At 47.7% G+C, this 66,713-nt stretch overlaps 1 long non-coding RNA gene across 1 annotated transcript; it reads left to right on the forward strand.

Annotated features, from left to right (window-relative positions):
• Positions 1-36,083: 36,083 nt before the first annotated feature.
• LOC136631434 (uncharacterized) lies at positions 36,084-51,257 on the forward strand. Its single transcript, XR_010793013.1, has 4 exons — positions 36,084-36,236; positions 36,336-36,370; positions 36,913-36,970; positions 51,129-51,257. It is a non-coding gene; the product is annotated as an uncharacterized lncRNA (long non-coding RNA).
• Positions 51,258-66,713: the final 15,456 nt, after the last annotated feature.

The following is a 66,713-nucleotide window of genomic DNA, read 5'->3' on the forward strand; positions in this document are numbered from 1 at the left end:
TCTTTATTTACATATAGCTTGGTTTGGAAGCCCCACCTATACAGAATTTTGTGTTCTCTTAGTACTGCTGCAATTGAAGAGAATTTCTTAGGAGCTAAAATGGTAACTTGTGAAAAGTCAGAGAAAAGTTTGATATTATCAAATGGTTGAGGTAACTCTTTAAGATTCCTAGAAATTTTCATTAGGTCATCTTTATTATGGTAGAAATGCACTCTGGCTGTTACGTCCCAGGGAGAATTTTCTGAAATGTTCCTAGGCTTGGGATGTCTGTGAATTCTAACTAGGATGTGCTCCTCTGGCTTAGAATTTGGCAGAAGGGCTTTTATTAGATATTGTACTGAGCTCCTCAAATCTCACTGCTTCAGGTTTCCCTCTGAATTTGATATTGTTGCGCCTATTGCGGTCCTTCAGGTGTGTTATTTTTTTTTTTAGCACATCAAAATCTTCCTCAAATTTATAAAGGGCATCTATCAGCTCATTGTGCGAGCTTGTAATTTCAGTGGCCTTGTTCTCTAAGTGATCCACCCTGTCACCTAGGTTTGCTATGGCAGAACTGACTCTAGTGTTGAGCTCAGTGAGGTTGTTTTTCAGTGAGCCATTCAGTGCCAGCTAGAGATGAGCGAACATACTCGTCCGAGCTTGATACTCGTTCGAGTATTAGCGTGTTCGAGATGCTCGTTACTCGTAACGAGTACCACGCGATGTTCGGGTTACTTTCACTTTCATCTCTGAGATGAAAGACAGGGCCAATTGAAAGACAGGGAAGGCATTACAACTTCCCCCTGCGACGTTTAAGCCCTATACCACCCCCTGCAGTGAGTGGCTGGCGAGATCAGGTGTCACCCGAGTATTAAAATCGGCCCCTCCCGCGGCTCGCCACAGATGCATTCTGACAGAGATCAGGGACAGTGCTATCTTGTTGGAGCTGCTATAGGGAGAGCGGTAGGAGTATTTTAGGCTTCAAGAACCCCAACGGTCCTTCTTAGGGCCACATCTAACCGTGTGCAGTACTGTGGAGGCTGCTTTTTGTAGTGTTGCACTTTTTTTTTTTTTGGGGGGGGGGGGTATATCGGCCGTGCAGAGCATTGCGCCCTGCAGTAATAGTCCAGGGCCAGAAGCGCTTAGGCAGGGACAGAAGACATATTATTGATTGAATATAGGCAGTGGGCCTGCAAAATTATTTCCTGGCTCTGTCTGGGCTCTGAAATCACCGCTGTGTGTAACACTCTGCAGTTCTGTGACATACCCTAGGGCCAGAAGTGCTTAGGCAGGGACAGAAGACATATTATTGATTGAATATAGGCAGTAGGCCTTTGCAAAAAAATTTGTGGGAAAAAATCTATTTGGGCTGCCTGTGAGTGTCCTCAGTGTTCTGGGTCTGTGCTGGGTATAGTAGTTCTCCAAATTCATACGCAGCCAGCTAAGTGTTACAACAGGCTTGCACAAAATTATTTCCTGGCGTTCCGTAAGCGAAGTCAGCCTCCAACCACAGGCCAATAAGCGGCACATTTAATTACAACATTCTGTTTCTGCACTACTGGTAATACAGCATGCTGAGGGGTAGGGGTAGGCCTAGAGGACGTGGACGTGGGCGAGGACGCGGAGGCCCAAGTCAGGGTGTGGGCACAGGCCGAGCCAGTGCGGTGGCCAGGGGTAGAGGCAGGGCCAGACCGAATAATCCACCAACTGTTTCCCAAAGCGCCCCCTCGCGCCATGCCACCCTGCAGAGGTCAAGGTGCTCTACGGTGGGGCAGTTTTTCACAGAGACGCCTGACGACCGATGAACAGTGGTGTGCAACCTTTGTCGCGCCAAGATTAGCTGGGGAGGAACCACCACCAGCATGCCTAGGCATATGATGGCCAAGCACCCCACAAGGTGGGACGAAGGCCGTTCACCGCCTCCGGTTTGCACCACAGCCTCTCTCCCTGTGCCCCAACCTGCCACGGAGATCCAACCCCCCTCTGAGGACACAGGCACTACCGTCTCCTGGCCTGCACCCACACCCTCACCTCCGCTGTCCTCGGCCCCATCCAGCAATGTCTCTCAGCGCAGCGTCCAGACGTCGCTAGTGCCACTGTTTGAGCGCGAGCGCAAGTACGCCGCCACGCACCGGCTCGCTAAAGCGTTAAACGTGCACATTGCCAAATTGATCAGCCTGGAGATGCTGCCGTATAGGCTTGTGGAAACGGAGGCTTTCAAAAACATGATGGCGGCGGCCCCGCGCTTCTCGGTTCCCAGTCACCACTACATTTCCCGATGTGCCGTCCCAGCCCTGCACGACCACGTCTCCCGCAACATTGTACGCGCCCTCACCAACGCGGTTACTGCCAAGGTCCACTTAACAACAGACACGTGGACAAGCACAGGCGGGCAGGGCCACTATATCTCCCTGACGGCACATTGGGTGAATTTAGTGCAGGCTGGGACAGAGTCAGAGCCTGGGACCGCTCACGTCCTACCCACCCCCCGAATTGCGCGCCCCAGCTCGGTGGTGGTATCTGCAGCGGTGTATGCTTCCTCCACTAAACCACCCTCCTCCTCCTACGCAACCTCTGTCTCGCAATCAAGATGTGTCAGCAGCAGCACGTCGCCAGCAGTTGGTGTCGCGCGGCATGGCAGCACAGCGGTGGGCAAGCGTCAGCAGGCCGTGCTGAAACTACTCAGCTTAGGAGAGAAGAGTCAGATGGCCCACGAACTGCTGCAGGGTCTGACAGAGCAGACCGACCGCTGGCTTGCGTCGCTGAGCCTCCAACCGGGCATGGTCGTGTGTGACAACGGCCGTAACCTGGTGGTGGCTCTGCAGCTCGGCAGCCTCACGCACGTGCCATGCCTGGCCCATGTCTTTAATTTGGTGGTTCAGCGCTTTCTGAAAAGCTACCCACACTTGTCATACCTGCTCGGAAAGGTGCGCCAGCTCTGCGCACATTTCCGCAACTCCAAGACGGACGCTGCCACCCTGCGGACCCTGCAACATCGGTTTCATCTGCCAGTGCACCGATTGCTGTGCGACGTGCCCACACGGTGGAACTCTCAGCTTCACATGTTGTCCCGGGTGTATGAGTAGCAAAGAGCTATAGTGGAATACCAACTCCAACATGGGCGGCAAAGTGGGAGTCAGCTTCCTCAATTCTTTACAGAGGAGTGGGCCTGGATGGCAGATATCTGCCAGGTCCTTGGAAACTTTGAGGAGTCCACCCTGATGGTGAGCGGCGATGCTGCAATCATTAGTGTCACCATTCCCCTGCTATGCCTGTTGAGAAGTTCCCTGCAAAGCATGAAGGCTGATGCTTTGCTGGCGGAAACGGAGGCGGGGGAAGACAGTATGTCGCTGGATAGTCAGAGCACCCTCATGTCTATATCTCAGCGCGTGAAGGAGGAGGAGGGGGAGGAGACTGAGAAGGAAGAGACAGCTGGGTCGACTGCAGAGGGTACCCATGCTGCTTGCCTCTCGTCCATTCAGCGTATATGGTCTGAGGAGGAGGAGGAGGAGGAGGATGATACTCAAAGTGATCTTCCTAGTAAGCACAGCCATATGTTGCGTACAGGTACCCTGGCACACAAAGCTGACTTTATGTTGGCATGCCTTTCTCGTGACCCTCGCGTTAGATGCATTCTGGCCACTACGGATTACTGGGTGTACACACTGCTTAACCCACGGTATAAGGATAACCTTTCCACTCTCATTCCCGAAGAAGAAAGGGGTTTGAGAGTGATGCAATACCACAGGGCCCTGGTGGACAAACTGATGGTAAACTTCCCATCTGACAGTGCTAGTGGCAGAAGGCGCAGTTCCGAGGGCCAAGTAGAAAGGGAGACGCGGAGATCAGGCAGCATGTTCAGCGCAGGCAGGGGAACACTCTCCAAGGCCTTTGCCAGCTTTATGGCTCCCCAGCAAGACTGTGTCACACCTCCCCAGTCCAGGCTGAGTCGGAGGGAGCACTGTAAGAAGATGGTGAGGGAGTACGTAGCCGATCGTACCACCGTCCTCCGTAACGCCTCTGCTCTGTACAACTACTGGGTGCCAAAGCTGGACACGTGGCCCGAGCTCGCGCTGTATGCCCTGGAGGTGTTGGCTTGCCCTGCAGCTAGCGTCTTGTCAGAGAGGGTGTTTAGTGCAGCTGGGGGAATCATCACGGACAAGCGTACCCGCCTGTCAACTGACAGTGCCGACAGGCTTACACTGATAAAGATGAACAAAGCCTGGATTTCCCCAGACTTCTCTTCTCCACCAGCGGACAGCAGCGCTACCTAAAGAGCTTTGTCAATCTGTGTATGATATTCGTCCTCCTCCTCCGGCTCCTCCTCCTGAAACCTCTCGTAATCACCGCGAACGGGCAATTTTTCTGTGGGCCAAAAGGCTCATATAACTTTTCTAAATAATATTTATCTGTTTAAATTCTCATTAAAGCATTGAAATTTCCACCTGAACCAATTGTTTTTTAGACTGCGCTGCCTCCATGCCTAGTTAATAATTAAGCCACAATACGCTAAGCGATTAATGGGTTTCACCTGCCCTCTGGGTTGGGCATGGGCAATTTTTCTGGGGAACATTTGTACTGTCGGTATACCAATTTTTCAGGCCCTCACCTACAATGTAATCCAAGTAATTTTTATGGGCTTCACCTGCACTCATGGTACACAACTGTGTCTGGGGTTGGCCTACACTTTTGCTACAGAAATGTAACTCTGTTCTGCCTACCTATACTTCTGCCACATGAATGCTACAGGGGTCTTACTATACTTCAGCAACAGAAATGTTACTTCGGTCTGCCGATACTTCTGCTCCTGAAATGTTACCTTGGTTGGTGTATACTGTTACAACTGTAATTTTACTAATACTGGGCTCTACCCATAATGCTTCAACGGAAATGTTACTGGGGCATGTCTATACTGCTATAACAGAAATGTAACTAATAGTGGGCTCTACCCATACTGCTTCTACGTAAATGTTACTGGGGTCTGACTATACTGCTACTACTGAAATGTTACAAATACTATGCCCTCCCTACACTGCTGCCAGGGAAATGTTTATCTGCTGCTTTGCCCATACTGCTTCTATGTAACTGTTACTGGGGTCTGACTATACTGCTACTACTGAAATGTTACAAATACTATGCTCTCCCTACACTGCTGCCAGGGAAATGTGAATCTGCAGCTTTGCCCATACTGCTTCTACGTAACTGTTACTGGGGTTTGACTATACTGCTACTACTGAAATGTTACAAATGTTGTGCTCTCCCTACACTGTTGCCAGGGAAATGTGAATCTGCTGCTTTGCCCATACTGCTTCTACGTAACTGTTACTGGGGTCTGCCTATACTGCTGCTACAGGGTTGTGGAAACGGAGGCTTCCCAAAGACATGATGGTGGCGAGGCTGCGCTACTAGGTACCCAGGCGCGACAAGTTTTCAGCGACACGGTCACTGGGAAGGTGCATATAACCATGGACACGGGGACAGGACACGTACTGCCTCAAAAACATCCCCGTCCTCCTCCTCCAACAATGAAAACATTCTTGGCAAATGCTTTCGCAGTGGTCCGTCTGGTGGCAGTCCAAGAATTTCACCTTAAATGACACAATAAGAAAGCCCCCCACCACGGCCCACTTAATCCTGGCCACATTCCGAAAACCAACTAAATAAAACCGTGCAACTATATCCACAGTCGCGACCACTATCCCACCAACGCGGTTACTGGTAAGGTGCATATAACCACGGACATGGGGACACGACACGTACTGCCTCAAAAACATCCCCCTCCTCCTCCTCCAACAATGAAAACATTCTTGGCCGAAGCCCACCTGTATGTAATCAGACGATAGCTTTGCTGTCCAGGGCACTGCAATGGGATATATTTATGTACTGTCGGTGGGTTCCAGGGAGCCACCCATGCTGTTGGTCCACACGGACTTCACATTAGGGAGTTGTAACTGCCTGTGTCTACTTATAAAGAACCCCAGTCTGACTGGAGCATGCAGTGTGGACCGAAGCCCACCTGTATTTAATCTGACGTTAGCTCTGCTTCCAGGGCACTGCAATGGGATTTATTTATGTACCGCCAGTGGGTTCCAGGGAGCCACCCATGCTGTGGATCCACAGGGACTTCACATAGGGGAGTTATTTCTGCCTGTGTCTATGTATTAAAAACCCCGGTCAACTGGGGCATGCAGTGTGGGCCGAAGCCCACCTGCATTTAATCTGACGTTACCTCAGCTGTGCTGGGCAATACAATGAGATTTTTTTATGTACTGCAGGTGGCTTCCTGGGACCCACCCATGCTGTGGGTGCACACGGAATTCCCATTGCGGAGTTGTACATGCCTGTGACTACTTATAGAAAACCCCAGTCTGACTGGGGCATGCAATGTAGGCCGAAGCCCACCTGTATTTCATCTGACGTTAGCTCTACTATCCGGGGCACTGCATTGGGACAAACTTCAGGAGCAATACAGCGCTAATGAGACGTGCACAGCTACGCTAGCATTGGAGTCCGCTGTAGGCCCACGATTGCTGAGGGTTTGTGCAGAGGCCTATGTCCTGGGTGCAGTGAAAGTCCGCTTCCTGCCTAGGATTGCTGAAGCTGTGGGCCGAGGCCCATGTGCTGGGCGCGGTGCAAGTCTGCCATGTTTGGACGCTCAGATCAATTTTTGGTTCATGTCTTGGTTTTCCTAGGACCTACCTATGCTGTTGGTGCAAACTTAGTTCCCATTGCGGTGTTTGACCTGTCTGTCACAAAGACACTGACTGACTTGGGTAGGGGGCAGAGCGCAGACGGCTTTCCCCTTGCAGTGTCGATTGAGCTATACGACACCTTGACAGAATGAATACTGTGTGGCACATGGATTCCCCATTGCTATGCCCACATTTGCAGCTCCTGACGGAGGTGGCACAGGATTGGATTTCTCATTGCTTCTGTACAGCATTGTGGGCTATCGCCCCACCCCTTTTAAAGAGGGTCGTTGCCTGGCCCTGCCAACCCTCTGCAGTGTGTGCCTCCGGTTCCTCCTCATGGCAGACACACTTATAAATAGACATGAGGGTGGTGTAGCTATGAGGCCAGCGTGTGGCATGAGGGCAGCTGAAGGCTGCGCAGGGACAATTTTGTGTGCACTGTGGACGCAGGGTCGGGGGGTTGTGCAGCATGTAACCCAGGAGAAGAGGCAGCGGTGTGTCCCGCAGGCAGTGCTTGTGCTTAGTTGGAGGTAGTGTGGTGCTTAGCTAAGGTGTGTCTTGCTAATGAGGGTTTGTCCGAAGTAAAAATTGTTAGAGTGGGGGGCACTCTTGCCGCTATTGTGGCTTAATAGTGGGACCTGGGAACCTGAAATGCAGCCCAGAATGTTGCCCCTCGCCTGCCCTATCCATTTCTGTGTCGTTTCCATCACTTTCTTTGGGTTTTCCAGATTTTCACCAATGAAAGCCTTAGCGGAGCATGGGTGATGTACAAAAATGCTCGCGTCGCCCATGGGGCTTCAATGGGGTTTGTTACTCGAAACGAACCCTCGAGCATCGTGGAAAGTTCGACTCGAGCAACGAGCACCCAAGCATTTTGGTGCTCACTTATCTCTAGTGCTAGTGGATTGTAGATTAAACTGGAGTAACCAATGCCAGTCAGCTGCTGCAAAAGTTTATAAAGTCTTGGGGTGCATTAAAAGAGGTATAGGGGCGAGGGCCGAGAACATTATTCTACCGCTATATAAGGCACTTGGTAGGCCTTCGAATACTGCGTACAGTTCTGGTCACCGGTGCTCAGGAAAGATCTTATAGTGCTGGAGGGGGTTCAAAGAAGGGCAACTAAACTAATACATGGAATGAAGGGACTGGAATACCCAGAGTGGTTATCGAAATTGGGATTATTTACCCTGGAAAAAAGATGGCTAAAGGGTGATCAAATAACTATTTATAAATATATGAGGGGACGATACAAGGATCCCTCCCATGATCTATACCCCGGACTGCGACTGTAACAAGAGGGCATCCGCTATGTCTAGAAGAAAGCTGGTTTCATCGCCAACACAGAAAAGGGTTCTTTCTTGTAAGAGCACTGAGACAGTGGAACTCTCTACCTGAGGACGTGGTGATGGCAAAATCCATAGAGGAGTTTAAAAGGAGACTTGATGTCTTTCTAGAACGGAAGGATATTATAGGATATAAATCTTAGGTTAATTGTTAATCCGGGTATACAGGCAGGTAGGAACTATTAGGGGATGATCCAGGAATTAGTCTGATTGCCATTAGGGATAAACAGGCTGAACTAGATGGACATTGTCTTCATTCGGCCTTACATATTATGTTATGTTACTATGGTATGGAGTGTATTAGTACTGCCACTGCCAGTGAGGTCAAGAAATACCTCCGAAAAAAGTGTTGGGTTTCCAGCAAGCATGAAAGGAGGAGGAATACCTGGTTTTATTGCCCCATGTACCTATCCTAACTAGGCCTCCGTAATTACACTGGTTTCAGACATGATGCACAGTTTTACATTTATCACTTTTTATTTAGGGAATGTCAAAAGGAGGGGGGTATTATTTTTAGAGACTCAATTTTTTTTCTGCACAAGTGAGTAATGGGGGATGCAAATTATTCAAAAAAAAACATCAGAATTACTTGAATATGCAAAACCTTTACAGAGTTATTTTATGTTAAAGTAACACATGTCAGATTTCCAAAATTTGGCCGGGTCATTAAGACGCAAATACTCTTGGTCATTAAGGGGTTAAATTCCACTGTTATAATAATCTTATTTATAATTATAAAGATGGGATAACCAACCAAGTAATGTGTTAGAAGCGTTCCCATACACCTGAATGGGAGTTCCATGAATTTAGAATCCATTTAGGTCTGTGAGCGGTACCAGCACTTGACTCCTACCAATGTAATTCTTTGTACTACTCTGTTTCCCTGAATATAAGACATACACCGAAAATAAGCCCTTGCATGATTTTTCAGGATTTTTGAGGACACAAAATAATTTTTTCAGGATTTTTGAGGATGCTTGAAGTATAGGCCCTTCTCCAAAATTGGGCCCTAGTTACATTCAATAAAAAAAGACAATATAAATAGTGTCCAGGCAGCTATACATGTAAAAAATTTAAGTCTTTTGGAGCAAAAATTAATATAAGCCACTGTTTTATTTTTGGGAAACAGGGTATTAAATGTTTTATGTCACTTAGCACACACTCTGAAATCACACGGTGTCTAGAGTGCCTGTGAAGTGTAAATACAGCCACAAGCACCAATATAAAACATTTGCACAGCATGTCTCTGATCCCATATCAGTCAGAAACCACCTGGTATTCCATGAATGACTGGAGTCATAAGATCCAATACATTTCCCTAAATTGTTTGGAAGAAAGAATTTGCTGAATTTCTTCACAGCACACAAACCAGTGACAAAGTCCTACAGCTTCCTTAAATATTATCTTGCTGAAGAGTTGAATATCATAGAACTTGGGGAGCATCACTTTTCCAATGGACATGTCAGCATCATAGAAGAATCCATGTGTGAGCCCATAAACCAACTACATGAAATGTTTTCTTCATATCTATATAACCAAAATGTGTGTGAGCACTAGGACATAGTCATAAGGAGAGAAGATTGGTTTTACAAGGTCTAGTAAAATGCAGTGCTTTCAGCAGGGGGTACCTAGAGAGGGTGTAGAAGTTGTATTCTCACCTTGTGAACTCCAAGATCTTTATGTGACAGTTGAGAGAAAGCCTGGTACTTATCTCGGACACAGGCACTACCGTCTCCCAGCCTGCACCCACACCCTCACGTCCGCTGTCCACACCCAGCAATGTCTCTCAGCGCACCGTCCAGCCGTCGCTAGCGCAAGTGTTGGAGCGCAAGCGCAAGTACGCCGCCACACACCCGCACGCTCAAGAGTTAAACATGCACATAGCCAAATTTATCAGCCTGGAGATGCTGCCGTATAGGGTTGTGGAAACGGTGGCTTTCAAAGGTATGATGGTGGCGCCGGCCCCGCGCTACTCAGTTCCCAGTCGCCACTACTTTTCCCGATGTGCCGTCCCAGCCCTGCACGACCACGTCTCCCGCAACATTGTACGCGCCCTCACCAACGCGGTTACTGCCAAGGTCCACTTAACAACGGACACGTGGCCAAGCACAGGCGAGCAGGGCCACTATATCTCCCTGACGGCACATTGGGTGAATTTAGTGGAGGCTGGGACAGAGTCAGAGCCTGGGACCGCTCACGTCCTACCCACCCCCAGAATTGCGGGCCCCAGGTCGGTGGTGGTATCTGCGGCAGTGTATGCTTCCTCCACTAAACCACCCTCCTCCTCCTACGCAACCTCTGTCTCGCAATCAAGATGTGTCAGCAGCAGCACGTCGGCAGCAGTCGGTGTCGCGCGGCGTGGCAGCACAGCGGTGGGCAAGCGTCAACAGGCCATGCTGAAACTACTCAGCTTAGGAGATAAGAGGCACACGGCCCACAAACTGCTGCAGGGTCTGACAGAGCAGACCGACCGCTGGCTTGCGCCGCTGAGCCTCCAACCGGGCATGGTCGTGTGTGACAACGGCCGTAACCTGGTGGCGGCTCTGCAGCTCGGCAGCCTCACGCACGTGCCATGCCTGGCCCATGTCTTTAATTTGGTGGTTCAGCGCTTTCTGAAAAGCTACCCACGTTTGTCAGACCTGCTCGGAAAGGTGCGCCGGCTCTGCGCACATTTCCGCAAGTCCCACACGAACGCTGCCACCCTGCGCACCCTGCAACATTGGTTTCATCTGCCAGTGCACCGACTGCAGTGCGACGTGCCCACACGGTGGAACTCTACGCTCCACATGTTGGCCAGGCTCTATGAGCAGCGTAGAGCTATAGTGAAATACCAACTCCAACATGGGCGGCGCAGTGGCGTGTCAGCCCCCTCAATTCTTTACAGAAGAGTGGGCCTGGTTGGCAGACATCTGCCAGGTCCTTGGAAACTTTGAGGAGTCTACCCAGATGCTGAGCGGCGATGCTGCAATCATTAGCGTCACCATTCCTCTGCTATGCCTCTTGAGAAGTTCCCTGCAAAGCATAAAGGCAGACGCTTTGCGCTCGGAAACAGAGCCGGGGGAAGACAGTATGTTGCTGGTTAGTCAGAGCACCCTCCTGTCTATATCTCAGCGCGTTGAGGAGGAGGAGGAAGAGCATGAGGAGGAGGAGGAGGAGGAGGGGGAAGAGACAGCTTGGACCACTGCTGAGGGTACCCATGCTGCTTGCCTGTCACCCTTTCAGCGTTTATGGCCTAAGGAGGAGGAGGATCCTGAAAGTGATCTTCCTAGTGAGGACAGCCATGTGTTGCGTACAGGTACCGTGGCACACATGGCTGACTTCATGTTAGGATGCCTTTCTCGTGACCCTCGCGTTACATGCATTCTGGCCACTATGGATTACTGGGTGTACACACTGCTCGACCCACGGTATAAGGAGAACCTTTCCACTCTCATACCCGAAGAGGAAAGGGGTTCGAGAGTGATGCTATACCACAGGACCCTGGTGGACAAGCTGATGGTAAAATTCCCATCCGACAGCGCTAGTGGCAAAAGGCGCAGTTCTGAGGGCCAGGTAGCAGGGGAGGCGCGGAGATCAGGCAGCATGTACAGCACAGGCAGGGGAACACTCTCTAAGGCCTTTGACAGCTTTCTGGCTCCCTAGCAAGACTGTGTCCTCGCTCCCCAGTCAAGGCTGAGTTGGCGGGAGCACTGTAAAAGGATGGAGAGGGAGTACGTAGCCGATCGCACGACCGTCCTCCGTGACGCCTCTGCCCCCTACAACTACTGGGTGTCGAAGCTGGACACGTGGCCTGAACTCGCATTCTATGCCCTGGAGGTGCTTGCTAGAGATGAGCGAGCACCAAAATGTTCGGGTACTCGTTACTCGGGACGAACTTTTCGCGATGCTCGAGTAACGAACCCCATTGAAGTTAATGGGCGACCCGAGCATTTTTGTATTTCGCTGATGCTCGCTAAGGTTTCCTTGTGTAAAAATCTGGGCAATTCAAGAAAGTGATGGGAACGACACAGCAACGGATAGGGAAGGCGAGGGGCTACATGTTGGGCTGCATCTCAAGTTCACTGGTCCCACTATTAAGCCACAATAGCGGCAAGAGTGGGCCCCCCCCCCTCCCAAAAACTTTTACTTCTGAAAAGCCCTCATTAGCATAGCATACCTTTGCTAAGCACCACACTACCTCCAACAAAGCACAATCACTGCCTGCATGACACTCCACTGCCACTTCTCCTGGGTTACATGCTGCCCAACCGCCCCCCTCCCCCCCACAGCGCACACCAAAGTGTCCCTGCGCAGCGTTCAGCTGCCCTCATGCCACACCACCCTCATGTCTATTTAGAAGTGTGTCTGCCATGAGGAGGAACCGCAGGCACACACTGAAGAGGGTTGGCACGGCTAGGCAGCGACCCTCTTTAAAAGGGGCGGGGTGATAGCCCACAATTCTGTACAGAAGCAATGAGAAATAGAATCCTGTGCCACCGCCATCAGGAGCTGCACACGTGGGCATAGCAATGGGGAACCTATGTGCCACACACTATTCATTCTGTCAAGGTGTCTCTGCATGCCCCAGTCAGACTGGGCTTTTTAATTCATAGACACATGCAGGTACAACTCCCTATTGTGAAGTCCCTGTCGACCGATAGCATGGGTGGCTCCCTGGAACCCACCGGCGATACACAAAAATATCCCATTGCATTTCCCAACACAGCTGAGGTAGTAATGTCGTGCTTAATGCAGGTGGGCTTTGGCCCACACTGCATGCCCCAGTCAGACTGGGGTTCTTTACAAGTGGAAACAGATGCATTTATAATTCCCTGTGGACCCACAGCATGGGTGGGTGCCAGGAAGCCACCGACGGTACATAGAAATATCCCATTGCATTGCCCAACACAGCTGAGGTAGTAATGTCATGCTTATTGCAGGTGGGCTCCGGCCAACACTGCATGCCCCAGTCAGACTGGTAATATGTACCTTAACAGTAACCGCGTTGCTGGTAATGTGGTGGTGACTGCGGACCTAGTAGCACGGTTTTATTTTGTTGGTTTTCGGAATGTGGCCAGGATTAAGTGGGCCGTGGCGGGGGATGTTTTTGAGGCACTACGTGTCCTCTCCACGTGTCCGTGGTTATATGCACCTTAACAGTAACAGCGTTGGTGGGAAATGGCCTCGCCGCCATCATGTCTTTGGGAAGCCTCTGTTTCCACACCCCAGAGACATACCATTAGCAGCGGTATAGGCAGAGCCCAGAATTAGTAACATTTCAGCCGTAGCATTAGCGACAGGCCCCACTAACATATCACTAGCAGCATTATAGGGGGAGCACAGTCTTAGTTCCATTTCAGTAATAGTAGCAGCCTACACAGGCCCCAGTAACAATTCCGAAGCAGCAGTATAGGAGGAGCATAGTCTTAGTTCCATTTAAGTCATTGTAGCAGCCTACACAGGCCCCAGGAACAATTCCGAAGCAGCAGTATAGTGGGAGCGCAGTCTTAGTTCCATTTCAGTAGCTGCAGTATAGCCAAGGCCCAAGTTACATTTATGTAGCTAAAGTGTAGGCCAACCCCACACACACTTCTGTGCCATGAGTGCAGGCGAAGAACATACAAATTGCTATGATTACACTGTAGGTGAGGGCCCCAAAACATTGGTGTACCAACAGTACTAATGTACCTCATTAAAACTTGGCCAAGCCCAACCAAGATGGCAGGTGAAACCCATTAATCGCTTTGGTTAATGTGGTTTAAGTGGTAACTAGGCCTGGAGGCAGCCCAGTTTAACTAAAAATTGGTTCAAGTTAAAGTTTCAATGCTTTTAAGAGCATTGAAACATATAAAAATTGTTTAGAAAAATTAGATGAGTGAGCCTTGTGGCCCTAAGAAAAATTGCCCGTTCAGCGTGATTACGTGAGGTTTCAGGAGGAGGAGCAGGAGGAGGAATATTAGACACAGATTGATGAAGCAGAAATGTCCCCGTTTTGGATGGTGAGAGAGAACGTAGCTTCCATCCGCGGGTGCATAATACGTATTGCTTAGGTATCGCTGCTGTCCGCTGGTGCAGAAGAGAAGTCTGGGGAAATCCAGGCTTGGTTCATCTTGATGAGTATAAACCTGTCGGCACTGTCGGTTGACAGGTGGGTACGCTTATCCGTGATAATTCCCCCAGCCACACTAAACACACTCTCTGACAAGACGCTAGCCGCAGGACAAGCAAGCACCTCCAGGGCATACAGCGCGAGTTCAGGCCACGTGTCCAGCTTCGACACCCAGTAGTTGTAGGTGGCAGAGGCGTCACGGAGGACGGTTGTGCGATCGGCTACGTACTCCCTCACCATCCTTTTACAGTGCTCCCGCAGACTCAGCCTTGACTGGGGAGCGGTGACACAGTCTTGCTGGGGAGCCATAAAGCTGGCAAAGGCCTTGGAGAATGTTCCCCTGCCTGCGCTGTACATGCTGCATGATCTCTGCGCCTCCCCTGCTACCTGGCCCTCGGAACTGCGCCTTCTGCCACTAGCGCTGTCGGATGGGAAGTTTACCATCAGTTTGTCCACCAGCGCCCTGTGGTATAGCATCATTCTCGAACCCCTTTCCTCTTCGGGAATGAGAGTGCAAAGGCTCTCCTTATACCGTGGGTCGAGCAGTGTGTACACCCAGTAATCCGTAGTGGCCAGAATGCGTGTAACGCGAGGGTCACGAGAAAGGCATCCTAACATGAAGTCAGCCATGTGTGCCACGGTACCTGTACGCAACACATGGCTGTCTTCACTAGGAAGATCACTTTCAGGATCCTCCTCCTCCTCCTCTTCCTCCTCCTCAGGCCATACACGCTGAAACGATGACAGGCAAGCAGCATGGGTACCGTCAGCAGTGGGCCAAGCTGTCTCTTCCCCCTCCTCCTCATCCTCCTCATGCTCCTCCTCCTCCTCCTGAACGCGCTGAGATATAGACAGGAGTGTGCTTTGACTATCCAGCGACATACTGTCTTCCCCCGGCTCTGTTTCCGAGCGCAAAGCGTCTGCCTTTATGCTTTGCAGGGAACTTCTCAAGATGCATAGCAGAGGAATGGTGACGCTAATGATTGCAGCATCGCCACTCACCACCTGGGTAGACTCCTCAAATTTTCCAAGGACCTGGCAGATGTCTGCCAACCAGGGCCACTCTTCTGTAAATAATTGAGGAGGCTGACTCACACTGCGCCGCGCAAGTTGGAGTTGGTATTCCACTATAGCTCTACGCTGCTCATAGAGTCTGGCCAACATGTGGAGCGTAGAGTTCCACTGTGTGGGCACGTCGCACAGCAGTCGGTGCACTGGCAGATTAAACTGATGTTGCAGTGTCCGCAGAGTGGCAGCGTGCGTGTGGGATTTGCGGAAATGTGCCTTTCCGAACAGGTATGACAAGTGGGGGTAGCTTTTCAGAAAGCGCTGAACCACCAAATTAAAGACATGGGCCAGGCATGGCACGTGCGTGAGGCTGCCGAGCTGCAGAGCCGCCACCAGCTTACGGCCGTTGTCACACATGACCATGCCCGGTTGGAGGCTCAGCGGCGCAAGCCAGCGGTCGGTCTGCTCTGTCAGACCCTGCAGCAGTTCGTGGGCCGTGTGCCTCTTGTCTCCTAAGCTGAGTAGTTTCAGCACGGCCTGCTGACGCTTGCCCACCGCTGTGCTGCCATGCCGCGTGACACCGACTGCTGGCGACGTGCTGCTGACACATCTTGATTGCGAGACAGAGGTTGCGTTGGAGGAGGAGGAGGAGGAAGGTGCTTTAGTGGAGGAAGCATACACCGCCGCAGATACCACCACCGACCTGGGGCCCGCAATTCTGGGGGTGGGTAGGACGTGAGCGGTCCCAGGCTCTGACTCTGTCCCAGCCTCCACTAAATTCACCCAATGTGCCGTCAGGGAGATATAGTGGCCCTGCCCGCCTGTGCTTGTCCACGTGTCTGTTGTTAAGTGGACCTTGGCAGTAACCGCGTTGGTGAGGGCGCGTACAATGTTGCTGGAGACGTGGTCGTGCAGGCCTGGGACGGCACATCGGGAAAAGTAGTGGCGACTGGGAACCGAGTAGCACGGGGCAGCCGCCGCCATCATGCTTTTGAAAGCCTCCGTTTCCACAAGCCTATACGGCAGCATCTCTAGGCTGATCAATTTTGCAATGTGCACGTTTAACGCTTGAGCGTGCGGGTGCGTGGCGTCGTACTTGCGCTTGCGCTCAAACTGTGGCGCTAGCGACGTCTGGACGCTAAGCTGAGAGACATTGCTGGATGGGGCCGAGGACAGCGGAGGTGAGGGTGTGGGTGCAGGCCAGGAGACGGTAGTGCCTGTGTCCTCAGAGGGGGGTTGGATCTCAGTGGCAGGTTGGGGCACAGGGGGAGAGGCAGTGGTGCAAACCGGAGGCGGTGAACGGCCTTCGTCCCACCTTGTGGGGTGCTTGGCCATCATATGTCTGCGCATGCTGGTGGTGGTGAGGCTGTTGGTGCTGGCTCCCCGGCTGATCTTGGCGCGACAAAGGTTGCACACCACTGTTCGTCGGTCGTCAGGCGTCTCTGTGAAAAACTGCCAGACCTTAGAGCACCTCGGCCTCTGCAGGGTGGCATGGCGCGAGGGTGTGCTTTGGGAAACACTTGGTGGATTATTCGGTCTGGCCCTGCCTCTACCCCTGGCCACCGCACTGACTCTTGCAACCTGCCCTGCTGATGCCCTTGCCTCCCCCTCTGAAGACCTGTCCTGAGTAGGCGTTGCACACCAGGTGGGGTCAGTCACCTCATCGTCCTGCTGCTCTTCCTCCGAATCCTCTGTGCGCTGCTCCCTTGGACTTACTGCCCTTACTACTACCTCACTGCAAGACAACTGTGTCTCATCGTCATCGTCCTCCTCACCCACAGAAACTTCTTGAGACAGTTGGCGGAAGTCCCCAGCCTCTTCCCCCGGACCCCGGGAACTTTCGAATGGTTGGGCATCAGTGACGATAAACTCCTCTGGTGGGAGAGGAACCACTGCTGGCCAATCTAAGCAGGGGCCCGAGAACAGTTCCTGGGAGTGTTCCCGCTCCTGAGCAGGTGTCATTGTAGTGGAGTGAGGAGGCTGGGAGGAAGGAGGAGCAGCAGACAGAGGATTCGGATTTGCAGCAGTGGACGGCGCAGAACTGTGGTTGGACGATAGGTTGCTCGAAGCACTTTCTGCCATCCAGGACAGGACCTGCTCACACTGCTCATTTTCTAATAAAGGTCTCCCGCATGGACCCATTAATTGGGCGATGAATGTGGGGATGCCAGAAACGTGCCTCTCTCCTAATCGCGCAGCAGTCGGCTGCGACACACCTGGATCAGGAGCTCGGCCTGTGCCCACACCCTCACTTGGGCCTACGCGTCCTCTAGGCTTACCCCTACCCCTCAGCATGCTGTATTACCAGTGATTTGATTTCCCAGGCAGGAAATAAATTGGCGCAAGCCTGCAGGCCAAATATAATTTCTTTTCCTTTTTTGCAAAGGGAAGCACCCACTGCATATATTCAATGAACAACAAGTTTAATATCTGTGGTGTGGCCCTCAAAAAGTGTCACACAAGTATAGTGTAGCAGAGTTATTAACTCTAGCAGAGCAGGTATTTGCCAGTCAGGAAAGACAATGGCGCTAGGCTGCAGTAAAGCGTAGCTGGTTGTGTCTGATTTTTGTACGTTGTACACGCAGCACACACGTACACGGAGACCTTAGGACTGACACAGGCAGGCCAAATATAATTTTTTTCCTTTTTAGCTTAGGGAAGACCCCACTGCGTATATTCAATGAACAAGAAGTTTAATATCTGTGGTGTGGCCCTCAAAAAGTGTCACACAAGTATAGTGTAGCAGAGTTATTAACTCTAGCAGAGCAGGTATTTGCCAGTCAGGAAAGACAATGGCGCTAGGCTGCAGTAAAGCGTAGCTGGTTGCGTCTGATTTTTGTACGTTGTACACGCAGCACACACGTACACGGAGACCTTAGGACTGACACAGGCTGGCCAAATATAATTTTTTTCCTTTTTAGCTTAGGGAAGACCCCACTGCGTATATTCAATGAACAAGAAGTTTAATATCTGTGGTGTGGCCCTCAAAAAGTGTCACACAACTATAGTGTAGCAGAGTTATTAACTCTAGCAGAGCAGGTATTTGCTAGTCAGGAAAGACAATGGCGCAAGCCTGCAGTAAAGCGTAGCTGGTTGCGTCTGATTTTTGTACGTTGTACACGCAGCACACACGTACACGGAGACCTTAGGACTGACACAGGCAGGCCAAATATATTTTTTCTTTTTTAGCAAAGGGAAGACCCCACTGCGTGTATTCAATGAATAATAAATGTCTTCTGGCCCTGCCTACACAATTCTATCCCTGTAGTATTAATGCCGGGTGCAATGCTCTGCACAGCCGGTTTTGAGAAAAAAAAAAAATATGCAACACTGCTAACAGCAGCCTGGACAGTACTGCACACGGATTGAAGTGGCCCTAGAAAGGACCGTTGGGGTTCTTGAAGCCTACACTAACTCCTAACTCTCTCCCTGCCTAACCCCCACTTCTGTCCCTATTGCAGGGCGCAATGCTCTGCAGATCCAATTTTGGACAAAAAAAAATAAAAAATACTGTGCTAACACAGTACTGCACACTAGTAGATGTGGCCCTGAGAAGGGCCGTTGGGGTTCTTGAAGCCTACACTGACTCCTAACGCTCTCCCTACAGCAGCACCAGCAGCAGCACTTTCCCTCAGCTAAGTCACAAGGCATGTGTGGCGAGCCGCGGGAGGGGCCGATTTTTATACTCGGGTGACATCTGATCGCCCCAGCCACTCACAGCAGGGGGGTGGTATAGGGCTTGAACGTCACAGGGGGAAGTTGTAATGCCTTCCCTGTCTTTCAATTGGCCAGAAAAGCGCGCTAACGTCTCAGAGAGGAAACTGAAAGTAACCGGAACACCGCGTGGTAATCGTTACGAGTAACGAGCATCCCGAACACCCTAATATTCGCACGAATATCAAGCTCGGACAAGTACGTTCGCTCATCTCTAATTTGGACGCTAATTCTTTTGCACTTAGAATTGAATAATCGAGTTGGGACCCATTAACTTTTACTATTTATGACATATTCAATGCTTATGGCAAATGTCATGTTTCTATGACATTGGGAGGTGAGAGATTTAGATTATGTACGTAAAATTTTGATGCTAATTCTTTTGCGCTAGAATTAAATAATCGAGTTGGGACCCATTAACTTTTCATATTTTTGACACAATCCATGCCCGTGCCAAATTTCAAGTTTCTATTACATCAAGAAGTGAGAGAATTAGATTTTGTACGTAAAATGTGGACGTTAATTCTTTTGCGCTTAGAATTGAACAATAGAGTTGGGACCTATTAACTTTCCGTATTTATGACATAATAATCAATGCCCGTGCTAAATTTCAAGTAAGAAAATTAGATTCCGTACGTAAAATTTGGACGCTAATTCTTTTGCGCATAGAATTGAATAATCGGGTTGGGACCTATTACCTTTTCCAATATATGACACAATCAATGCCCGTGCAAAATTTCAAGTTTCTATGACACCTGGAAGCGAGAGAATTAGATTCTGTACGTAAAATTTGGATGCTAATTCTTTTGCGCTTAGAATTGAATAGACGAGTTGGGACATATTAATGTTTCCTATCTATGACATTTTCAATGCTGATGCCAAATTTCATGTTTCTACGACATCGGGAAGTTGGAGAATTAAATTCTGTATGCAAAATTTGGACGCTAATTCTTTTGCACTAAGAATTGAATAGTCGAGTTGGGACCCATTAGCTTTTCCTATTTCTGACATAATCAATGCTTGTGCCAAATATCATGTTTCTATGACAACGTAAAGTGAGAAAATTACATTCCGTATGTAAAATTTGAACGCTAATTCTTTTGCGCATAGAATTGAATAATGGAGTTGGGCCCCATTAGCTTTTCCTATTTATGACATAATCAATGCTCTTACCAAATTTCAAGTTTCTATGAAATCGGGAAGTTGGAGACTTAGATTACATACGTAAAGTTTGGACGCTAATTCTTTTGCTCTTAGAACTGAATAATCGAGTTTTGACCCATTAATTTTTCCTATTTATGACATATTCAATGCTCGTGCAAGATTTCAAGTTTCTATGACATTGGGAAGTTAGAGAATTAGACTTTGTATGCAAAATTTGGGCGCTAATTCTTTTGTGCTTAGAATTGAATAATCGAGTTAGGACCCATTAGCTTTTCCTATGTATGAGATAATCGATGCTCGTGCTAAATTTCATGTTTCTATGACATCGGGAAGTGAGAGAATTATATTCCGTATGTAAAATTTGGACGCTAATTATTTTGCGCTTAGAATTGAATAATCGTGTTGGGACCCATTAAATTTTCCTATTTCTGACATAATAATCAATGCTTGTGCCAAATTTCTATTTTCTATGACATTGGGAAGTGAGAGAATTAGATTATGTACGTAAAATTTTGATGCTAATTCTTTTGCACTAGAATTGAATAATTGAGTTGGGACCCATTTACTTTTCCTACTTATGACATAATAATCATGCTTGTGCCAAATTTCAAGTGAGAGAATTGGATTCCGCATGTTAAATTTGGACGCTAATTCTTTTGCGCTAGAATTGAATAATCGAGTTGGGACCCATTAACTTTTCCTATTTATGACATAATCAATGCCCGTGCAAAATTTCAAGTTTCTATGATATTGGGCAGCGAGAGAATTAGATTACGTACATAAAATTTGGACGCTAATTCTTTTGCGCTTAGAATTGAATAATTGACTTAGGACGCCTTAGCTTTTCCTATTATGACATAATCAATGCTCGTGCCAAATTTCTATTTTCTATAACATCGGGAAGTGAGAGAATTAGATTACGTACGTAAAATTTGGACGCTAATTCTTTTGCGCTAGAATTGAATAATCGAGTTGCGACCCATTAACTTTTCCTATCTTGAACATAATCTATGCTCGTGCCAAATTTCGTGTTTCTACGACATTGGGAAGTTGGAGAATTTCTGACGAGTCAGTCAGTCAGTCAGTGAATCAGTGAGTTAGTCAGTGAGGGCTTTCGTCTTTATATATATAGATAGATGCCTGTGCCAAATTTCAAGTTTTTATAACATCTGGAATTGAGAGAATTAGATTACGTACATAAAATTTGGACGCTAATTCTTTTGCGCTAGAATTGAATAATCAAATTGGGACCCATTAACTTTTCCTATTTATAACATAATCAATGATTGTGCCAAATTTCATGTTTCTATGGCATCAAGAAATGAGAGTATTAGATTACGTACGTAAAATTTAGACACTAAATCTTTTGCGCTTAGAATTGAATAATCGAGTTGGGACCCTTTACTTTTCCTATTTATGACATAATCAATGCCTGTGCCAAATTTCAAGTTTCTAAGACATTGGAAAGTGAGAGAATTAGATTATGTACGCAAAATTTGGACGCTAATTCTTTTGTGCTAGAATTGACTAATTGAGTTGGGAACTTTTCCTATTTTGGACATAATCTATGCTTGGGCCAAATTTCGTGTTTCTACGACATCGGGAAGTTGGAGAATTTTTGACCAGTCAGTCAGTCAGTAAATCAGTGAGTGAGTCAGTGAGGGCTTTCGTCTTCATATAGATGCCTGTGCCAAATTTCAAGCTTTTATGACATTGGGAATTGAGAGAATTAGATTACGTACGTAACATTTGGACGCTAATTCTTTTGCGCTTAGAATTGAATAATCGAGTTGGGACCCATTATATTTTTCTATTTATGACATAATCAATGCCTGTGCCAAATTTCAAGTTTCTTCACCACCGTGAAGTGAGAAAATCTGATTCCGTACGTAAAATTTGGACGCTAATTCTTTGGCGCTTAGAATTGAATAATCGAGTTGGGACCCATTTACTTTTCCTATTTTGGACATAATCTATACTCGTGCCAAAGTTGGAGAATCTTTGGCAAGTCAGTCAGTCAGTGAGTGAATCAGTGAGTCAGTGAGGGCTTTCGTATATATATATATATATATATATATATATATATATATATATATATATATATATATATATATATTGTCAGACAGTGACCGGCAAAGTGCTGGAGGGCTGTTACGTTTCGTCTAGGATGCTCTCCTTTGCGGCTTTAGGGAGCACTTGGGCAGATACGTGCCACCGAGCAGCCTGGGCTCGGTGGAGGAAGCCGGCAGTATAGTGTCAGTAACATTAAAGGGGTTGTCCCGCGGCAGCAAGTGGGTCTATACACTTCTGTATGGCCATATTAATGCACTTTGTAATGTACATTGTGCATTAATTATGAGCCATACAGAAGTTATCAAAAGTTTTATACTTACCTGCTCCGTTGCGGCGTCCTCGTTCCCATGGTGCCGACTAATTTTCAGCCTCTAATGGCCAAATTAGCCGTGCTTGCGCAGTCCGGGTCTTCTGCTGTCTTCAATGGGGCCGCTCGTGCAGAATGCCGGCTCCGTGTAGCTCCGCCCCGTCACGTGCCGATTCCAGCCAATCAGGAGGCTGGAATCAGCAATGGACCGCACAGAAGCCCTGTGGTCCACAGAGAGAGAGGATCCCGGCGGCCATCTTCAGCAGGTGAGTATGAAGACGCCGGACCGCCGGGATTCGGGTAAGTACTACCCGGTTTGTTTTTTTAACCCCTGCATCGGGGTTGTCTCGCGCCGAAGGGGGGGGGTTAAAAAAAAAAAACCCGTTTCGGCGCGGGACAACCCCTTTAAGTTACTGTCACGTTGTAGTGTGTAAGTGGCTCCAAGCCACATAATCCGGGCCGGCTTTTCCTGGAGTGGTCAAAGCGAAGGATGGGATGGTCACTCCCATGTACCAGGTGAGGCTGGTACCAGGCCTTATAAAACCTGGGCCTACAGGGCCTGGGAGAGAGCTAAGACCTTTGCAGGTCTGAGAGTCCTGGCTGGCTGTACGCAGGAACCATTTGTTTACAAGTGTGTAGACAGGGATGCTCCATGTTTAGTAAGTGCTCAGACGAGCAGGATTTACTTTATGTTGGCCTGAAGTTAAGGCCTGTATTTTGCTTTGTTTGCACTAAAATAAACCCAGGCGAAGCCTGGACTAAAGACTTTATCCCACGTGATCCCGGCGGCCATCTTCAGCAGGTGAGTATGAAGACGCCGGACCGCCGGGATTCGGGTAAGTACTACCCGGTTTGTTTTTTTAACCCCTGCATCGGGGTTGTCTCGCGCCGAAGGGGGGGGGGTAAAAAAAAAAAAATGTTTCGGCGCGGGACAACCCCTTTAAGTTACTGTCACGTTGTAGTATGTAAGTGGCTCCAAGCCACATAATCCCGGCCGGCTTTTCCTGGAGTGGTCAAAGCGAAGGGTGGGATGGTCACTCCCATGTACCAGGTGAGGCTGGTACCAGGCCTTATAAAACCTGGGCCTACAGGGCCTGGGAGAGAGCTAAGACCTTTGCAGGTCTGAGAGTCCTGGCTGGCTGTACGCAGGAACCATTTGTTTACAAGTGTGTAGACAGGGATGCTCCATGTTTAGTAAGTGCTCAGACGAGCAGGATTTACTTTATGTTGGCCTGAAGTTAAGGCCTGTATTTTGCTTTGTTTGCACTAAAATAAACCCAGGCGAAGCCTGGACTAAAGACTTTATCCCACGTGTCACTGTCTCTGACTGCTTATGCCCAGGTTGCTACCGATCCTAAACGCTAATCCCTCACATATGGTGTTTGGATGCGGGCAGCGGTCTTAAAGAGACATAAATAGAGATGAGCGAACGTACTCGTTTCGAGTACTTACGCACCCGAGTACCGCCATTTTCGAGTACTTCAGTACTCGGGTGAAAAGATTCGGGGGGCGGGGAGAGGCGTGGCGGTGCGGGGGGTAGCAGCGGGGAACAGGGGGGAGCCCTCTCTCTTTCCCTCTCCCCCCCACTCCCCACTGCTACCCCCCGTGCCGCCACGGCGCCCCCCGAATTTTTTCGCCCGAGTACGGAAGTACTCGGAAATCGCGGTATTCGGGCGAAAAAGGGGAGTGGCCGAGCACGTTCGCTCATCTCTAGACATAAACCAATTAATGGACATTTTGCTGCAGCAGCTGGAGAACCGTTGCTAAGGGCAACCGCCCAAGAGAGATTGACTGGAGAGTGCTGTAACCCCCATGTCCTGGGTGAAAGCTGCAACGATACAGCCATCAGATACAGCCAAAATGGAAGAACTGATAAAGCAGCTGGTGCAAATGAATGTGCAGCAGCAACAAGTGACGGCGACCCAGCAAAAGGTCCATGAGGAAGCCATGAGAGCTCAGGCCGAGACTAATGCCCTCCTGGCGGAAGCCAATCGGTTAGCCTTGCAGGAGCAACAACGGGTTAACCAGCAGCTGCAAGAGCAAATCCTGGCAGTGGCGCAAAGTGTGCAGAGGACATCTGGTTCGCTCCCCACTACCCGTACCGCGGTACAGGCGGCCTTACAAAAGATGACACCCACCGATGACATCGAGGCCTATCTTGCAGTCTTTGAGAGAGTGGCCGAGAGGGAGAAATTACCGGCGCCTCAGTGGGCTGAGGTAGTAGCGCCTTTCCTGATGGGAGAACCCCAAAAGGCCTATTTTGACCTCGGTGAGCAGGATGCCAAGGACTATACTAAGCTGAAAGGTGAGATCCTGGCACGCTTGGGCGTGGACACCAACGTGCGGCCCGACGCGTACACGCCTGGACTTTCACTGACGACCTGCCAGCTCGTTCCCAGATGTACGACCTGTTCCACTTGGTGAGAAAGTGGCTGCAACCAGAGGAGTCGTCTCCGGCGGAGATCGTACAAAAAGTGGTTCTGGACAAGTTGATCCGCTCGTTGCCCCCCGCAATTCAGCGCTGGGTGGGACAAGGGGGTCCCCAGGACGTGGACAAACTCGTGAGCCTCGTCGAGAGGTATAAAGCCACGGAGGACTTATTGCAAGCCGTGCCTCCTGGACGTTCCAACCCCGGGAACAGCAAGTCGGCCGGAGCACCTGGTAAGACTGTTCCGTATGTAAGGGGTGTCAAAAGTGTCCCAAAGGGCGGCGGCTCAGAGGGGGATCGTTTGGGACAGAAGAGGAGTCCCAACTGGACAGTCTGGTCCCGGGTAGAACCCCAAGGGGACCGGGGCCCCATACTGTGTTGGCTTTGTCGTGAGCCTGGGCATATTGCCGCCAACTGTCCACTTACCGTGGAACCAATGGACTGTGACTCTGCCCGGCGGAGGTCGATGTTCGCACGGCCAGTATGTTCTGCAGAGACTGCGTCAGAGACTGATCGACCATTATGTCACATAAAGGTGAATGACTTTGCGGTGACACCTCTACTGGACTCAGGGAGCTTGGTTACGCTGGTGCATTCCAGCTTGGTCGATCCCACAACCGTCACCCGCCGTCGCATGGGAGTGGTGTGTGTGCATGGGGACACCAAGGAGTATCCTATTGCCCTTGTAAGACTTGAGACTCCGTGTGGACTTGCCACCCATGAGGTGGGCGTCGTAAAATCCCTAATGCACACCGTGATCCTCGGGAGAGACTTTCCCCTATTTTGGGACTTGTGGTGACACCGTGGGTCGTCTGCAAATAAGGTTCATGATGATGCAAATGTGTATGATGTGTGTCCAGAACCGTTTGACCCTGAGGGTACGGTTCCGGCAGTAGGGGTGACCCAAGAGAATGGGGATAACTTTCCCTTAACAGTACTGGCGGGTGAGACGGAGGTACAGGACGAAGTGGTTGCTATGCCTGACTTAGAGGTCTTACGTGCCAATTTCGGAACTGAGCAGCTCCGAGACCCCACCTTAGTAAAAGCCAGGGAAAATGTTAAAGTGATAAATGGGGAGCCTCAATTCCCAGGGGCTGATGCTATGTTTCCACACCTGGCAGTCAACCAAGAATTGTTGTATCAGGTTGACAAGGTCCGTGAGGAGGTTGTGGAACAGCTGGTGGTACCTCAGTCCTATCGTAGGATCGTCTTAGACCTGGCACACAAGCATGTGCTGGGAGGTCATCTCGGGAGCGAAAAGACTAGGGAACGCATCCTTCAGCGGTTTTTCTGGCCTGGGGTACATGGTGATGTAAAACGTTACTGTGAGTCGTGCCCGGAGTGTCAAATAACAGCTCATATGCCCCATTACCGGAACCCCTTAGTGCCCTTGCCCATCATAGAGGTGCCGTTTGAGCGGATCGCTATGGACCTAGTTGGGCCCTTGGTAAAGTCTGCCCGGGGTCACCAACATATATTAGTGGTTGTAGACTATGCCACCCGTTACCCCGAAGCCGTTCCTTTACGCAATACGTCATCCAAGGGTATTGCAAAGGAACTACTTCACATGTTCTCCCGCACGGGCATACCAAAAGAGATCCTGACGGACCAAGGAACCCCCTTTATGTCAAAGGTGATGAAGGAATTGTGTAAGCTGCTGAATATTAAGCACTTACGGACGTCTGTGTACCACCCACAGACGGATGGTCTGGTTGAGAGATTTAATAAGACCCTAAAAAGCATGCTCAAAAAGGTAGTCAATAAGGATGGGAAGGACTGGGACTGTCTGCTGCCATATTTAATGTTCTCAATCCTCCACTGGGTTCTCTCCCTTTGAATTAGTTTATGGTAGACATCCCCGGGGGCTCCTTGACGTAGCAAAGGAGACCTGGGAGCACGAGTCCACCCCCTACAGGAGTGTTATTGAACACATTTCCCTCATGCAAGATCGCATTGCGGCGGTCATGCCCATTGTTAGAGAACACTTACAGCAGGCTCAAGAAGCCCAAAGCCGGGTATATAACAGGTCCGCCAAGGTGAGAACCTTCAACCCTGGGAACCGGTACTCGTGTTGGTGCCCAGCCTAGAAAGTAAATTCCTAGCAAAATGGCAAGGACCCTATGAAATAATCGAGAAAGTCGGAGAGGTAAACTACAAGGTGTACCAGCCAGGTAGGCGGAAGCCAGAACAGTTGTACTATGTAAACCTAATTAAGCCATGGAAGGACAGAGAAGCCCTGACTGCAGTGAGCACCACCCATGGTGAGGTGCCAGAGGTGTGTGTATCAGGGTCCCTATCCAAATCCCAACAGCAAGAGTCTAGGGAATTTATACGACGTAATTCGGATGTGTTCTCCGATATACCAGGGTGTACTGGTGTCATAAAACACGACATTATAACTGAACCAGGGGTAAAGGTTCAGTTGAAACCGTACAGGGTTCCAGAAGCACGCAGACGAGCCATCTCAGAGGAGGTCAAGAAAGTAATTGAGGAGTCGAAAAGCGAATGGTCCAGCCCTATCGTGCTGATACCAAAACCAGATGGCTCTCTGCGCTTCTGTAACGACTTACGGAAGCTAAATGACGTGTCAAAATTTGACGCATACCCAATGCCGAGAGTGGACGAGTTAATTGAGAGACTGGGTCATGCCAGATATTTTTCCACTCTCGACCTTACTAAAGGCTACTGGCAGGTTCCCCTTACAGAGAGCGCGAAAGAAAAGACTGCGTTTGCCACACCAGAAGGGTTGTTTCAGTACATCTGCCTACCCTTCGGTTTGCATGGAGCCCCAGCAACCTTCCAAAGATTGATGGATATCGTACTCAAACCCCATTGTCAATATGCGTCAGCATATTTAGATGATATCATCATCTTTAGCGAAGACTGGGACAGCCATCTACCCAAGGTAGAGGCAGTACTGAACTCCCTTAGAAAAGCAGGGCTCACAGCAAACCCAAAGAAGTGCGCCCTGGGTCTTGAAGAAGCGCGATACCTGGGGTATGTAATAGGCAGGAGTATTATAAAACCGCAGATCAATAAAGTTGAAGCCGTTTAGGACTGGCCACAACCCACAACTAAAAAGCAGGTGAGAGCTTTTTTAGGCATTGTAGGGTATTATAGGCGGTTCGTGCAAAACTTTGCTAGCATAGCAGCGCCCCTAACAGACTTGACCAAGAACAGTAAGTCAGTCATGGTCAAGTGGAACCCTGATGCAGAAAAGGCGTTCCAAGAGTTAAAACGGGCCCTCTGTAGACGTCCAGTGCTGGTCACACCCAATTTTAAAAGGGAATTTATTGTCCAAACAGACGCGTCCGATGTGGGACTGGGGGCAGTTCTGTCCCAAGAAGTTGAGGGAGAGGAACATCCCATGATTTATCTGAGCAGGAAGCTCATGCCACCAGAGAAAAATTACAGTATAGTTGAGTGGGAGTGCCTAGCCATCAAGTGGGCCCTTGAATCCCTAAAATACTACCTTCTAGGTGGGCACTTCAGGCTGATCACAGACCACTCTCCCTTAACCTGGATGTCACAGGCAAAAGAAAGAAATGCCAGAGTCACTAGGTGGTTCCTCACACTACAAAACTTCAGTTTTTCGGTAGAACACAGGGCAGGAAAGCTACAGGGCAATGCCGATGCCTTGTCAAGGACGCATTGCATGGCGGCTAAAGGTGTCCGAACCCACAGGCTCAAATAGAGGGGGAGGGTATGTGAGACAGTGACCGGCAAAGTGCTGGAGGGCCGTTACATTTCGCCTAGGATGCTCTCCTATGCGGCTTTAGGGAGCACTTGGGCAGATATGTGCCACCGAGCAGCCTGGGCTCGGTGGAGGAAGCCGGCAGTATGGTGTCAGTAACATTAAGTTACTGACACGTTGTAGTGTGTAAGTGGCTCCAAGCCACATAATCTGGGCCGGCTTTTCCTGGAGTGGTCAAAGCGAAGGGTGGGATGGTCACTCCCACGTACCAGGTGAGGCTGGTACCAGGCCTTATAAAGCCTGGGCCTACAGGGCCTGGGAGAGTGCTAAGACCTTTGCAGGTCTGAGAGTCCTGGCTGGCTGTACGCAGGAACCATTTGTTTACAAGTGTGTAGACAGGGATGCTCCATGTTTAGTAAGTGCTCAGACGAGCAGGATTTACTTTATGTTGGCCTAAAGTTAAGGCCTGTATTTTGCTTTGTTTGCACTAAAATAAACCCAGGCGAAGCCTGGACTAAAGACTTTATCCCACGTGTCACTGTCTCTGACTGCTTATATAATGGTGGACACCCACTGGCGTTTTATTCTCTCTTGCGCTGCGAGAGCAAGTGAAAACACTCGCCTTATCATCCAGCAGCTCTTCCGCCAAATCCTCTGTGCACTCCTCCTTCAGACTTACTGCCCTTACTACTACCTAACTGATAGACAACTGTGTCTCATGATCCTCATCCACAAAAAGCTTTTGAGACAGTTGCCGGAAGTCCCCAGCCTCATCACCCGGACTCCGGGAACTTTCCAAAGGTTAGGCATTGGTCACGACAAACTCCTCCGGTGAGGGAAGAACCATTTTTTCCCACTCTGCGCAGGGAGCCAAGAACAGTTCCTGGGAGTCTGCCTGCTCAGAATCTGTCATTTATCTGGAGTGACGAGGCTGGGAGGAAGGAGGAGCAGCCAGAGGATTCAGAGGGGCAATCCCTACGCCGGGAGTAGTGGACTGCGTAGAAGACTGGGTATTTGATACATTGCTGGACGCGTCATCTGCCGTCCACTGCTGTGCTTGTAATAAAGGTCTACCACGCAGACCCCCAAATTGTGATATGAAGCTGGGGAGCATAGGGACTTGTCACTCTTCTAATCCCTCAGCAGCCTGCTGTGATGCACCCCGCCCAGGACCTCGGTCTGCGCCCGCACCCTCACTCGTCATGTCGGATTAAGGATGGAGCAGGGCCAAAATAAATTACCACACCGTATAGCGCTGAGAACTGTGGCTAATTCACCGCACACAGAGACTAGTAGATACCCGACGCTCTATGCTGTGACCGGAAAAAATGTAACCTCTGTCTAGCGCTGATACCGAGGGGTCATTTACTTCTCACAGAGACTTGTATATAATAGAGTGGCTGTATGGAGTGTGAGAAAACTAGAAAGCCAGTGGACAGTGCTGGTAACTGCGACTACCTCAAAACCCCCAAGGAAAGGGTATTGTGCAACGCTTTGCACAGGGGCAGAAAGTCATACAGCCAGTGGGCAGTGCTAATAACAGGGGCAACTTCACCGCACCTAAGGAAAGGGTATTGTGCGACACTCTGTACAGGGGCAGAAAGCTATACAGCCAGTGGACGGTGCTAATAACTGCGGCAACTTCACCGCACTCAAGGAAAGGGTATTGATCGATGCTCTGCACAGGGGCAGAAAACTATACAGCCAGTGGACAGTGCTAATAACAGGGGCAACTTCACCGCACCAAAGGAAAGGGTAGTGTGTGACACTCTGCACTGGGGCAGAAAGCTATAAAGCCAGTGGATAGTGCTGATAACTGCGGCTACTTCACCCAACACAAAGAATGGTATCTGTGAAATGCTGTTCTGCAGTGGGCCAGGAAATATTTGCGTACTATTTAGCGATGAGAGTGAGCCCTCTGCCTAAGGCACTGCACACATAGAACGGCATAGCTGGAATGATCTGCAGTGTCCCAGGAAATATTAGAGTGTTTAGCGTTGAGCCCTCTGCCCAGTGCACTGCGCGCACACAGAACAGTTTAGCTGTAATGGCCTGCACAGGCCAGATGCACTAAGAAAGACCGTTGGCGTTCTTGACGACAGGATCCTACGCTAACACTTTCCCTAACCTCTGCCAGCATGCGTCTGAGGCGAGCCGCCGGAAGGATCAGTTTAAGTATTCGGCGGTCACCTGATCCCGCCAACCACTCATTGCTGTTGGCGGGGAGAGGGCTGGCATGTCACAGCAGGAAATGGTAATGCCTTCCCCACATGTTTATTGGCTAGAAAATGGCACTAAACATACGGGGAAGGGAAATCAAATTGACTCGAGTACCCATGGCGAACGAGCATGAAGCTCGGGCGAGTGTTCTTGCTCATCTGTAGACTTTATAACAGTTTGCAGATAAAATATTATATATCTGCTTGGAATGGGAGATTCTTTCACCTGGGCCATCTAGGCTAGATATGTAGGGATTTTTTTTTTCTTTCATTTTTTCTTCCAACGAGGTTTGCCATCAAACAGTAGGGTTTATTAACTGAGGCATAATAATTAGTTCATTGCTCTGTCAAAATTCTCCATGAGTAAGGTACATAGTTTTGTCTCAAGCAAAAGAGCCTTTGATGGGGGCTGTTCGAAGGGGAATCATGAAGCAACAGCTCAGTATTTGTAATTTGTGAAACTTTCTCAGTGATCTGGCTGGCCTCTCTCTGTCTTACAGCTAGCACTCATCTTGATGAGAATCTCCCTGATAAAAGCCTTGTGTGGATTCCAGACCGTGAGCGATCTCACCTCCAGAGTGGAGTTGATGTAAAAGTACTCTGATAAGGCCTCAGATATAATCATGGAGTAAAAGAGGTTCCCCATTAAGAAGAAATTATTTCTCCAAGACCTAATCTCCTCCCCCGACCATCTCCATGACAACGTATGAAATTAATCGTTCTCAGTAGAGCTCACCCTCCATATGTCTTCTCACTAAAGCAGTTAAGCCACGCCCCCAATGAATACTTTTTTTCACCTAATTTGGTCTGTTTTTTAACATTTTGGTCTGCTTTTAAATGGGAATCTGTTCAATGGCTGTGATTGGTTCATCCAGCACTGGCTCTGATTGATTGAGCCATGGCGCTCAACAACCAATCAGAGGCAGAGCTTCCTGGAGGCATGGTTTTTTAAAGTCCTGACCAGGAAGCCCTTCCTGAATGCAAGTGCCAGGGGACCTGCAGAGAAGATGTGCGGTGGAGTAGCTTGTGGCTGTTAGGTGATGTATTTAATTTTTTTACGCAGCTAGGGCTTATTTTTAGGGTAGGGCTTATATTTCAAGCGTCCTTTAAAATGCTGGCAAAAGAGCACTACAAAGTTGTGACAAAAAATGCAGTGATGTCGCACAAAACATGATGCAATATTGCTGTTATTTTGTCACAGCGTTATCTCTGTCACCAGTGTGAAAGAGGCTTTAATCTAGATAAGTTATATGACTTTTTCCTGGCCAATTCCAAGAACTTTCATTGAAAACAAATCAATCTTTAAGGGTTAAATTACTGCCATGACATGCCAGGACTATGAGTTTTGCCAAATAATCAAAAGTGCTAAAATTTGCACTAAATTTTGATGAGGTTAAACACAGCTTCTTGATTGGTTGACATTTCCTGAATATAAAATATAGTTTCTGCTGCATCATCAAAAGAGAATTCAGGGACCATATGAGAGCTACAGGAGCTGCTAGCAACTGAAGAAGTAATCAGCGGCTACCAGGGTGCTGCCAGCAAAGGATGCTAGACATTACGAGGCAGGGGTAAAGGAATACACATTATAAGCTATGCCTACACAAACGGGCAGACTTCGTTGCCGCATGTATATGGTTATTAAGTGTGGCTGAGTGGAAGGGAAAGGGCTGCATATTATAAGCCAAGCCTCCTAAAACAGGCAGACACGTGAGGGCAGACTTCGCTGCGATTATTAAAGGGGTTGTCTCGAGGAAGCAGTGAATTTTTTTTTCCCCAGTCCCCCTTATTAAGCATACATTACTAAGCCCCCCTGTAAATGACTTTTCTAGCTGGTTTGTACTTATAGTTCCAGCGTTTCAGCAACTTATAAAAATTTTCCCAAGATGGCCGCCGGCTTTTTTCCCGTCACTTGCTGTAGCCCGACGTGCGCGCTCCCGAGACGCTACCAGCTGTGTCTCCCTGACAACCAGACGCCCCGCAGCCGCCGACCGGACCCCGGGATTGAACGCGGCCGACCACGGCACACAGTCACCCACCGCCAGGCAGCAGGTAACCGGCGCTAGACCCCTGACAACAGCGGCAGCCCCCCCCCCCGGCCCAGCGGCAGCCCCCCCGGCCCAGCGGCAGCCCCCCCGGCCCATCATTTACCTGGGCGGCAGCACGGCGGGACAGCTGGGCGGCTTCTCGGGGCGGCTGGGCGGCTTCTCGGGACAGCTGGGCGGCTCAAGTTTCTGCACCTTCCTCTAAGAGAGGATGGTACAGAATGGCCGCTCCAGCGCGCTCCTGAGAAGCGACAGCTCGTCTGCGCATGCGCAGAAGAGCTGTAGTGGCTAGCAGGCTGAAGCGGCTCGTGCTGAGAGCAAAAGACCGGACTGCGCAAGCGCGTCTAAAAAAGCAAGCCGCCAGCGACTTTAGACGGAACCATGGAGACGAGGACGCTAGCAACGGAGCAGGTAAGTGAATAACTTCTGTATGGCTCATATTTAATGCACGATGTATATTACAAAGTGCATTAATATGGCCATACAGAAGTGTATAACCCCATTTGATTTCGTGAGACAACCCCTTTAAGCTTTTAAGGATACCCAGAGTGCCCTGGGATTAAAACTGGAACGAAAGACACATTAACATGGATTAAGAGTTCAAAGAAAATCTGTGTTGCCCAAAGCAACCAATCACAGCACAGCTTTCATTGTACCTCAGCAGTATAACAAAGGAAAGCTGGGCTGTTCCACACAAAGAATATACAGCAAAACACAGATTAGATAAAAAAATACAAATTCTACATGGATGAAATCATGGGTAGCAAGCTAAATATATCATAAATTTGTCAATCCCAATTATCTGATGGTGGTTGCATAGACTGCTGATTTACATGCATCTGGCGTGTGTATAGCAGTTATATTTGATAGCATTAATCTAAAATGCAGGGGCAAACTGGGCTGATCCCCGGAGACCGTCTCCAGGGAACCAGCCCAGTCTGCCTCTGCATTTTAGATTAATGCTATCAAATCTAACTGCCATACATGGTAGGCCACAGAAAAGTAGTCCACCTTTTGACAATTCTGCAACAGGTGGAACTAGTAAGTGGATTATATTTTCCAAAGCTTTATTACTCACATCTTACAACTGATGCTTGAAGTGGTCCCTGTTAACTCTTATGCACCTCGGGGACATAGCAACATGTTGGCGGTTACTGCGTGCAGCTCTTCAATGGTGATGCTGCAGATAGTGGTCATTATGCTTTCCTTCAGTTCGTCCAGGATATGTGGATTATTGGTGTACACTTTCTGCTTTCAATTTCCTTACAGATAGAAATTACATGTGGATAAGTCTGGGAACAAGGTGGCCATACCGCTTCCTCACAGTTTGCATTTTCAAAAACCATTCATGAACCCGTGGCCAGTGAGTTTTGGGAGTTGGGACATGTTGTCCATCTTATTGGAAAAAACTGTACATTTTTTTCTTCTGGTGTTTGTTGGTCATAGCATTGTTAAAATTTGTCCAGATAAACTATTGTATTAACCCCTTGAGTGGCACGCCCGGAAATTTTCCAGGACGAGCTCCACTGCTCATAGCAACATAGCCCGGAAGATTTCCGGGCTATGTATCACTATGGGAGCTGCAGAGCACAATGCCACAAGCTGTGACAGTGTGCTCTGCCTGCACAGACCCACATAGAGCAGCGCAGGACTTTGAAAAACCAGCAGAAGATATTGCCGATATGTCGGCAATCTCCTGGTTTGTTTACAGGTTGCCATAGAGACCATCGGCTTGTCAGAAGCAAGCCGATGGTCTCTGTGGCAGGGAGAGCTTGGTGCTTGGCTGTGAGAGGACATCTAGGTACCTGCTCTTACAGCAGAGAAAACCTCCGATCTCTGCTGTGTTAACCCTTTACATGCTGCAGTCTATGTGACTGCAGCATGTAAAGGGCTGTCACTGCAGCATGTAAAGGGCTGTCACCATCGGACCCCCGGAATGTGATCAGGGGTCCTGATGGGTCCCTGTGGAAGTCCCCTAAAGGGACAAAAAATTAAAATAAAAAAAAAAATTTAAAAAAAAGTTAAAAAATTAATTATTTAACCCCTTAATGACATGGCCCCTTTTTTCTTTTTTCCCCATTTCTTTTTTTCCTCCCCCGTTTAAAAAAATCACAACTTGTCCCGCAAAAAACAAGCCCTCATATGGCCATGTCAATGGAAAAATGAAAAAGTTATGGCTCTTGAGACGCAACTGCAAAATTAGTTGAAATTCAATGATTAGACCATTTTAAAAAACCTGCCCTGGTGGGCATGACAGGGTGGTAGGAAACCCGCCACTCAAGGGGTTAATAGATGATTTGAGATAAATTTGGTGCACTATTTGGGTTCCTGACACTGTGCACTAAACACCAACTTAAAATACTGGGTGGTGGGGTAGGGTAGTATATTAAACTGTTTGATGTTTATAGCACCCAATGACAGCACAGCTTTCATGTATCACTATCAATATAGCACAGTGGCCCAGAAAACAAGTGCTTGCGGTCCCCATGCTGTTCCTATTGATGGTAATACATTTCATGTCCTAGAGGTTTTCAAGAGGAGCCAAAAATGTTAAATACATTAAAAAGAAATATTACAGACTGTGAAGTATTAAAAAATAAATTAATTAATAATTGTTGAAAATGGTGGTTGATTTCTGCACCTGTCTATATGCAGCAAAGACTATAATGAGTATTCTAATTGAGAAATAGCATTAGAAAATATTTATATAGATTTATGTTTCTCATGGCAATGCCTGGTATATAAACTAGTATATCATCTAAATAATGATATGATGCATATAATGTTATGGGATTCAGTGCAGAATTATGGACCTATTTAGATTAAACAGAAAAAAGTAACGTAAGTGTGCAGCTTTACTGCTCCTTACACTTCATAATATGCACAACTTGCAGTTAGCGAAAGGCTGGCATGTACTAAGAAGCACATAATAGACTGTAGTATGATTGCAAAATAAGATTTTTATTGTGAATTTCTTGTTAAATGATTGGCTAATAAATTGGTGTCAACACTTTGTTTTTGGAACTTATCTTTGGACTGATAGTTCTGGGACCTAATGTGATCATCTAGTACATCATGAGGTATTGTACAACTTCTGGCTATTTGTGTTATCAAAATTGTGATAAATGTAAACATGTCACATTGAACTGTGTGTTTTCCTTGAGGGGATTGGTATGACTTTCTTGATGCTTAGCACATGATTACGAATCTTTGTGTATCAGCCATAAATTTCTATTAAACAGGTTGCCTGAGTATAATTATTTTTTTCTTAAATGGCCAGGCCTCCTCTGAAATAACAAAAGAGCAGATACTTACCTCTTGGAAGCAGAGATACGGCTCCAGTGAATTTCCTGCTGTCATTGCTGGCCAGAACTCAGGTGATGGGACCTGGACTGGAGTTCAAGGAATTAAACTGATCTTCTCCTTATGAAAAGTCAAGCACGACGTTCATTTGAGACTGTTAGCACCTCTTTTTTAGATAAGTAGGGTGTACACTCTTTACATATAATTTATGATTTAAAATGTTTTAATTGAAAGCTATAACAATGAGGCCAGACTCACACTACTGTGTTTACCTGCAGGCCACATGTATCTCTCACGCGTGAGTAAGCATCAAGTAAGCAATGACGTGTACTTGCTGCATAACACCAAACCTCATACACTATTTTGTTGTGTCAAAATTGTGATAAAGGTAAAAATGTAGCATTGAACTATGTATTTTCCTTGAGGGGATAGGTATGACTTTCCTGATACTTAGCACATGATTATGAATCTTTGTGTATCAGTTATAAATTTCTATGGGACAGGTTGCCTGAGTATAATTTATTTTTTTCTTAAATGGCCAGGCCTGTTCTAAAATAACAAGAGTAGATACTTACCTCTTGGAAGCAGAGGTGTGACTCCAGTGAATATATATAATGATAAGGTAATCAGTACAGAATTATGGACCTATTTAGACTAAACAGAAAAAAACTAACTTGAGTGTGCAGCTTTACTGCTCCTTACACTTCATTATACGCACAACTTGCAGTTAGCAAAAGGCAGGCATGTACTAAAAAGCATATAATAGACTGTGGTATGATTGCAAAATAAGATTTTTATTGCAAATTTCTTGTTATATGATCGGCTAATAAATTGTTGTCAACACTTTGTTTTTAGAACTTATCTTTTGACTGATAGTTCTGGGACCTAATGTGATCATCTAGTACATCATGAGGTATGGTAAAACTTCTAGCTATTTTTGTTATCAAAATTGTAATGAAGGTAAACATGTAGCATTGAACTGTGTGTTTTCCCTGAGGGGATTGGTATGACTTTCTTGATGCTTAGCACATGATTACGAATCTTTGTGTATCAGCCATAAATGTCTATTAAACAGGTTGCCTGAGTATAATTATTTTTTTTCTTAAATGGCCAGGCCTCCTCTGAAATAACAAAGGGATCGGAGTGACTTTCGTGATGCCTAGCACATGATTATGAATCTTTGTGTATCAGTCATTTTAAAGAAGAGGTTTCTAGAGAAAAAATATCCAGAAAAACTTATAGATGCAGCATATGAGAAAATATTAAAAGAAAAGGAAAAAGAAGCAGAACTAATAGAAGGAGAAAAAGAAAAACCCAAACAAAATAAGAACCCTAACAAAAAGGAGAAAATTAAACCAGGATTAGCTTTTATAACTAAATACAACAATCAAACCCAAGAAATTCAGAAAATAATACAGAAAAATTGGCCTACTGTTAAAAGTGATCCCCTCCTGCGAGAATCCATTGAAGAGTACCCTAGATTGATATTTAGGTAAAACAGGACCATATAGAACCTCATAGCTCCTTAATAACCAGAACAAAAGAAGAAGAAAACAAAAACCTTTTTTATATCAAAACCGGGAATTTATAAGTGCAATAAAAGCAAATGCAAATGTTGCCAACACATTAGATATAGTAGAGAATATATTGAAATGGGACAAAAGGAAAAACTGATTAAGATTTAAAACAAATATAGATTAAACTGTGGCGGTAGATTCATTATATACCTATTAGAGTGTACATGTGGAAAGAAATATGTAGGTAGAACCAAAAATGCACTGAAGGTCACATATCGCCAACCATACATTTAATATTTAATATTAGAAGGGGATTCATTAAACACAGTGTATCCCGTCATTTTATGGAATCCCACGATTGTCGGGCGGAACATCTCTCTGTAACACCACTTGAACATGTTCAATCAAAATCCATCAGTCAATTAAGGAAGAAGGAAAGAAAGGAAATGTATTGGATATACAGATTAAAGACTCCGTTAGGTTTGAACGAGGTGCTCAAGAAGATATGACAGCCCAGACATATATAAGCCATGATACCAGATTCAATAATAGTATTGACTGTAAGATCCAGGTAATTTATAAATACAAAAGGAATGAATAATACTAAGATTTGATAATACATCCAAGAGAAAAAGTTTTAAATTACGATATAAATAATATATTTAATACATTTTTTTTATAAAGATATGATAAGGATGACCTTTTTACTTTTTATCTTTATATTTAAATTGTTTTATGAAATGGAATGTTTCCTTGACTAATTTTGGGGTGAGAAAAACAAATATGACAAGGAAATTTTTTTATTAGCTCTAGTTTCTGTGATATACAATAGGCGGAAGTATGTTATTTTAATGAAATATGTTATCCCAATAGGTGGAAGTATGTTATTTTAATGAAATATGTTATCCCAATAGGTGGAAGTATGTTATTTTAAGAGAAAATTATACATTTTAATTACATATGCTCACAACATTGAAAGTGCATTTGGATTTTTTTAATGACAGTTACATTCTAAGAGTTCTAAATTGATGGAAGAATTCCTGGCAAGTGGTTTGGTGTGTAGACAATCATGTAGAGACTTAATGGGATCGTTTTCTTTTAGCTTGCCTCTTGTAAGTGAGTTCTGGAGCATCCCTACACACAGACTAGCAGTAATCTGCAAGCATTGCTTCATTAAAATGGTCCTGTTATCTATGTTCCATTACAGAAATATTGTGGCAGAATCTTCATGTATTTTTCCAGAAGTACTGCCACCAACTGATTGTAGTTATCATCTCTTGTGTTGCCTAAGAATCCATGAATAACTCCCTTTAAGGCTTGCCAAGCTTCCTTTTCTTTTCCCTCCAAAACTTGGTCAAATGCAGGTACCATTACAAGTTGTCGAATTTGTGGCCCAACAAATATACCTTCCTTAACCTTTGTATCACTCAATCTAGGAAATTTGTCTCTTAAAGGGGTTGTCCCGCGGCAGCAAGTGGGTCTATACACTTCTGTATGGCCATAATAATGCACTTTGTAATGTACATCGTGCATTAATTATGAGCCATACAGAAGTTATAAAACGTTTTATACTTACCTGCTCCATTGCTGGCGTCCTCGTCTCCATGGTGCCGACTAATTTTCGCCCTCCGATGGCCAAATTAGCCGCGCTTGCGCAGTCCGGGTCTTCTGCAGTCTTCTATGGAGCCGCTCGTGCAGAATGCAGGCTCCGTGTAGCTCCGCCCCGTCACGTGCCGATTCCAGCCAATCAGGAGGCTGGAATCGGCAATGGACCGCACAGAAGAGCTGCGGTCCACGGAGACAGAGGATCCCGGCGGCCATCTTCAGCGGTAAGTATTGAAGTCACCGGAGCGCGGGGATTAAGGTAAGCGCTCCGGTAAGCTTTCTTTACCTCCCTGCATCGGGGTTGTCTCGCGCCGACCGGGGTGGGGGGGTTGAAAAAAAAAAAAACCCGTTTCGGCGCGGGACAACCCCTTTAAGTACTTAAATACCTGTCCTTCCTGGTTCATACATTTGACATTTTTTTTCATTAAACCCAGCTTTATATGTAGAGGTGGAAGAAGAAGATCTTTTGGGTGCACGAGAGGCTCGGAAATGACATTTTTCTCAGCAGAGTCAAAATTTCTTGCAGGCCAGTCCGCTTGAATGTAATGTGATTTCCTATCCCCACTGTCCCACATACATATAATTATAATTTGTTGTTCGTTCACTGGCTGTGCCTATACTGAATATTATCTTTCATTTTTGCATAATCCAGTAATACATAAGCCATAAACTGAACGATAACACTTTGTTACAAGGGTTTATTTTCCTATGTATCTGTGTTCTTGCCTATATTCGGGGGGGGGGGGGTTAATCCAAATACGGCAACCAAAATTGTCTGTTAGGCAACATAATGAAGGTATAGTTATCATAAGAAAGTAGGATATTCAATATTGTACCATTTTGCTGATTACTGCTGAAATATTCAAAGAAAGAACACTGGCATACATAAAAGAAATAAGTGAACTATGCAAAACATTGCATCTAACTTCCCATATTTACATGTTGCTTATGGAAGTTCTTTGTTATTATTAGAGATGAGCGAACGTACTCGTCCGAGCTTGATACTCGTTCGAGTATTAGCGTGTTCAAGATGCTCGTTATTCGTAACGAGTACCACGCGATGTTCGAGTTACTTTCACTTTCATCTCTGAGACGTTAGCACGCTTTTCTGGCCAATAGAAAGACAGGGAAGGCATTACAACTTCCCCCTGCGACGTTCAAGCCCTATACCACCCCCCTGCAGTGAGTGGCTGGCGAGATCAGGTGTCACCCGAGTATAAAAATCGGCCCCTCCCGTGGCTTGCCACAGATGCATTCTGACATAGAGGAGGGAAAGTGCTTCTGCTGGTGCTGCTGCTATAGGGAGAGCGTTAGGAGTATTTTAGGCTTCAAGAACCCCAACAGTCCTTCTTAGGGCCACATCTAACCGTGTGCAGTACTGTGGAGGCTGCTTTTTGCAGTGTTGCACCTTTTTTTTTTTTTTTGTATATCGGCCGTGCAGAGCATTGCGCCCTGCAGTAATTAGACATGGTGCAGGGCCAGTAGTGGTGAGGCAGGGACAGAAGACATATATTGTGAGGCAGGGACAGAACACATATATTGTGAGGCAGGGACAGAAGACATATTGATTGAATATAGGCAGTGGGTCTTTGCAAAAACAATTGGGGAAAAAAATCTATTTGGGCTGGCTGTGACTGTCCTCAGTGTTCTGGGTCTGTGCTGGGTGTAGTAGTCCTCCTCATTCATACGCAGCCAGCTAAGTGTTACAGCAGGCTTGCGCAAAATTATTTCCTGGCTCTGTCTGGGCTGTTAAATCACCGCTGTATTGCAGTCCACAGTGCAACACTCTGCAGTTCTTTGACATACTCCAGGGCCAGAAGTGGTGACGCAGAGAGAGAAGAGATATATTGATTGAATATAGGCAGTGGGCCTTTGCAAAAACAATTGGGGAAAAAAATCTATTTGGGCTGGCTGTGACTGTCCTCAGTGTTCTGGGTCTGTGCTGGGTGTATAGTGCTCCTCATTCATACGCAGCCAGCTAAGTGTTACAGCAGGCCTGCGCAAAATTGTTTCCTGGCTCTGTCTGGGCTGTTAAATCACCGCTGTATTGCAGTCCACAGTGCAACACTCTGCAGTTCTTTGACATACTCCAGGGCCAGAAGTGGTGACGCAGAGAGAGAAGAGATATATTGATTGAATATAGGCAGTGGGCCTTTGCAAAAACAATTGGGGAAAAAAATCTATTTGGGCTGGCTGTGACTGTCCTCAGTGTTCTGGGTCTGTGCTGGGTGTAGTAGTCCTCCTCATTCATACGCAGCCAGCTAAGTGTTACAGCAGGCTTGCGCAAAATTATTTCCTGGCGTTCCATAAGCGAAGTTAGCCTCCAAACACAGGCCAATAACCGGCACATTTAATTACAGCGTTCTGTTTCTGCATTACTGGTAATACAGCATGCTGAGGGGTAGGGGTAGGCCTAGAGGACGTGGACGCGGCCGAGGACGTGGAGGCCCAAGTCAGGGTGTGGGCACAGGCCGAGCTCCTGATCCAGGTGTATCACAGCCGACTGCTGCGGAATTAGGAGAGAGGCACGTTTCTGGCGTCCCCACATTCATCGCACAATTAATGGGTCCACGCGGTACACCTTTATTAGAAAATGAGCAGTGTGAGCAGGTCCTGTCGTGGATGGCAGAAAGTGCATCCAGCAATCTATCGTCCACCCACAGTTCTGCGCCGTCCACTGCTGCAACTCAGAATCCTCTGGCTGCTGCTCCTCCTTCCTCCCAGCCTCCTCACTCCATTACAATGACACATTCTGAGGAGCGGGCAGACTCCCAGGAACTGTTCTCGGGCCCCTTCTCAGATTGGGCAGCAGTGGTTCCTCTCCCACCAGAGGAGTTTGTCGTGACTGATGCCCAACCATTGGAAAGTTCTCGGGGTCCAGGGGATGAGGCTGGGGACTTCCGGCAACTGTCTCAAGACCTTTCAGTGGGTGAGGAGGCCGATGACGATGAGACACAGTTGTCTATCAGTGAGGTAGTAGTAAGGGCAGTAAGTCCGAGGGAGGAGCGCACAGAGGATTCGGAGGAAGAGCAGCAGGACGATGAGGTGACTGACCCCACCTGGTTTGCTACGCCTACTGAGGACAGGTCTTCAGAGGGGGAGGCAAGGGCAGCAGCAGGTCAGGTTGCAAGAGGCAGTGCGGTGTCCAGGGGTAGAGGCAGGGCCAGACCGAATAATCCACCAACTGTTTCCCAAAGCGCCCCCTCGCGCCATGCCACCCTGCAGACGCCGAGGTGCTCAAAGGTGTGGCAGTTTTTCACTGAGAGTGCAGACGACCGACGAACAGTGGTGTGCAACCTTTGTCGCGCCAAGATCAACCGGGGAGCCACCACCACCAGCCTCACCACCACCAGCATGCGCAGACATATGATGGCCAAGCACCCCACAAGGTGGGACGAAGGCTGTTCACCTCCTCTGGTTTGCACCGCTGCCTCTCCCCCTGTGCCCCAACCTGCCACTGAGATCCAACCCCCCTCTCAGGACACAGGCACTACCGTCTCCTGGCCTGCACCCACACCCTCACCTCCGCTGTCCTTGGCCCCATCCACCAATGTCTGTCAGCGCAGCGTCCAGCCGTCGCTAGCGCAAGTGTTTGAGCGCAAGCGCAAGTACGCCGCCACGTGCCTGCACGCTCAAGCGTTAAATGTGCACATTGCCAAATTTATCAGCCTGGAGATGCTGCCGTATAGGGTTGTGGAAACGGAGTCCTTCAAAGCTATGATGGCGGCGGCGGCCCCGCGCTACTCAGTTCCCAGTCGCCACTACTTTTCCCGATGTGCCGTCCCAGCCCTGCACGACCACGTCTCCCGCAACATTGTACGCGCCCTCACCAATGCGGTTAGTGGCAAGGTCCACCTAACTACGGACACGTGGACAAGCACAGGCGGGCAGGGCCACTACATCTCCCTGACGGCACATTGGGTGAATTTAGTGGAGGCTGGGACAGAGTCAGAGCCTGGGACCGCTTACGTCCTACCCACCCCCAGAATTGCGGGCCCCAGCTCGGTGGTGGTATGTTCGGCGGTGTTTGCTTCCTCCACTAAAGCACCCTCCTCCTCCTCCTCCTCCTCAACCTCTGTCTGGCAATCTAGATGTGTCAGCAGCAGCAGGACGTCGCCAGCAGTCGGTGTCGCGCGGCGTGGCAGCACAGCGGTGGGCAAGCGTCAGCAGGCCGTGCTGAAACTACTCAGCTTAGGAGATAGGAGGCACACGGCCCACGAACTGCTGCAGGGTCTGACAGAGCAGACCGACCGTTGGCTTGCGCCGCTGAGCCTCCAACCGGGCATGGTCGTGTGTGACAACGGCCGTAACCTGGTGGCGGCTCTGCAGCTCGGCAGCCTCACGCACGTGCCATGCCTGGCCCACGTCTTTAATTTGGTGGTTCAGCGCTTTCTGAAAAGCTACCCACGCTTGTCAGACCTGCTCGTAAAGGTGCGCCGGCTCTGCGCACATTTCCGCAAGTCCCACACGGACGCTGCCACCCTGCGGACCCTGCAACATCGCTTTAATCTGCCAGTGCACCGACTGCTGTGCGAAGTGCCCACACGGTGGAACTCTACGCTCCACATGTTGGCTAGGCTCTATGAGCAGCGTAAAGCTATAGTGGAATACCAACTCCAACATGGGCGGCGCAATGGGAGTCAGCCTCCTCAATTCTTTTCAGAAGAGTGGGCCTGGTTGGCAGACATCTGCCAGGTCCTTCGAAACTTTGAGCAGTCTACCCAGGTGGTGAGCGGGGATGCTGCAATCATTAGCGTCACCATTCCTCTGCTATGCATCTTGAGAAGTTCCCTGTAAACCATAAAGGCAGCCGCTTTGCGCTCGGAAACCGATCCGGGGGAAGACAGTATGTCGCTGGATAGTCAGAGCACCCTCCTGTCTATATCTCAACGCATTGAGGAGGAGGAGGAGCATGAGGAGGATGAGGAGGAGGGGGAAAAGACAGCTTGGCCCACTGCTGACGGTACCCATGCTGCTTGCCTGTCATCATTTCAGCGTGTATGGCCTGAGGAGGAGGAGGAGGAGGATCCTGAAAGTGATCTTCCTAGTGAAGACAGCCATGTGTTGCGTACAGGTACCCTGGCACACATGGCTGACTTCATGTTAGGATGCCTTTCTCGTGACCCTCGCATTCAACGCATTCTGGCCACTACGGATTACTGGGTGTACACACTGCTCGACCCACGCTATAAGGAGAACCTTCCCACTCTCATTCCCGAAGAGGAAAGGGGTTCGAGAGTGTTGCTATACCACAGGACCCTGGCGGACAAGCTGATGGTAAAATTCCCATCCGACAGCGCTAGTGGCAGAAGGCGCAGTTCCGAGGGCCAGGTAGCAGGGGAGGAGCGGATATCGAGCAGCATGTACAGCCCAGACAGTGCAACAGTCTTTAAGGGCCTGGACAGCTTTAAGGCTCCCCACCAAGACTGTGTCACCGCTCCCCAGTCAAGGCTGAGTCGGCGGGAGCACTGTAAAAGGATGGTGAGGGAGTACGTAGCGGATCGCACGACCGTCCTCCGTGACGCCTCTGCCACCTACAACTACTGGGTGTCGAAGCTGGACACGTGGCCTGAACTAGTGCTGTATGCCCTGGAGGTGCTTGCTTGTCCTGCGGCTAGCGTCTTGTCGGAGAGGGTGTTTAGTGCGGCTAGGGGAATCATCACAGATAAGCGTACCCGCCTGTCAACCGACAGTGCCGACAGGCTAACACTCATCAAGATGAACAAAGCCTGGATTTCCCCAGACTTCTCTTCTCCACCAGCGGACAGCAGCGATACGTAAGCAATACGTAGGCTGCACCCGCGGTTGGAAGCTACGTTCTCTCTCACCATCCAAAACGGGGACATTTCTGCTTCATCAATCTGTGTCTAATATTCCTCCTCCTCCTCCTGCTCCTCCTCCTGAAACCTCACGTAATCACGCTGAACGGGCAATTTTTCTTAGGGCCACAAGGCTCACTCATAATTTTTCTAAACAATTTTTATATGTTTCAATGCTCTTAAAAGCGTTGAAACTTTAACTTGAACCAATTTTTCGTTAAACTGGGCTGCCTCCAGGCCTAGTTAACACTTAAGCCACATTAACCAAAGCGATTAATGGGTTTCACCTGCCCTCTTGGTTGGCCATGGCCAATTTTTTCAGGTACATTAGTACTGTTGATACAGCAATTTTTGTGGGCCCTCGCCTACAGTGTAATCAAATAAATTTTTAGCCCACCTGCATTACAGCTGATGTTACATCAGCTGTGCTGGGCACTGCAATGGGATATTTTTATGTACCGCCGGTGGGTTCCAGGGAGCCACCCATGCTGTAGGTGCACACGGAGTTTAACCTACATGTGTCCACTTGTAAAGAACCCCAGTCTGACTGGGGCATGCAGTGTGGGCCGAAGCCCACCTGCATTAAGCACGACATTACTACCTCAGCTGTGTTGGGCAATGCAATGGGATATTTCTATGTACCGCCGGTGGCTTCCTGGCACCCACCCATGCTGTGGGTGCACACGGAGTTTAACCTACATGTGTCCACTTGTAAAGAACCCCAGTCTGACTGGGGCATGCAGTGTGGGCCGAAGCCCACCTGCATTAAGCACGACATTACTACCTCAGCTGTGTTGGGCAATGCAATGGGATATTTTTACGTACCGCCGGTGGGTTCCAGGGAGCCACCCATGCTGTAGGTGCACACGGAGTTTAACCTAAATTTGTCCACTTGTAAAGAACCCCAGTCTGACTGGGGCATGCAGTGTGGGCCGAAGCCCACCTGCATTAAGCACGACATTACTACCTCAGCTGTGTTGGGCAATGCAATGGGATATTTCTATGTAACGCCGGTGGCTTCCTGGCACCCACCCATGCTGTGGGTCCACAGGGAGTTGTAACTGCATCTGTCCACTTGTAAAGAACCCCAGTCTGACTGGGGCATGCAGTGTGGGCCGAAGCCCACCTGCATTAAGCACAACATTACTACCTCAGCTGTGTTGGGCACTGCAATGGGATATTTTTATGTACCGCCGGTGGGTTCCAGGGAGCCACCCATGCTGTTGGTCGACAGGGACTTCACAATAGGGAGTTGTACCTGCCTGTGTCTAGGAATTAAAAACCGCGGTCTGACTGGGGCATGCAGACACCTTGACAGAATGAATAGTGTGTGGCACATAGGTTCCTCATTGCTATGCCCACGTGTGCAGCTCCTGATGGCGGTGGCACAGGATTCTATTTCTCATTGCTTCTGTACAGCATTGTGGGCTATCGCCCCGCCCCTTTTAAAGAGGGTCACTGCCTAGCCGTGCCAACCCTCTGCAGTGTGTGCCTGCGGTTCCTCGTCATGGCAGACGCACTTCTAAATAGACATGAGGGTGATGTGGCATGAGGGCAGCTGAAGGCTGCGCAGGGACACTTTGGTGTGCGCTGTGGACACTGGGTCGTGCGGGGGGGTTGGGCAGCATGTAACCCAGGAGAAGTGGCAGCGGAGTGTCATGCAGGCAGTGATTGTGCTTTGTTGGAGGTAGTGTGATGCTTAGCAAAGGTATGCCATGCTAATGAGGGCTTTTCAGAAGTAAAAGTTTTTGGGAGGGAGGGGCCCACTTTTGCCGCTATTGTGGCTTAATAGTGGGACCTGTGAACTTGAGATGCAGCCCAACATGTAGCCCCTCGCCTGCCCTATTGGTTGCTGTGCCGTTCCCATCACTTTCTTGAATTGCCCAGATTTTCACACAAGGAAACCTTAGCGAGCATCGGCGAAATACAAAAATGCTCGGGTCGCCCATTGACTTCAATGGGGTTCGTTACTCGAAACGAACCATCGAGCATCGCGAAAAGTTCGTCCCGAATAACGAGCACCCGAGCATTTTGGTGCTCGCTCATCTCTAGTAAACATCCCATCTGACAGCGCTGGTGGCAGAAGGCGCAGTTCCAAGGGCGCAGGCAGGGGAACACTCTCCAAGGCCTTTGCCAGCTTTATAGTTCCCCAGCAAGACTGCGTCACCACTCCCAAGTCAAGCCTAACTTGGAGGGAGCACTGTAAAAAGATAGTGAGGGAGTACGTAGCCGATCATACCACCGTCCTCCCTGATGCCTCGGCTCCATACAACTATTGGGTGTCAAATCTGGACACGTGGCACGAACTTGCGCTGTATGCCCTGGAGGTGCTGGCTTGCCCTGCTGCTAGCGTCTTGTCAGAGAGGGTGTTTAGTGCAGCTGGGGGAATCATCACGGACAAGCGTACCCGCCTGTCAACTGCCAGTGCTGACATGCTTACACTCGTAAAGATGAACAAAGCCTGGATTTTCCCAGACTTCTCTTCTCCACCAGCGGAGAGCAACGGAACCTAAAGATTCTTTTCGCTGCAACCGCAGATAAAAGCACTCTTCTCTATCACCGGGAAAACGGCGTATTTATCTTAGTCAATCTGTCTCTGACATTAGTCCTCCTCCTGCTACTCCTCCTACAGAAACAACATGCCATCACGCTGAATGGCCAATTTTTCTGCGGCCCAAAAGGCTCATCTACATCTACCAATGTTTTTACAATTTTTCTAAGTTTCAAAAGTATTGAGACTGTAACATGAACCAATTTTTTCAACATGGCTGCCTCCAGGCTCTGTTACAAATTAAGCAACAGTGTGCTGTATCTTTAAAAAAATGTTTATGGGTTTCAACTGCCCTCTTGGTTGATAAATTTTTCAGAGGTACACTTGTACTCTTGGTACACTAATTTTTGGGGCCCACGCATACACTCTTATCCAACTAATTTTTCGGGCCTTCGCCTACGCTCATGGTATCCCAATGTTTCAGAGGTTGGCCTATACTATTACTACAGAAATTTTACTGAGGTCTGCCTGCCTGCCAATACTTCTGCTACAAGAATGTTACAGGGGTCTGCCTGTACTTCTGCCACGTAAATGTTACAGTGGTCTGCCTATACTTCTGCTACAGAAATGTTACTGGGATCTGTCTATTGTGTTACTACAGAAATGTTACAGGGATCTGCGTATACTTCTACTACAAAAATGTTACTGGGGTCTGCCTTTACTGCTGCCACGTAAATTTTACAGGGGTCTGCCTATATTTCTACTACAGAAATGGTGCTGGGGTCTGCCTATACTGCTGCTACTGAACTGATACTGGGGTCTGCCTATACTGCTGCTTCATAAATGTTACTGAGGTCTGCCTATACTTCTGCCACATAAATGTTACATGGGTCTGCCTATACTGCTGCTACATAACTGTTACTGGGGTCTGCCTATATTTCAACAGCAGAAATGGTGGTGGGGTCTGCCTATAATGCTGCTACAGAAATGATACTGGGGTTTGCCGATACTGCTGCTACATAACTCTTACTGGGGTCTGCCTATACTTCTGCCACATAAATGTTACAGGAGTCTGCCTATACTTCTGCTACAAGAATGTTACTGGGGTCTGCCTATACTTCTGCCACGTAAATGTTACAGGGGTCTGCGTATACTGCTCCTACTGAAATGTTACAGGGATCTGCCAATACTGCTGCTACAAAAATGTTACTAGGGTGTCTGTGTATACTTCTGCTACTAAAATGTTACAGGGGTCTGCCTATACTTCTGCTAATAAAATGTTACTGGGTCTGCCTATACTTCTGCTAATGAAATGTTACTGGGTCTGTCTATACTGTTACTACAGAAATGTTACTGGGGTCCCCGTAGACTTCTGCAACGTAACTGTTACTGGGGTCAGTTTATACCTTTGCTACATGAATATTACAGGGGTCTGTGTATACTATGGGTGCACTAAGTCTTCCCATCGCGGTTTTCTACCTATCTGGTTAAAAAAAAACCCCGACTGACTAGGGCATGGATTGTGGGTCGAGGCCAACATGTATTTTCTCTCACATTACCACAGCTATCCGGGGCACTGCAATGGGATTTCCTGATGTACCGTCTGTGTGTTCCTGCTAGCCACCCATGCTGTGGGTGCACACAGACTTGCCATAGCGGAGTTGTACCTACCTGGCACTTTTGAGAAAACATAGAATGTCTAGGACATGGAGTGTGGGCCGCAGCCAACATGTATTTCCTCTCACGTAACCTCAGCTATCCGGGGCACTGCAATGGGATTTCTTGATGTACCGTCTGTGTGTTCCTGCGAGCCACCCATGCTGTGGGTGCACACAGACTTGCCATAGCGGAGGTGTACATGCCTGGCACTTTTGAAAAAACTTAGAATGTCTAGGGCATGAAATATGGGCCGCAGCTACCATGTATTTCCTCTCACCTAACCTCAGCTATCCGGGGCACTGCAATTGGATTTCTTGATGTACTGTCTGGGGGTTCCTGCTAGCCACCCATGCTGTGGGTGCACACATACTTCCCATTGAGGTGCTTTACCTGTCTGTCCCCAAAACACTGACAGACTTGGGTACGGTGCAGAGTGCAGATGGTTTACCCCTTGCGTTGTCGATGAGGTATCTGACACCCAAACAGAATGAGTAGTCTGTGGACACATGGAGTCCCCATTGCTATGTCACTCGCAGCACCTTGAGCCACACAAGGTGTTTGCTGGGACAGAGGCTGACCCAGGGCCAGCTCACATACTTCCCACACCGAGTATTGCTGCCTTGAGGAGATGTGGAGATGTATTGGGCTGGCAGCAGACTCCCCTTTATGCCCACGTTTGCAGCTCCTGGCACAGGATTGGAATGAAGATGGAACTTCAATCTATTATTAATTCTCAACAGCATTGTGGGCTATCGCCCCCCCCCCCCCCTTTCAAAGAGGGTCGCTGCCTGGCCCTGCCAACCCTTTGCAGTGTGTGCCTTCGGTTCCTCTTGATCGCAGACGCACATGAAAATAGACATGAGGTTGGTGTAGCTATGAAGCGAGCGTGTGGCATGAGGGTAGCTGAAGGCTGTGCAGGGGCACTTTTGTGTGCGCTGCGGACGCAGGGTCTTGCGGGGGGAGGGGGGGTTGGGAAGCATATAACACAGGAGAAGAGGCAGCGGTGTCTACCGAAGGCAGTGATTGTGCTTGGTTGGAGGTAGTGTGGTGCTTTGCTAAGGTGTGCCTTGCTAAAGAGGGTTTGTCCAAAGTAAAAATTGTTAGGGGGGGGGGCACTCTTGCCGCTATTGTGGCTTAATAGTGAGACCTGGGAACCTGAGATGCAGGCCTGCATGTTGCCCCTCGCCTGCCCTATCCGTTTCTGTGTCGTTTCCATCACTTTCGTAGGTTTTGCAGATTTTCACAAATGAAAAACTTAGCGAGCATCAGTCATATACAAAAATGCTCGAGTCGCCCATTGACTTCAATGGGGTTTGTTACTCAAAACGAACTCTCGAGCATCACAGAAAGTTCAACTCGAGCAACTAGTACCTGAGAATTTTGGTGCTCGCTCATCTCTAATTTTGATGAATGTGGTCATTCAGGAAGTCAATTACAGTTTAGGATCATCGATACAGTCAAGAGAAACCTGCGAGGTGGAGACAGGGAGCGACATTTGAAGCTTTTGGAGGCCAAGTGGATTTTCGATCTTGATGCACTGGCCCCCAATGGCTTAAATTTGGATTATAATTAGAGATGAGCGAACGTACTCGTTTCGAGTACTTCTGTACTCGGGTGAAAAGATTCGGGGGGCGCCGGGGGGCGGGGGGAGGTGTGGGGGGAAGCGGGGGGTAGCAGCGGGAAACAGGGGGGAGCCCTCTCTCTCTCCCTCTCCCCCCCCCACTCCCTGCTGCAACCCCCACTCACCCACGGCGCCCCCCGAATCTTCTCGCCCGAGTACGGAAGTACTCGAAAATCGCGGCGCTCGGGCGAAAAAGGGGCGTGGCCGAGTAGGTTCGCTCATCTCTAATTATAATCCGTTATTATACATTTCGTGAATAGTTTGCATATCTGATGATTGTATTATGACATGGTATGTTATTTGTTCTCATACTTGCTTCTGTGATCTGGTTTTTAATTCTGTTTTTTTTTTATTTTTAGATTATTCGTCATTGGATGAATCAGTGGAATTGGACACGGAATCTACTGCACATACAAGAATTTGTGATGTGGGGCCGATTGTTATATGTCCTTTTTTGCCACGAATAAATGTTGTGATTTTTTTTTGTGCATTTTTCTGTGACATGTAGTTCTTGGGGCTGTGCATGACTTTGTACATTTTTGATCGGGATATTCTTTGCATTCCACGACTGCCCGTTACAATGTACAATGTGCAATGGATGAGTGGGTAGCATATGCAAATAACGAGGTTGTGATAGTGTTCCTGCTAGTATAATAAGTTAGGATTACTCAGTTTGTATGGTAACCTAGCGTGGTTTACCTTTTTTGATCTATGACAGTTTCTGCAGGTCCATCTGTTATGATTTGTGAATGGTTTCTATGATAATCATTTTTTTTCTTGTCATTGGATGAATCAGTGGAATTGGACACGGAATCTACTGCACATACAAGAATTTGTGATGTGGGGCCGATTGTTATATGTCCTTTTTTGCCACGAATAAATGTTGTGATTTTTTTTTGTGCATTTTTCTGTGACATGTAGTTCTTGGGGCTGTGCATGACTTTGTACATTTTTGATCGGGATATTCTTTGTATTCCACGACTGCCCGTTACAATGTACAATGTGCGATGGATGAGTGGGTAGCATATGCAAATAACGAAGTTGTGATAGTGTTCCTGCTAGTATAATAAGTTAGGATTACGCAGTTTGTACGGTAACCTAGCGTGGTTTACCTTTTTTGATCTATGACAGTTTCTGCAGGTCCATCTGTTATGATTTGTGAATGGTTTCTATGATAATCATTTTTTTGGAGGACAGGTATGCGCATGCGCTGAGCACCTTTAATGTCTTGGTGTTTGAGGACCTTGGTATGTGTGCGCTGTCACCATGGATCTCCCTTAGATATTGGTTGGGGCTACTTTGGAGAGCTGACTGACCGTGCACTTGCGCAATGGTTGCCGTTTGTGCGGTTGCCGGCCGATGGACATTCTTTTGCCATTACAAGAGGTATTGCGGGATCGACATTCGCCCGCGCTTGCGCAGTTGATTCAGGTTTGTGGACAGCTCAGCGACGTCTCCTGGATGCCGAGTAAGGTCTCGCGAGAGCTCGCGCATGCGCAGACGCTACAGTGTTGAGCCAGCCGTGTGAGGTAGTAGCCGGCACTATAGTTACACGTCAGTGAGACGCATACCGATAGGCTCATCACACATGCCGGCGATTACCGGGGATGCATGCCACAGTATTATGCAATTGAGCACGTATGTATGCACACCTGTGTCCAATTTCTGCTCTATCCAATGAAGGTAAGGGTTTCTCTGTTGGGGAGGTACTGCTGTATGTGATGTTTCACATCATTGGTGTTGGGGGTGGAGCGATTTGTTTTTAAGGATGCATTGTGGTGTATGTCACTTAGGACTTGACAAAGACCTGCTGTGTATTCGGGTCGAAACGTTGTTTGCGTAGGCACAATAAAGTAAACTTTTTTGAAGATATCCCCCGGCGTGCTGCTCCTCCATCTATTATTCTATTGTACAGTACACTGATCCAGTATCGGTTTTGGAGCGGGCACCAGTGTTCCAGGACAATCCTCCCTTGAGGTTAAGAGGTATTGTGAATGCTGTGATCAACCAGTCTACGGTGATCACACAATTATAACAAAGAAGATTACAGCAAATTTTTCTGACTTTATTCTTTTAGGTCTGTAGCTTATTTACATCAATATGCAAAGTAGTGAAAATCACACTATACTCCCTGCAGGCAGAAATGGTACTAGATCTAGCTGGTATTGCCATGTGATTCAGTGCTGATAGCATAGAGGACATAAAGCAGGGAGCAATCTTAGCATCAAAATTATGCTTCATAAGCATCAGACAGGATGCTACACAGCATGGAAGTGATTGAATATGTACTGTGGTCTAGAAAGTCTTTAGACCCTTTCACTTTTTAAATATTTTGGTATGTTGTAGCCTTGTGAAAATTAATTTGAATTTTTTTTTGCATATTCTTTTTTTTATTGTGAAAACAAGTAAACAGGCATTCATGCATAAGACAGATTTCTGATACAGCTTGCACAAGAAGCTTGAATGTAACTTACAATAGAAAATTTACAGTTTTTCTCAGGGTATAGGGAGAAGGGGAGTAGAAGGGGAAAAAGAGGAGGGGAAAGGGAAGAGAAGGGGAAGGTGAGAGGTATCACATGTGATTCAAAACTACATGTGTCATGGTATCCCATTCCGTTGGAGACATAACCCGATATATTAACGGAGAAGAATGATAGAAATTAACAGTGAATAACACAAAGGTTGCCTATGTTCCAAGTTCTTCCTGAGCAATAAATGGAAGATGTATGGAATTTTCTCAAACAAGGGCCCCAGATAAGTCTAAATTTTTCATGGTATCTGTTAGACCAGCTCGTTAGCTCTTCAAATCTGCATATCTCATTCACCTTGGGCAGCCATTGAGATGCAGCAAACCAGGTTGTCGAACATAGAGAAATTAACAAAACTAAACAGTAAAACAAAGCGTAAACATAACATTGTGAGGACATAACAGACAATACAACCTGCCCTGAGACGGGAGGGGGGGGGGGGGGTCGGAAAGTCTCTTTAAGTCCAGCAGCTTCCTATATTTTCAGTAACAGGATAGACCTGTGCAATGAAAAAAGGAAAGAAAGCAGCGACAACAGCTCATTTTCCCCCCTTCCAGCCGGAGTTACTCCCCGAGGACCAGGAGCCAGAAAGATGTCACAACTTTTGAGGATTTCTTCTCCCGTCTCCAGATTATGGATAACACCTGTGTTTTGCAGTCTTCATTGATCAAAAGTTTTATGCGGAACCCCCAGTTGTAGGCTATTCCAACGTGTCTGAGAACCATTGTGACAGGCTGTTGGGATCTTCTGGCCTGCATGGTAGTCTGAGAGAGGTCCGAGTAAAGCTTGAGTTTTGAAAAGGGATCCAGGAGCTAAGGTGCCCTTCTTGATACTGAAATTAAAGCCTCTTTAAGATGGTAAAAATGGATCCAGGCAATTGTGTCTCGATGCGTTGCCTCCGGTAGGAACCTGGGTTTAGGGAGTCTATGAATTTTGTCGATGATAAGATCTCCCGGAGGAGTGACGGGGAGAACCTTTAGGATAAGACGTGTAGCAAAGTCTTTTAAGTTCTCTGGGGATACAGACTCAGGAATTCCCCCGGAATTTAATATTGTTTCTCCTGCTGCGGTCTTCTATATCCACTATTTTTGTCTTCAATTGGTGCACCTCATTTGCCAGAGAATAGTGAGCGTCAATTAAATCATTGTGCATTTTATTTTCCATGTGGTCAACTCTCTCTCCCAGAACTTGAACAGATTTAGTAAGAGCAGAACACGTTTCCCATGTCGGCGTGGATGGAATCGCTCAATGAGAGGATAATATTTTTAATGAAGGCGGGTTGGTCGGTAGATGGAAATTCTGTCATCCACTCCTTTGCACTGTGGGCCACTGGTATAAACATAGCAATATCCTGGAAGTTGCTTTTTCCCGCTGGAGATAGCGTAGGATTTGAGTCGCTGCCAGGAATAGTTGTCCCAGCAATACTGCCAGGAGGCGTTGTCTTATTGTCTTATTGTACTTTTCAGCACGCATTGAGTGGGGAGATGCATCTGTATAATTATTATGTATAATGTCCCCCATTTCCTCCTCTCCCCTCTCCTTTGTAACTGATCCTGGGGTTGACAGAGCCCCTCCAGATGTTATGGTATTTGGTAAGCCCCTGTCCTTTTACATGGAGTGGGGAGCTGTTATAGCTGCAGCAGCCATTTTATAGGACCTTGCTGCACCAGGAGAGGATCACCTGCTGTCCTGGTGGCTCATTCCTTCCCCCGGGGGATTTTGCAGACACAGGGAACCCCTAGAAGCACCTTTTTACATCCCCTTCAATTCTCCTACACTGTCGGGGACCACCGGGGGAGCCGCCAGACAAACGGAAAGGGACTCTGTCACTTGCCAGCTATTATCGAGGGGAGCTCCGCCACCATCCTTTCTGCTCTCTCTCTCCACTCCTCTCTGTGGCTGAGATGAAAGGGGAGTCCCCTGTGTTTTTGAGGACTCACCCAGCTTGTTGCTGATCCCAGCGGCAGTTCCGGGACCGAACCGCAGAGAGTAGTTCCTGCTGTTGTTCCCTCCTCTCTCCACTCCTGGCTCCCACATGGCAGGCAGTCTCATCTTGGAGGAGGGTTCCTTGGAGTTGAAAAAAAGCTTCTAATTATCTTGGTTGGGCTTTAGAAGCCCTTGTTTTGGTGGCCATCAGGGTCTAGGGGTTCTCAGCAGCCGAACAATAAAATTGTTCACTTTCCCTGTGCTGATGTTGCTTAAAGAAGGCTACAGCATGGAGCATTCTTTCAAGCTGCCATCTTCCTCTGGCTCACAAGCCACTCCCTAACAGGGCCGACGCCATATTTCTGAGGATTTCTGATGTAACAGATTGAGGGAGACCCTTAATCCTGATGTTTGGTCTACAGATCCTGTTCTCCTGGTCTTCTATCAGGGTTAGTACTCTGTCCATCTGGTCTCTTTGCATCATTGCATAGTCGGATAAATCATTTGTTTGCGTGAAAAGGCCTGTGCAAGTGCTTTCTAGATCCTCTACTCTATTACCAATGTGCTGGATTTCTGTTTTTATATCGGTTAATTCAGAAAAGAACTGGCTGTATAGCTTGTGCTAGAGCCTTTTTAAGAAAGTCCTTTAATATACTTGATTTTTACTTGCAGCTTGGTTCAGTTTCATTATCACTGTCCATATCTGAAACAGAGGGGTTTTCTTCTTCTGTTGTGAGCAAGGTGTTCTTTTTGGAAATGCTCGCTGGAGAGTGAGTGCTTCTCTTTTTCAAGTAGCGTTGTAAGTCAGCTTGGTTCCTAGATGTTGCCTTCTGCCTGTCTGGGTGGCTAGCTTTCTCCTTTCCCGTTTTGACCAATACGCTGCTTGGCACATGTAGTCACATCTGTGTAGGGCATTACAGAACATAATCATTATGCAGCCTAAGTTGCCAGTACAGAGTTGAATGGATATTAGAACAAGTTATGTTGCAGCAGAGTGGTGAATTTAGAAGGGTAGATTAGTGAACAAATGAGCATGGTAGGTAGGTTTGTGGTTCACCACCCTCCAGGGGGGAAAGTTCTGAGCAAATGCAGGTTTATTCCTGGCACACTATAGGAGGTTCACTCAGTGATCTATATGTAGTTATTTGCAGGGTGCATATAAAGGAGTTTCTCTGGTGATGTCATTTTGGGCTGGTACTCACTGCAATCTTAATCAGTCTTCTTCGGGAAAGTTTGCAAGCCTCCAATGTGTGGAGATAATCAGCTCTTGTATGTGCAGGGGTTCTTTGGAAGTTTCGGAGATCTTCTCAGCTCTTGCTTGCTCCAGATCACACAGGTATGCAGGCAGGGAGCTACCCGCGACTGCTGCTTTGTCGGGAGTTTCCGCTCTTCTCCCCTCACTTCAGCCAGGAATATTTGCTCCAGATGTCCTGTGGCAGTGGTGAGGTCTGTGGAGAGATTCTGCTTACTAGTGCTGTGCTCCGGGCGTTTACGGCCACAGGTGCTGTAAATTTACTCCCCTGCTCTGAGAGCCCGACTAGGACTCAACCTGCGGCATTCTTTCTTTGAGCTCCTGTCAGCACTGCGGATCTCTGTCTTCCTCTTACTGTCCCCTGGAGAACTTACAAGGGTCTGGAGAGCTCTAGTTCTGCGGAGTCCTATGTCGTAGAACATAGGTTTGCGTGTTTCCTGCGGAGCTCTCCGATTATGCAACCTCTCACTATGGTGGATAGGCCATGCCCCAATTAATTTGAAATTTACATTTTTTTCCCATCATTCTGCATTCAATACCTCATGGTGACAAAGTAAAAACAAAGTTTTAGAAATCTTTGCTTTTTTTTTAAATGGAAAGCTATCATTTTGCATTGACATATGTATTCAGACCCTTTTGATATGACATTTAAAAATTTAGTTTTGGGGGCTCCCATTTCTCTTGATCATCACGTTGATTGGCGTTCACCTGTGGTAAATTCAGTTGATTGGGCATAATTTTAAGAGACACACCCCTGTCTATATAGGGTCTCAGAGCTGACAATGCATATCAGAGCCAAAACCAAGCCATGAGGCAGAAAAAACTACCTATAAAGCCCAGAGGCCAGATTTTGTGGAGGCACAGATCTGGAGAAAGCTACAAAAGCTTTCTACTGCACTGAAAACTCTCAAGAGCACAGTGGCCTCCAAAATTTTTTCATGTAAGAAGTTTGGAACAACCAGAACTCCTCCTAGAATGAGCCAACTCACCAAACTAATTATTAAGGGTAGAAGGGCCTTGATAATAGAGATAACCAAGATTCCAAAGGTCACTCTGGGTGAGCAACAAAGATCCTGTGTGCAGATGGGAGAAAATTCCAGAAGGTCACCCATCACTTCATCACATGCCTAATAACATCCCTACAGTGAAGCATGGTGGTGTGCAGCATTCTGCTTTGGGGATGTTTTTCAGTGGCTGGGATAGGGAGACTAGTCAAGTTTAAAGGGAAGCTGACTGAATAAAAGTATAGAGATATCTATAAATATATAAAATTGAATGTATGTATGTCTGTCTGTGTGTCTGTCTGTTTGTCCTTTATGCGCTACTACACCATTCATCCGACCGCCATGAAACTTTGGAAAGTTGTTGAGTACACTCCTGGGAAGATTATAGGCATAGTACATTTATGCTATGATAAATGGCGCACGTACGAACGTCGTCGACAGTTACGCCCCCCCCCCCCCCCACATAGATCGTTTGATTTCCATCATTGCCACTAATTCTCTTACTTCCCGATGTTGTAGCAACTTGAAATTTGGCACGAGCATTGATTATGTTATAAGTAGAAAAAGCTAATAGGTCCCAACTCGATTACTCAATTCTAAGTGCAAAAGAATTAGCGTCCAAATTTTACGTATGGAATCTAATTCTCTCACTTCCAATGTAATAGAAACTTGAAATTTGGCACGAGCATTTATTATGTCAAAAATAGGAAAAGTTAATTAGTCCCAACTTGATTATTCAATTCTAAACGCCAAAGAATTAGCATCCAAATTTTACGCACGGAATCTAATTCTCTCACTTTCCAATGTTGTAGAAACATGAAATTTGGCATAAGCATTGATTATGTCATAAATAGGAAAAGTTCAAGGGTCCCAACTCCATTATGCAATTCTAAGCGCAAAAGAATTAGCGTCCAAATTTTACGTACGGAATCTAATTTTCTCACTTCCCAATATCATAGAAACTTGAAATTTGGCACGAGCAGTGATTATGACATAAAAAGGAAAAGTTAATGGGTCCCAACTCGATTATTCAATTCTAAGCGCCAAAGAATTAGCGTCCAAATTTTACGTACGGAATCTAATTTTCTCGCATCCCAATATCATAGAAACTTGAAATTTGGCACGAGCATTGATTATGACATAAATAGGAAAAGTTAATGGGTCCCAACTAGATTATTCAATTCTAAGCGCCAAAGAATTAGCGTCCAAATTTTACGTACGGAATCTAATTCTCTCACTTTCCAATGTAATAGTAACTTGAAATTTGGCACGAGCATTAATTATGTCATAAATAGGAAAAGCTAATGGGTCCCAACTCGATTATTCAATTCTAAGCACCAAAGAATTAGCGTCCAATTTTTACGTACGGAATCTAATTTTCTCGCTTCCCAATATCATAGAAACTTGAAATTTGGCACAGGAATTGATTATGTCATAAATAGGAAAAGGTAATGGGTCCCAACTCGATTATTGAATTTTAAGCGCCAAAGAATTAGCGTTCAAATTTATGTACGGAATTCAATTTTCTCGCTTCCCAATATCATAGAAACTTGAAATTTGGCACGAGCATTGATTATGACATAAATAGGAAAAGTTAATGGGTCCCAACTCGATTATTCAATTCTAAGCGCCAAAGAATTAGCGTCCAAATTTTACGTACGGAATCTAATTTTCTCGCTTCCCAATATCATAGAAACTTGAAATTTGTCACGAGCATTGATTATGACATGAATAGGAAAAGTTAATGGGTCCTAACTCGATTATTCAATTCTAAGCGCCAAAGAATTAGCGTCCAAATTTTACGTACGGAATCTAATTTTCTCGCATCCCAATATCATAGAAACTTGAAATTTGTCACGAGCATTGATTATGACATAAATAGGAAAAGTTAATGGGTCCTAACTCGATTATTCAATTCTAAGCGCCAAAGAATTAGCGTCCAAATTTTACGTACGGAATCTAATTTTTTCGCTTCCCAATATCATAGAAACTTGAAATTTGGCACGAGCATTGATTATGACATAAATAGGAAAAGTTAATGGGTCCCAACTAGATTATTCAATTCTAAGCGCCAAAGAATTAGCGTCCAAATTTTATGTACGGAATCTAATTCTCTCACTTTCCAATGTAATAGTAACTTGAAATTTGGCACGAGCATTAATTATGTCATAAATAGGAAAAGCTAATGGGTCCCAACTAGATTATTCAATTCTAAGCGCCAAAGAATTAGCGTCCAAATTTTACGTACGGAATCTAATTTTCTCGCTTCCCAATATCATAGAAACTTGAAATTTGGCACAGGAATTGATTATGTCATAAATAGGAAAAGGTAATGGGTCCCAACTCGATTATTGAATTTTAAGCGCCAAAGAATTAGCGTCAAATTTTACGTACGGAATTCAATTTTCTCGCTTCCCAATATCATAGAAACTTGAAATTTGGCACGAGCATTGATTATGACATAAATAGGAAAAGTTAATGGGTCCCAACTCGATTATTTAATTCTAAGCGCCAAAGAATTAGCGTCCAAATTTTACGCACGGAATCTAATTTTGTCATTTCCCGATGTCATAAAAACTTGAAATTTGGCACGAGCATTGATTATGTCATAAATAGGAAAAGTTCAAGGGTCCCAACTCCATTATGCAATTCTAAGCACCAAAGAATTAGCGTCCAAATTTTACGTACAGAATCTAATTTTCTCACTTCCCAATGTCATTGAAACTTGAAATTTGTCACGAGCATTGATTATGTCATAAATAGGAAAAGGTAATGGGTCCCAACTCGATTATTCAATTCTAAGCGCCAAAGAATTAGCATCCAAATTTTACGTACGGAATCTAATTTTCTCGCTTCCCAATATCATAGAAACTTGAAATTTGGCACGAGCATTGATTATGACATAAATAGGAAAAGTTCAAGGGTCCTAACTCGATTATTGAATTCTAAGCGCCAAAGAATTAGCGTCCAAATTTTACGTACGGAATCTAATTCTCTCACTTTCCAATGTTGTAGAAACATGAAATTTGGCATGAGCATTGATTATGTCATACATAGGAAAAGGTAATCGGTCCCAACTCGATTATTCAATTCTAAGCGCAAAAGAATTAGCTTCCAAATTTTACATACAGAATCTAATTCTCTCACTTCCCAATGTAATAGAGACTTGAAATTTGGCACGAGCATTGATTATGTCATAAATAGGAAAAGTTAATGGGTCCTAACTCGATTATTTATTTCTAAGCGCCAAAGAATTAGCGTCCAAATTTTACGTACGGAATATAATTTTCTCGCTTCCCAATATCATAGAAACTTGAAATTTGGCACAGGCATTGATTATGCAATACATAGGAAAAGGTAATGGGTCCCAACTCGATTATTCAATTCTAAGCGCCAAAGAATTAGCGTCCAAATTTTACGTACGGAATCTAATTTTCTCGCTTCCCAATATCATAGAAACTTGAAATTTGGCACGAGCATTGATTATGACATAAATAGGAAAAGTTAATAGGTCCCAACTCGATTATTCAATTCTAAGCGCCAAAGAATTAGCGTCCAAATTTTACATACGGAATCTAATTTTCTCTCTTCCCAATGTCATAGAAACTTGAAATTTGGCACGAGCATTGATTATGTCATAAATAGGAAAAGTTAATGGGTAGAGATGAGTAAGCACCAAAATGCTCAGGTGCTCGTTACTCGGGACGAATTTATCGCGATGCTCGAGGGGTCGTTTCGAGTAACGAACCCCATTGAAGTCAATGGGCGACCGGAGCATTTTTGTATTTCGCCGATGCTCGCTAAGGTTTTCATGTGTGAAAATCTAGGCAATTCTAGAAAGTGATGGGAACGACACAGAAACGGATAGGGCAGGCGAGGGGCTACATGTTGGGCTGCATCTCAAGTTCACAGGTCCCACTATTAAGCCACAATAGCGGCAAGAGTGGGCCCCCCCCCTCCCAACAACTTTTCTTCTGAAAAGCCCTCATTAGCATGGCATACCTTAGCTAAGCACCACACTAGCTACAACAAAGCACAATCACTGCCTGCATGACACTCCGCTGCCACTTCTCCTGGGTTACATGCTGCCCAACCCCCCTCCCCCCTGCACGACACAGTGTCCACAGCGCACACCAAACTGTCCCTGCGCAGCCTTCAGCTGCCCTCATGCCACACCACCCTCATTTCTATTTATAAGTGCGTCTGCCATGAGGAGGAACTGCAGGCACACACTGCAGAGGGTTGGCACGGCTAGGCAGCGACCCTCTTTAAAAGTGGTGGGGCGATAGCCCACAATGCTGTACAGAAGCAATGAGAAATCCAATCCTGTGCCACCTCCATCAGGAGCTGCACACGTGGGCATAGCAATGGGGAACCTATGTGCCACACACTATTCATTCTGTCAAGGTGTCTGTATGCCCCAGTCAGACTGGTAATATGTACCTTAACAGTAACCGCGTTGGTGGTAATGTGGTGGTGACTGCGGACCTAGTAGCGCGGTTGTATTTTGTTGGTTTTCGGAATGTGGCCAGGATTAAGTGGGCCGTGGCGGTGGATGTTTTTGAGGCACTACGTGTCCTCTCCACGTGTCCGTGGTTATATGCACCTTAACAGTAACCGCGTTGGTGGTAATGTGGTGGTGACTGCGGACCTAGTAGCGCGGTTGTATTTTGTTGGTTTTCGGAATGTGGCCAGGATTAAGTGGGCCGTGGCGGTGGATGTTTTTGAGGCACTACGTGTCCTCTCCACGTGTCCGTGGTTATATGCACCTTAACAGTAACCGCGTTGGTGGTAATGTGGTGGTGACTGCGGACCTAGTAGCGCTGTTGTATTTTGTTGGTTTTCGGAATGTGGCCAGGATTAAGTGGGCCGTGGCGGTGGATGTTTTTGAGGCACTACGTGTCCTCTCCACGTGTCCGTGGTTATATGCACCTTAACAGTAACCGCATTGGTGGTAATGTGGTGGTGACTGCGGACCTAGTAGCACGGTTGTATTTTGTTGGTTTTCGGAATGTGGCCAGGATTAAGTGGGCCGTGGCGGGGGGATGGTGGGGGGGCTCTCTTGTTGTGTCGGTAAAGGTGAAATTCTTGGACTGCCACCAGACGAACCAATGCAAAGGCATTTGCCAAGAATGTTTTCATTGTTGGAGGAGGAGGGGGATGTTTTTGAGGCACTACGTGTCCTCTCCACGTGTCCGTGGTTATATGCACCTTAACAGTAACCGCGTTGGTTGGAAATGGCCTCGCCGCCATCATGTCTTTGGGAAGCCTCTGTTTCCACACCCCAGAGACATACCATTAGCAGCGGTATAGGCAGAGCCCAGAATTCGTAACATTTCAGCCGTAGCATTAGGACAGGCCCCACTAACATATCACTAGCAGCATTATAGGGGGAGCACAGTATTAGTTCCATTTCAGTAATAGTAGCACTCAAGACAGGCCCCAGTAACAATTCCGAAGCAGCAGTATAGTGGGAGCGCAGTCTTCGTTCCATTTCAGTAATAGTAGCACTCAAGACAGGCCCCAGTAACAATTCCGAAGCAGCAGTATAGGAGGAGCATAGTCTAAGTTCCATTTAAGTAATAGTAGCAGCCTACACAGGCCCCAGGAACAATTCCGAAGCAGCAGTATAGTGGGAGCGCAGTCTTAGTTCCATTTCAGTAGCTGCAGTATAGCCAAGGCCCAAGTTACATTTATGTAGCTAAAGTGTAGGCCAACCCCACACACCTTTCTGTACCATGAGTGCAGGCGAAGGACATAAAAATTGCTATGATTACACTGTAGGTGAGGGCCCAAAAAAATTGGTGTACCAACAGTACTAATGTACCTCAGTAAAAATTGGCCATGCCCAACCAAGATTGCAGGTGAAACCCATTAATCGCTTTGGTTAATGTGGCTTAAGTGGTAACTAGGCCTGGAGGCAGCCCAGTTTAACGAAAAATTGTTTCAAGTTAAAGTTCCAACGCTTTTAAGAGCATTAAAACGTAAAAAAATTTTTTAGAAAAATTATATGACTGAGCCTTGTGGCCCTAAGAAAAATTCCCCGTTCAGCGTGATTACGTGAGGTTTCAGGAGGAGGAGCAGGAGGAGGAGGAGGAATATTATACACAGATTGATGAAGCAGAAATGTCCCCGTTTTGGATGGTGAGAGAGAACGATGCTTCCATCCGCGGGTGCAGCCTACGTATTGCTTAGGTATCGCTGCTGTCCGCTGGTGGAGAAGAGAAGTCGGGGGAAATCCAGGCTTTGTTCATCTTGATGAGTGTTAGCCTGTCGGCACTGTCGGTTGACAGGCGGATACGCTTATCTGTGATGATTCCCCCAGCCGCACTAAACACCCTCTCCGACAAGACGCTAGCCGCAGGACAAGCAAGCACCTCCAGGGCATACAGCGCTAGTTCAGGCCACGTGTCCAGCTTCGACACCCAGTAGTTGTAGGGGGCAGAGGCGTCACCAAGGATGGTCGTGCGATCCGCTACGTACTCCCTCACCATCCTTTTACAGTGCTCCCGCCGACTCAGCCGTGACTGGGGAGCGGTGACACAGTCTTGGTGGGGAGCCATAAAGCTGGCCAGGCCCTTAAAGACTGTTGCACTGCCTGGGATGTACATGCTGCTCGATCTACGCACATCCCCTGCTACCTTGCCCTCGGTACTGCGCCTTCTGCCACTAGCGCTGTCGGCTGGGAATTTTACCATCAGCTTGTCCGCAAGGGTCCTGTGGTATAGCAACACTCTCAAACCCCTTTCCTCTTCGGGAATCAGAGTGGGCAGGTTCTCCTTATACCGTGGATCGAGAAGTGTGTACACCCAGTAATCCGTCGTGGCCAGAATGCGTGCAACGCGAGGGTCACGAGAAAGGCATCCTAACATGAAGTCAGCCATGTGTGCCAGGGTGCCTGTATGCAACACATGGCTGTCTTCACTAGGAAGATCACTTTCAGGATTCTCCTCCTCCTCCTCCTCCTCCTCCTCCTCAGGCCATACACGCTGAAAGGATGACAGGCAATCAGCCGGTGTACCGTCAGCAGCGGCCCAAGCTGTCTCTTCCCCCTCCTCCTCATCCTCCTCATGCTCCTCCTCCTCCTCCTGTATGCGCTGAGAAATAGACAGGAGGGTGCCCTGACTATCCAGCGGCATACTGTCTTCCCCCGCCCCCGTTTCCGAGCGCAAAGCAGCTGCCTTTATGGTTTGCAGGGAATTTCTCAAGATGCATAGCAGAGGAATGGTGACGCTAATGATTGTAGCATCGCCGCTCACCACCTGGGTAGACTCCTCAAAATTACCAAGGACATGGCAGATGTCTGCCAACCAGGCCCACTCTTCTGAAAGGAATTGAGGAGGCTGACTCCCACTGCGCCGCCCATGTTGGAGTTGGTATTCGACTATAGCTCTACGTTGTTCATAGAGCCTGGCCAACATGTGGAGCGTAGAGTTCCACCGTGTGGGCACGTCGCACAGCAGTCGGTGCACTGGCAGCTTAAAGTGATGTTGCAGGGTGCGCAGGGTGGCAGCGTCCGTGTGGGACTTGCGAAAATGTGCACAGAGCCGGCGCGCCTTTACGAGCAGGTCTGACAAGCGTGGGTAGCTTTTCAGAAAGCGCTGAACCACCAAATTAAAGACGTGGGCCAGGCATGGCACGTGCGTGAGGCTGCCGAGCTGCAGAGCCGCCACCAGGTTACGGCCGTTGTCACACACGACCATGCCCGGTTGGAGGCTCAGTGGCGCAAGCCAGCGGTCGGTCTGCTGTGTCAGACCCTGCAGCAGTTCGTGGGCCGTGTGCCTCTTATTGCCTAAGCTGAGTAGTTTCAGCACGGCCTGCTGACGCTTGCCCACCGCTGTGCTGCCACACCGCGCGACACCGACTGCTGGCGACATGCTGCTGCTAACACATCTTGATTGCGAGACAGAGGAGGAGGAGGAGGAGGGTGCTTTAGTGGAGGAAGCATACACCTCCGCAGATACCACCACCGAGCTGGGGCCCGCAATTCTGGGGGTGGGTAGGACATGAGCGGTCCCAGGCTCTGACTCTGTCCCAGCCTCCACTAAATTCACCCAATGTGCCGTCAGGGAGATGTAGTGGCCCTGCCCGCCTGTGCTTGTCCACGTGTCCGTAGTTAAGTGGACCGTGGCAGTAACCGCGTTGGTGAGGGCGCGTACAATGTTGCGGGAGACGTGGTCGTGCAGGGCTGGGACGGCACATCGGGAAAAGTAGTGGCGACTGGGAACTGAGTAGCGCGGGGCCGCCGCCTCCATGATACTTTTGAAGGACTCCGTTTCCACAACCCTATACGGCAGCATCTCAAGGCTGATGAATTTTGCTATGCGGACGGTTAACGTTTGAGCGTGCGGGTGCGTGGCGGCGTACTTGCGCTTGCGCTCCAACAGTTGCGCAAGCGACGGCTGGACGGTGCGCTGAACTACACTGCTGGATGGGGCCGAGGACAGCGGAGGTGAGGGTGTGGGTGCAGGCCAGGAGACGGTAGTGCCTGTGTCCTGAGAGGGGGGTTGCATCTCAGTGGCAGGTTGGGGCACAGGGGGAGAGGCAGGGGTGCAAACCGGAGGCGCTGAACGGCCTTCGTCCCACCTTGCGGGGTGCTTGGCCATCATATGTCTGCGCATGGTGGTGGTGGTGAGGCTGTTGGTGTTGGCTCCCCGGCTGAGCTTTGCGCGACAAAGGTTGCACACCACTGTTCGTCAGTCGTCAGGCATCTCTGTGAAAAACTGCCAGACCTTAGAGCACCTCGGCCTCTGCAGGGTGGCATAGCGCGAGGGGGCGCTTTGGGAAACACTTGGTGGATTATTCGGTCTGGCCCTGCCTCTACCCCTGGCCACCGCATTGCCTCTTGCAACCTGCCCTGCTGATGCCCTTGACTCCCCCTCTGAAGACCTGTCCTCCTGAGTAAGCGTTGCACACCAGGTGGGGTCAGTCACCTCATCGTCCTGCTGCTCTTCCTCCGAATCCTCTGTGCGCTGCTCCCTCAGACTTACTGCCCTTACTACTACCTCACTGCAAGACAACTGTGTCTGATCGTCATCGTCCTCCTCACCCACAGAAAGTTGTTGAGACAGTTGGCGGAAGTCCCCAGCCTCTTCCCCCGGACCCCGGGAACTTTCGAATGGTTGGGCATCAGTGACGATAAACTCCTCTGGTGGGAGAGGAACCGCTGCTGCCCAATCTAAGCAGGGGCCCGAGAACAGTTCCTGGGAGTGTTCCCGCTCCTGAGCAGGTGTC

Source organism: Eleutherodactylus coqui, chromosome 6 (genome assembly GCF_035609145.1).
Source record: "Eleutherodactylus coqui strain aEleCoq1 chromosome 6, aEleCoq1.hap1, whole genome shotgun sequence".
Lineage (NCBI taxonomy): Eukaryota > Metazoa > Chordata > Amphibia > Anura > Eleutherodactylidae > Eleutherodactylus > Eleutherodactylus coqui.